We start from the raw sequence: 72,089 nt of genomic DNA, 5'->3' as shown, positions 1-72,089 counted from the left end.
TCCTTCTTCGGTACACTGATGAAAGTGGCTCTACTTCTTCCTCTTTTTGCAATTCCCTGTTTGGGCTCCCAGAGTACGAGGGAAGTAGACCATCTGATATTAGACCAAGTGGATATAAACCGAAGATCTTAAGCCCCTTTTACACTTTTACGGATAGCATCACGGATCGTCGCGGATCGTCGCTCCGGGATCATCCATGCTTTCTCCGGCATTATCCTTCAGACACCGCGAAGTCATCCGGCGTCATCCCTGGTCTTCCGGAATGTCCGTGGGAAAAAAATAAGCTACTTTATTTTTCATCCTGGAGTTCACGGATGAGGATTAGTCCGTGCTCTTCCTTGAGGGCACCTTGTACCCCGTGTAGCTTGATATTTATTTCGGGAGACTCCATGGAGACATCGGGACATCCGTATTAGCATTGGCTCAATCCGGGGATTGAAATTCCATGTATTTTGCTATTACGAACAAAAATTCAGGGCAAATTGCCGTGTGACCGACACAGATATTCATATTAGCTTAAAGCAATGATTTCATGAAAAGTGTCAGAGTCCACTTTCATAAAGTTTTTTAAATTTCTCACATTTGAGCCATGAACTTCTCATACTGTCGATAAAGTGGTCGCCTAAGAAGTCAAGGTTTGATCCACACATTCCACAAATGCAATTCAATGCTATCTGATTTTCTATCATCATTATTCACTGCTCTCCTTGCCGAAAGATCTGTGATGTATATACCTTGGTAGGTCCCAATGTGCTGGATAGACACACTATCCTCTGAGGCATGTGGTGAATCTACCTAATTCTGTTCTGATCTGATTTTGCCAGTGCAAAATACATAAGCAAAAATTGCCATGAAGAAGAAGATAAAGATGGAGATTCCAGTCGAGATAATTGTGATCAAAGAGGCTGATTCATCTTTCTCTTCGGATTTTACAGACGGAAGTGTACACCGAATTGGAGTGACATTCGAAAAGTGGTCGAGTTTAATATCTAATGAGCGATACGTCAAAATTTCTTGTTCCAGAGAATATGTAAATTGGCCTTCCTCGTGTAGGCTACGAAGTGTAATTGTCCAGTAATACTCATTCTTTCGTAGCCCCGTGATGTTACAACTTACAGTGTTGACTTTCAAGTGTTTGTGGCCTGAGCTTGCATCAAAGAAACAAGTGCATCCCAGCACCCGAAAATGAAACGTTGTCGGCGCCTTTGCATATATAGTTGCCCGAGTCGCTGTGGGAGATATTAGTGAAAGACAGATGCAGGGAACCAGTTCCATTCACATCTTCTACATAGTGCTGATGGTGTGGTCATTTATGATTTCACGTTTTGACAAGTTTTCATCTAATTTGGAGTAAAAGGCGAAAAAGTCGTCGTGCTTGGTACCATTTATCTGTAAGCTTGTTTTGGAAAAGAGAAAAATGTTCGTTCCTTTATAACCGTTGCATTCCAGAGTCAAATTATCACCTGTGTTGACAAGTATATTGACACAGAACTCGCTGTTATCAACACGTAGCATGCAGACCTCCAAAAACACCAGAGAAAGCAAGATAAGCAGGCAGATCTTCCAATTTAAATTGCAAATGGCATTACGGGACCTCATCATGCCGTTGCTGCTCTCTGTGATATTTTGTGCAACAAGGTCAATTGCAACATTCAGTCATGTCGCGATTAGAATATACAATTCAGTGACAAAGTCCTCAAGAGGCGTGAGCTCACTCCATACATGACCAGTTACCTCGTCAAACGAGTGTACAGGGCTTGAGTATAAAAACTCAATCCTTTTCTTTCTGTTGTCTGTAGACTAAATTCGTAGAGATGTAAGGGCATGAATTTTGTGATTAGCCACTCTAAATAGAGCCTTTTGAGAACTCCTTTGCACACGGCTATAACTATTGTACTATCTGATTGCAGAGTTCAAAAAAGGAAGTAGTTCTCTCCTTTGTCTCCAAACTGTCGACGTCAGATTCCGTGTGCATTGTGTACGACATGAAAGGCAATCACAGTTCTAAAGATCCTGTAGGTTTTATGTCCTTCAGTTTCTTCGCAAAATGCAAGGCTATACAAGGTAATTTAAAGAAAAAGTAAGGTCGAGCATTCATGAACATGCGTTCTCACCATCACATTTATAGCCACTCAAGTTGACGGTAACAAGAATAGATTTTGAAATCGAAACCCCGTCATTTGTACAGTGAATGTTCTAAGCATTATTTTTAGAATATAACTTCCTTGAATTGAACTTTTATTGATTTTATCGCGGAACTATACAAACTGACCTTTCATGTAACCGTACAGAGAGTGTAGTGTGCAGCCTAAAACACGCATATCAATTAAAAAATTGCTCGAGAAGCTCGCTATACAGGGATTGCCACAATGAGTGCATTTATCAGGAATTAGATATTGAGAACATAGTCAGGATTTTAAAAGTCATGTTTTGTTGATATTTTTAAGCAATAATTGCAAGTAAAGCACCTAGGTAGTTTGCGCGAAGTCTTTGAATTCTTATACGGTGTTACAACAACGCGAAATTATTCACATTAGTTCTAATCATTTTTATTAAAAGTCACTTTGCAAAATAATTCTTCCTTTACTACTTAAAGGTTATTCGAAAGATACATAAATAGAAATTTGTCACAACAGATGTAATGGAACATATCTAAACTTCCAACCTGGATGATACCTTTCACTGGACAGGTATAATCTCAAAGAATACAACAGTTACGTCTGCCACTCTGGTACGTACACGTAAAATCAGCGTAGTTAACCTTCTGAGGCCTGCGCCACACATCTCATATTAATCAAGCAATGTCTTAAATAAACAGGCTGTTTACTAATTGCCATTAATGACTACAGATTATAACATCTTCGGTGGTCTCCTCTATTCAGCATCCAGAGTATCTGTAGTTTTCACTTTCACTTCAAGCAGTCGTGATGCATTGTTTACATGGCCATGATGGCCGACGTATTTTGTGGTCCACCGCATTAATGCATGTTAAAAAATGGGAAACTTATGTTAGTATTTTACTAGTTGTATTTGGAAATAATATAATTTTGTTGTTAATATCTACAGGGGAAAATGTGACCAAAATTGAGCAGGATAATGCCATGCCATCTAATTGCCACGACAAAACCTACTTGTTATTATAAACTGTATAAATGTTTCATTTTACCCCTCTAGCTGAGTAAATTAGCACAAGTCATGTACTCATCGCGTATGTGATATGAGGGGACATAAGAGTCGGGCAGCAATGGACAAATTACTGTATTCTTTGGGCTAAGGGTAAGAAACACGTTGCTATTACCATTTCAAGGTGGACTCTCTGTCACAGTTTTACAACGTTGCCTTTAACTTTATGTAGTAAATGCCACTGTGCAGTAATGCAGATCTGTACGAAGTCAACTGTGTTCACCACTGGAATGTTGCAGGCGTTGCATTCATCGTATAATCGTCATGACAGCTAAAATACGCTCAGCGAAAAAAAGAAAGTAAACACTTTTTCAAGTTTATCTTTCTCATAGACTATCTGGCTAAAAATGGTATTTTATATACCATGTTAAAGGTAATTTAATTAGCTATCAACCTAGTAGGTCAATGAAAATGTTAACTTTACGCATGAGTGAACACATTTGTTTTTCTCTTCCAAGGCACAAAAATAAAAATTGCAAAATGGACAAGTTGTTATTCAAGCATATTTGCTCTTCCCTTTGACAATGAGAACAAAAGACAAATTCAACACAATAAAAATGCAACTCAATTTGCAAAAATCAACCTATTCTGATCTCAATAATGTCTCTGTAACCCTCCAAGGATAAAGAAAGGCAGAAAATAATGGAGGAAAATGAAGAATCTGCAGTCAAATCCGCAGTCAAAAGACATAAGAGAAAAATTATGGTAACAAAGAAAGTTAAATTTGAAACATTATTCCAAATTAAGAAAATTTAAAATGATATTTGGTTCTTGAATTTGTCTCGTGCATTCTTAAATTCCTTAATTAATAGGTAAATGAAGAAATTCTGTCGATTTTATCACCTTTACAGCTTACTCCCTATGTCATTTAAAGTTTGAATTGATGGAAAATGCTTATGTTCCACCTTCAGTTTCAACACTATGTTTTTGTTTTGAATATAAAGGGAAACAAGGGAACGGAAACTTATTTCTGCTGTTTCATTCATGTCTCTCATTGCGTTAAATTGGTCTTTTGTTATCATTTGCCATCTTGGAGGGCAGTTGCAAATGAATTTTAATATGTCCAATTCTGCAAATTTTACTTTTCTACTTTGGAGGACAAAAATGAATGTGTTCACTCATGCGTAAAATTTCCCTTTGTATAATTAAATCATCTTTGATGTGGTATATAACACATTGATTTTTATCAAAATCTTCCATGAAAGATATTAAGTGGAAAAAGTGTTTACTTTCTTTTTTTGCTGAGTGTATAATACATTGTATTTAGGTGTTCTGATCATATCCTCTCACACTGTATATGAAACCAATCCCCTGGCCAGCAATATGTTTCTACTGATGATCTTGTTCAGAATATCCCTCAAATTCAGAATATCCCTCCAAGTACCGGCATGACTACAGATAAGACAAGATTGCTGACTTTAATCAGAGGTTTATATAACTTGGGTTTATAGACGAGACTCTGCAAGGCTGGACCGTGTTCAAGCAACAGCCTTTAGGGGCAGTCTATCTGAATAGTAATATTTAGGTTAATTATTTCCTAATATGGTGTTATAATATATCCATTATGTTAATGAAACTTTACTGTACATATTTATTTCCTCTCTTCGGATACACTGTAGTCCCTAAACTGTTGTCTTATGTAATATTACTGAAAATGTATTTCATCTACGTATAAAAAAATTATATTAAAGAAAATAAAATAGATTAACAAATAAGATATTACTTTATTGATAATGTAGGCCTAAATTACTGAAAAATTGGGCAAATGACTCTGCTGAAATTAAGGTCCATACTTTACAAATGTTGGAAAAGCAGTAATAAATATATTGACCAAACATGGGCAAAGAATTGGGTGATTATACTACCCCTTGTCTTTTTTCTTGTTCTTGATTTTAACTCGATCATTTTTGGAGACATACCGCATACTTCTCCAGAATGTCACTGATTGTGACATAAGCGCTTGCTACACGGCTCTATCTGCTTGCTGCATTCCTTAAAGTGATTTTACGACCTTCTTGTCGAACAAGAACCGCTTGATTTAATGTTTTACTGTCGTCACCGTATACTAGTCTTCTGGCCGATGGATTCACAACTTCTGGCTTGGAAATACTGAAGAGATCCACCCTCCTCTGATCAACGGATTAATGCGATGTATTTACCTTCTTGGATCTAAATGCCTTCCTGATCTGATTTCGTAAGTCCATTCCTAGTTCGTGAATGTTCGGGAATTGATAAGTGCGGAAAGAACATTGAGATTGCTGAGACCAGGCCTGCAGATGCTGCTAACCCTCCTCTACCCCATGCTATGGATCTACCAACAAAAATGCTTTCTTGATCGGATTTCGCATATAATAATTCTCCTAGTTTGTGAATGTTCGGGAACAGACAAGCAAAGAACTTGAGAAAAATAAGATTGAGAAGAGCAGCTATAGTCCTGGAGATGCTAAAGAGATTCAAACTCATCTGTACCATGCGATGGATCTATCTACAAAAATGTATTCCTGATCTGATTTTGCAAGTGTGTTCCTAGTTCGAGAATATTCCGGACTAAGCAAGGAAAGAACCCTAGGATCGCTAAAATCACGCTAAAGATGAAGATTCCGATGGCGACAATGGTAAGGACTTCAGTTGACTCGCCGGGCTCAGTACTGACTGGGAACCTCATCGAAGTCGGAATGGACGATGGTGTCGATGTCGACGGAAATATGCATCGAACGCTAAACGTGGTCATCTTTTGATATGTGACTCCTTTACCTGATATATAGCATGTATAGTTGCTCGCGTCACAATAGAAATTATTAGTGAAAATCAGGTGCAAGGAACCAATTCCGTTCACGTCTTCTACGTATGCACTGCTGGTATAGTTATTTATGATTTCCCGCCTTGGCAAATTTTCATCTAATGTCGAGTAAAATGCGAAGTACTCGTCGTTGTCCTTTGTACTACTAGTTTGGTCCCCATTCCTTGAAAAACGAAAACTGTGAGTTCCATTGTAGCCATCGCATCTCAACGTCAAATTCACTCCTATGTTGGCAGATATGACGGTAAAATTCTCTCCGTTACATAACATGTGGAACTCCGAGTACACCAGAAATAACACAAATATTTTCCAATACAGATTCATCATTCCGTTGCTGCTCCCGGGGATTTGCACAGAGCAGATCAATATTATTGTTCAGCTTCGTTGCGTTTGAATTATTCAATCGCACGTAAAGTACAGTTATTAATGATTCGAAAGCTCAATCAAGCTCTTGGTATAAACAATTCACCACAATGCTGTAATTCCAGTAAGAAAAAACAATTCAATCCAAATTCTTTTCGGTTTCCATCTGTAAGTTTTTCGGCAACTTGTAGGCGCGCATTTTTCAGAACTAAACTTGTTTGAACGCTATGATGCTATATTACTTTGGAGTGATTCGTTGAAATAGCAAAATGTTTCTTCCCATCCTAGCACGTTGTATCTGCTTGACCTCACGTCGTAACAGAAGTGAAATGTATGAGACGACTTTATTAAAGATTAACAATAATCACCATGGTTCAATATTGACGTACTTGGAACTCAATTCATCCTTACTGAAATTTAATACTGGCGGCATGGAAAGTAACGACATATATACATGTATGTAGTAATTGTCCAGTTAGTTTTCGCCCACTTGTGTACACTTACAGCCACTAAGCCGGTACAAATGGTAGATGGACACAACTCCTAACTTCGACCCTGCATCGGTTTCAGTTAGGATATATGATCGTGCGAGTGACTCTTGGTTACAGCTCGTAAAATCCCAGGGACGATTCGTTACTCAAGAGAGTAAGTGCATAAAGGTTCGTTGTTGTCAGGATTGTTTATCGCTTTACATTCTTCAAAAAATGAATACAAAAAAAAAATGCAAGGTTCCATTGTAAAAGATAAGTTGGTCCGAAACGCAAATGGAAGGAATGGTAAGAAAAAAAAAAATTGCATAAATATTTTGTACTTGATACAAAAAAGGAAATGTCTACCAACGCTACAAAACCCCATGCAGTTTTTTTTTTTACCCCTATAAACTCCCATGCACATTGGGATACATTCTGCTCCTCTGTATAAGTTCTTTATCATTTCATGTATTATTGTCATTATTTGGCACATGGGTAGCCCAGCTCATATTCTACATTGAACCTTGACGAGATAATCCCTGAACTAGCTCTTTCCGAACTAAGCTGGGATGGGGTGTGCTGTAACAGTAGGTGATGGTGCAGTCAATGCTTTTTAGCATATTTACAGTAAAAACTGTGATTTGCACGGTCATTCTGCAAAATTTAGTGTAGTTTTAGAGCAATTTAGAGCAATTTAAAGTCAGTCTCATATAGCTGTAATGCAGCGTCTTTTGGGGGAGTATGAAACTACAGTGGTTGCTAAATGGTTCCAGATGCCAGTAGTTCGGAGATAGAAGGAGAATTATTGCTGGAATCAATTGTTGCTTCGGGCAAACTGAGTTTGAGTAATATTGGATCTCTTCTGCAGTTGTATGGGGCTGGGTCATGAAGCGAGGAAGATGGATGTTGAGTAGCTGATGGTGTATTCCACAGAACATGGTGCTCTATGCATGGTGACGACGTATGTGCAGTTGGTCCCATCTCAGCTTGTATGGAGACAAGCCCTGAAGCTGATGTGGAGCGGTTGTACCAATGGCAGGTGTCAAAGCGAACAGCTGCTTTCTGTTCTCTCTCTCTCTCTCTCTCTCTCTCTCTCTCTCTCTAAGCCTTCAGTAGTGCAGGAGGTTCAGAACCATACTCCAGCTGTGGTCGAACAAGGGTCATATGCTTTGGTTATGACAACTTTGAGACATAGTGATGGTAGGGTTCAAGGGTTTTGCTACCCTTGGTTTGTATTAGTTTACAGTTTGGTTTCGTTTGATTTTGTTTCTGCCTTTTCTTTTCTTTTTTACAAATCACGCATAACAAAAGAATATCTTGACAAACATTTAAAGAGTAGCATTACACAACGCATAATCTAGCATATGTTCTTACAAATCAATTCAAAGTTCAGATATACACTGAACATGACAGTATGAGACGTATAGCATAATGTCACGAAAATGTTCAGTAGGAAATCGTGAAAATAACAGTTGTTATATTTTATTCTATATAATTTAGTGGTTGTCTTTCTTTGCTCAGGGAGATTATTCCAAACATCTGGTCCTAGGTGCACGTCAAATTGATTTGTGAGCTATAATCAGCTTGGGATTTTGTAGGTGATAATCCTTGAAATGTCGAGGTGGGTAAACCTGGACGCTGGAGTTCACTAGTTTGCAGGCACAAACCCTTGTTGGTCGTATAGGAGTCTGCATGCGCCAAGACTAATACACGCACCACTACACTGCAGCCTGTTGGGAGAAGCTTCAACACAGGGCCTATGGAACAGTGCCAAAGTGGTGCATGTAGTAGTCTTGGCGCAGACTCCCTTACGACCAACAAGGGTTTGTGCCTTGTTGAGAGAAGCTTCAACACAGGGCCTATGGAACAGTGCCAAAGTGGTGCATGTAGTAGTCTTGGCGCAGACTCCTTTACGACCAACAAGGGTTTGTGCCTGCAAACTAGGAGTTCACAGTGAAGAGGTTGTAGGACGAGGATGGGAAAGTGTTGGGTGTGTATTTGTGCATGGGTGTCTGCAAACAAAATGTAAGTTAAATTTCATGAAGCATTGGTAAGATCATTAACATAAATACGAGATTAAAGAAGACCTAAGATAGATCCTTGTGGTACTCCACAATTGATTTTAATCTTATGTAGGAACATGAATTATGATCAACATATTGCTCACGGTTAGATAGATAATCGGTGAACCACGACAAGGGTATTCCTCGAACGCCATAATGCTGTGTGATCAAAAGTATCAAATGCCTTACTCAGGTCCATGAAAACTGCAATGATATGCTCCTCACTGATAAAAGCTTCAATCATTTAGTCACAAAGTCGAATAATGGCTTAGTCTGTAGAATGATTTTTCCTAAATCCGAACTGATTCGAAACAAGCATACCATTTTTTATTAAAAAAAGGAAAATAATCTTTCATAAACAATTTTGTGTAAAATTTTTGATATGCTGGGAAGACGGAATATTGGGCGATAATTTTTAAGTTGTGTCTGATCCTCTTTTTTATGGATGGGAATCATTATTGCGAGTTTATGTGAGTTTTGGCAGCGGTCTGAATTGAGAGATTATATGTTGAATAGTATTGTGTACTATAGTGGGGGTGCGATGAAATGAATAATCTGTTTCAAGGAGAAAGACACCTTAACAATCGTAACCCGACGGCTTGCTGGACTTGAGATCAGTTACGATGGTAACTATTTCATGGTATGAAGTTGGCGAGAAAAAAGAAGTTGGTATGAAGTTGGTATGACATTGGCGAGAAGAAAGTGATGTAGAAATATACTGAATAAAATTACTTTCGGTTACATTTATGGAAGATGCTATATTTGATCCTGCATTAATGAAATACTTATTAAAAGAATTGGCAAGAACAAAAGATCCTTAATTTCCTTCCAAATTGAGGATGTATTGGATTTACTAAATTCAATACTTTTTTAATAGTAAAATTTGCATGCCAATCGTATAACAGTCGTTAATACATTTCTGTACTTTGTATATCTATGAAAGTCAACATCTAAACGCTCGTGTGACGCTTTCCTGTAAGAATTATTACGTGTTTTTATTGAAAACAAAATGCCCATGGTAATCCATGGTCTGCGAGGTTTTCTCCTGGGTTTTTTTTTTTTTATATTTGTACAAGGGGTATATTCTTGTTATATGTAGAAAAAAAAAAAAAAAGCTTATTTACAAATGATTTGTACGAGCTGTTGATATCGGATTCTCCGAAACATCATCCCAAGACTCAACTGCCAAATAAGCGATTAATCTATCAATATTTTCTATTTTTTTTTTCTCTTCTGATATATTCACGCCTGTGCTTATTTCTGATACTATCAGACTTCTGAGGGGAAAAAAAAAAAACAAATATAGGGAAATGGTCAGATACATCAAAATATAAAATGCCATGCAAATTTTCATGATCTGTAATGACGTACAAGAGCTGCATCGGAGACGGGTGAATTGTCCCCCGCTATCACGTTATCGCTAAGCTCTTTGATCGTTTACATACCATCACAAACTTGGTCTTCTTGATGAAAATTCTGTATTCACAGGTGCATGTCACGAGCTTAACAACCATGAGCCATGCAAACCATGAGCTGGATGCTGGGCAAGAAAGACCAATGAGTTCGGCACTGGACAAAAAAAAAAGGCCCTGGAGTTCGACATACTAAGATGATATAGGCAATAAAGGCTCAAGAGTCCGACACTCACTGGACGCCAACGTCACGGGGTTTTATGTACTCAGTGTCGGTCTCGTCGGACATTCTTGCCTCGTTTCGGACCCGTAGATCTTGCCTGCCTTGTGTCTGACTCGTGGCACTTGTTGGCCTCCCGTCGGACCCGTTAGACCCTATTTGCATATTACTATAAAGTGTCGAACTTATGGGCTGTATGAATCGTGAGTTTGTACCACACGTGGACCTTTCTTTTTCTTTTTAATTTTTGATGAGCGGTGAAAATGCACAGCTGGCTGTCGGAGTTGGGACCTTTTTTATTTTCAAAAGTTCAGGATATAAAAACATCTTATTTCATATGAACACAATTATCAGAGAAGTATGAAAAGCTGGGGAGTTTACACACAATTAACACTGTAATGAATACTTCATGTGATCTGATGACTGACAAAAGAATGGAACCATTTCAAGTTTCAGTTCATTTCACTCGTTTGAAAAATACAACAAAAATGCAATATTCATTTACAATCATAATGTGAGATAAAATAGGCCATTACATTATAGAATATTTATTAGTACAATCATAACTGTCATACGATTCAAAGTCATTACATACCATAAATGGAAACATGGTCGGATGACACATCATCAGACTAAAAGCGCATCAGATGTGGGGATAACAGCAAAATCCATTGACTTATCAAGGCTTAATGTCTCGTTTACTACTCTTGTTACAAATCCAACAAACCCTAACAAAGCCAAACAAAACCTAAACATGTACATCAACAAGAACAAGAAAAATATATGCATGAGAGAACAAGAAAAAACAACAGTTCCTTAAGTTTCTTGTAGACCTATACCCTGGAATGGATTTTGTGTTTGTGGACATATCACAATAGCATTTTTAGGCGGTACAGTGGATTCGTGCATGTCAGAAACCCGTATGAACAACAAAATAATGAGGGAGACAACCCTTAACTTCGATCGGAGTGGGACAATGATTCATCGGTCCCATAAGACACAAAAGATTTTTCATTCGCTGTGGATGCCAATTTCAAGCATACTTTTAAAATCAAACTAACATGGGTATAAACTCTACCCAAGAAGCCGCACTGTATCTTCTATCATTTAACACAAGTAACTTTAACAGGCTCTGTACTAATCGTCAACAATTATCACGGGTATGTTTGGGTATGTGTATGTGGTATGTTTCTGCAGTGGGTGGATATCTGTCATCAGTGTTTTGGGTGCGCAGCCGCACACTGACGCTGTGGGTGTGGATTATATTGTGTAGGGGTATGTAGAGCCGCGGAGCCACTACAGTAGCCCTTTGGTTCAGCTGTACATTTGTGATGTGGGCGTGTATGAGGCGTGCGTAGGTGCGGGTGTGTATGTGTGTGTGTGCGCGCTTGTGGGTGCTTGTGCGTGTGTGTGTGGGGTGGGTGGGTGTGGGTTTGCGTGTATTGTTTTTGAGTGTGGGATGGGTAGGGTCACGAGCCATGCATGCTTTTTGCGTGTAATATGATAAGTCATGTACATGTGCAGGGACCAAGTGCAATACTAGTATTTTGATTATTACAATACGTGTACTTGCTGTACTTTGTTTAGTGTCATGTTACTTATCCTTCAGTTATGTATACATATTTATTTTCCTTTACATGTGAAATTTTTAATGGAGAGTGTTGCAAAGATTTTTATGCCGTAGTGCATGACAATAAACGATCTGAATCTGAATCTGAATCTAATAGACAGAGTTCACCCAACTTCTCTTCTATTTGAACCGCCTACATCTTTCACTTTCACGTCAAGCGGTCGTGATGCATTCGTTCAATGGTCAAGATATACTATGGTGCAGTGCAGAAATATCAGATGGAATGTCCTTGAGATATTCCTCGTGACCTACTATATCATTTTCTTTACAATTTTCTCCTTCATCATATATCATGTGAGGCAAAAATAACCGACACTTTAGATACTTGAACAAAACAGCTTTAAATTGTATGTTGCAAAGAGAATCATTTAGACAGCCCAAGGTATAAAGAATATTATGCATATACAACGTACTGGATGCAAATTGGAAGGTCCCAGTTACAGAAAGACATGATTGATACAGTCACAGAGAACCATCAGGAATTTTGAACATGGTCATGGATCAACGTACACGCGTTCTAACGTATTAATATATGAAACGTACATACAGTCAAGCATATGTGTCACATTCGATATCAAACCCCGTTTCAGCATCATGCTAGGAGACTAAAACAGGCAGGACTATGGGAACATAAAATCCTTAAGTTTAACGACAAATCCAATATCTTCGTAGAACACGTCACCTTGCTTTTCGGGTCATAGGCCAATATTGTTTGGATGATTACACTCGATATTTGCTCCTACAATTGCTCCGGCCATATTTTCTCCGAGGACTTAGGATTATGTTAAGGTTTTGGGTTTAGTTTGATGTGAGGTTTGGGATTAGGGTTAGGATTATGTTTGTGGGAAGAATACAGGGGCGGATCTAGGGATTTCGTAAAGGCCGGGGGCTCAAAGAGTATTTTTAGTGCTACTTTCGTGTTTCATCTCGGGATTTTTTTATTCTTTTTAACAAATGAAGAGCTTGCAACCAAAAGGCGCTAAATCCCTTGAAAAATGATGGATTTAGCGCCTTTTGGAAGCAAGCTCTTCAAATAATAAATATTATATTATATTATACTTCCATGAACTTGATCGTCTATAGGACATTTAGTTCTTCAGGAGGATATTAGTAGATGTAATAAAGTATTTTGCTTTACTGCTTTACGAAAGCAGTGAATCCATTAATTAAAGCGACTTGAAGATCTGGTGATCTATCACTTGGTCTTTTCCCACTTCGTCTTATAACCATTTAGTCTGAACCCACATGGTCTAAACCGTTTTGTCTATCAGTTCGTCTGATGACCATTTAGTCCAACTGCCATTATTAACCTTAATATTACCAGTTGGTCTACTTCCAGATGGGCTATGCCCATTTCGTCTAATACCCACAGTTTATTGCACAAGAAGAAAAAATGATAATCCAAGAAGTCAAAATTGCACATAGTCCGTCTGGTCATTAGACGAAATGATAGTTAGCCAAAATGGACATTAGACCAAGTAAGAATTAGACCAAACGGGTATTAGACGAAATTGGTAGTAGACCAAATGAGTTTAGCCGAAGTGGTGTTAGATGAACTGGGAAGTACTACAGTACTACTACTACTACTACTACTGCTACTACTAATTCGAGGGCATGTATTAGCTTCAGCCTATGCCAACCCGGGTTCCGTAAACGAAGTTGCACCTCTATCTGACATGGCTGTCCTCAGTTCATTAATACTATCAAGGCCTTTGTCCTTCTTCGGTACACTGATGAAAGTGGCCCTACTTCTTCCTCTTTTTGCAATTCCCTGTTTGGGCTCCCAGAGTACGAGGGAAGTAGACCATCTGATATTAGAACAAGTGGATATAAACCGAAGATCTTAAGCCCCTTTTACACTTTTACGGATAGCATCACGGATCGTCGCGGATCGTCGCTCCGGGATCATCCATGCTTTCTCCGGCATTATCCTTTAGACACCGCGAAGTCATCCGGCGTGATCCCTGGTCTTCCGGAATGTCCGTGGAAAAAAAAAATAAGCTTACTTTATTTTTCATCCTGCAGTTCACGGATGAGGATTAGTCCGTGCTCTTCCTTGAGGGCACCTTGTACCCCGCGTAGCTTGGTATTTATTTCGGGAGACTCCGTGGAGACATCGGGACGTCCGTATTAACATTGGCTCTATCCGGGGTTGAAATTCCATGTATTTTGCCATACGAACAAAAAAAAAAAAAAAAATAGGGCAAATTGCCGTGTGACCGACACAGATATTCATATTAGCTTAAAGCGATGATTTCATGAAAAGTGTCAGAGTCCACTTTAATAATTTTTTTTTAAAATTTCTCACATTTCAGCCATGAACTTCTCATACTGTCCATAAAGTGGTCGCCTAAGAAGTCAAGGTTTGATCCACACATTCCGTCTACTCTCTGTTCTATCTGTTTGTGTGTGTGTGTGTGTGTGTGTGTGTGTGTTTTGTGTGTATGTGGTTTATGCCATGATGTTGCTGAAAATAAGAGCTTGTGCAACAGAAAGTTTTACATCTGTGGTGTCGACAATCAGAAGTATGCGCTGTAAATCTTGATGTGTCCTTGCCATACTTGACTCTGCAGACATTTTCTTTTGGTGTCCGTGTGGTGGTCCGTGTTGTCTGTCTTATCTGTGTAGACGCCGTCCATGCAGACACCTATGTGGGATCACATCCACATCGGCATTGAGAGGAAAATTGGGATGTTGCACGCAGGGACACCATAGATCCGTGATGGTTCGAGAAGTGATCCGTGGAAGTGTGAAGAGCACTTTTACAAATATTCGTACAAATGCAATTCAATGCTATCTGATTTTCTATCATCATTATTTACTGCTCTCCTTGCCGAAAGATCTGTGATGTATATACCTTGGTAGGTCCCAATGTGCTGGATAGACACACTATCCTCTGAGGCATGTGGTGAATCTACCTGATTCTGTTCTGATCTGATTTTGCCAGTGCAAAATACATAAGCAAAAATCGTCATGAAGAAGAAGATAACGATGGAGATTCCAGTCGAGATTATTGTGATCAAAGAGGCTGATTCATCTTCCTCTTTGGATTTTACAGACGGAAGTGCACACCGAATAGGAGTGACATTCGAAAAGTGGTCGAGTTTAATATCTAATGAGCGATACGTCAAAATTTCTTGTTCCAGAGAATATGTAAATTGGCCACCAGACAAATTGACGCTGACTTCCTCGTGTAGGCTACAATGTCTAATTGTCCAGTTATACTCATTGCTTCGAAGCCCCGTGATGTTGCAACTTACAGTGTTGACCTTCAAGTGTTTGTGGCCTGAGCTTGCATCAAAGAAACAAGTGCATCCCAGCACCCGAACATGAAACGTTGTCGGCGCCTTTTCATATCTCTTGCCAATTCTTGGTATCGAACATGTATAGTTGCCCGAGTCGCTGTGGGAGATATTAGTGAAAGACAGATGCAGGGAACCAGTTCCATTCACATCTTCTGCATATGTGCTGATGGTGTGGTCATTTATGATTTCACGTTTTGACAAGTTTTCATCTAATTTGGAGTAAAAGGCGAAAAAGTCGTCGTACTTGGTACCATCTATCTGGTAGCTTGTTTTGAAAAAGAAAAAAATGTTCGTTCCTTTATAACCGTTGCATTCCAGAGTCAAATTATCACCTGTGTTGACAGGTATATTGACACAGAACTCGCTGTTATCAACACGTAGCATGCAGACCTCCAAAATCATTAGAGAAGACAAAATAAACAGGCAGATCTTCCAATTTAAATCGCAAATGGCATTACGGGACCTCATCATGCCGTTGCTGCTCTCTGTGATACTTTGTGCAACAAGGTCAATTGCAACATTCAGTCATGTCGCGATTAGAATATACAATTCAGTGAAAAAGTCCTCAAGAGGCGTGAGCTCACTCCATATATAACCAGTTACCTCGTCAAACGAGTGTACTAAGCTTGAGTATCAAAACTTAAACCTTTTCTTTCTGTTGTCTGCAGAATAAATTCGTAGAGACATAAGGGCATGGATTTTGTGATTAGCCACTGTAAATAGAGCCTTTTGAGAATTCCTTTGCGCACGGCTCTATATTACCACTGTATTTTTTTTATTTTTTATTAAAGAGTTCGAAAAGGAAGCGCTGCTCTCCTTTGTTTCCAAAGCATCGACGTCAGATTCGGTGTGCGTTGTGTATACGAAATGAGAGGCAATCATAGTTCTAACCATCACATTTTATAGCCACTCAATTTGACGGTAACAAGATAGATTTTGAAATCGAAACCAAGTCATTGCTATAGTGAATGTACTAAGCTTTATTTTTAGAATATAACTTTCTTGAATCGAACCTGATTAATTGATTTGACTGTGAAACTACATTTACCTTTCATTGGGCTATCGAGAGTGTAGTGTGCAGCCCACAACATAAAATCACTTAAAATTGCTCGAGAAGCTCGCTATACAGGGATTGCCGCAATGAGTACATTTATCAGGAATTGGATATTGAGGACATATTTCAGGATTCAAACAGTCATGCTTTGTTGGCATATCTTAAAACAATAGTTGCAAGCAAAGCACCTCGGTAGTCTGCGCGAAGTCTTTGAATTCTTATACGGTGTTACAACGCAAAAGTATGCACATTATTTCTAATGCCGTTTATCATCCGTAAGTCACATTGTAAAATAATTCTTCCTTAACTTAAGGGTTATTCGAAGGATACAAAAATGTTTATTTGTCACAACAAATGTAAAGTAACATCTCTAACCTTCCAAACTGGATGATACCTTTCACTGGTATAGTCTCAAAGAATGCAATAGTTACATTTGCCACTCTGGTATATACGTACACTTAAAATCAGTGTAGTTAACCTTCTGAGGCCTGCGCCATACGTCTCATATTAATCAAGCAAAGTATTAACTAAACAGGCTGTTTACTAATTGTCATTAATTACAACAGATTATAATGTCTTCGGTGGTTTCCTCTATTTCAGCACCCAGCGTATCTGTACCTTTCACTTTCACTTCAAGCAGTCGTGACGCATAATTTGACCCTTTCTTTGCCAATGAGTCAGTATGCACAAATTTCAAATACATGCCTATGAGCAAGAAATTAATGCGGCGGGCAGAGGGTTAAATGGCCGACGTATTTTGTGGTCAGTGACTTCAAAAGCTATACACTTTCCATTGACTATTTTTTTTTTCTTTTTACATTACCATTCCTCCTATGTCAGGTATATCGCGTGACGGAAAAGAACTAATGCCATACTTTCATACAAATATAGAAGATGATGAATAGGTTGCAACTAAACGGTAATGTAGAATTATTATTATTTTTTTACCAGATACTAATAAAACAGTATACGATACAAATTGAAAAGTTCCTTATAACGACAAGGTATAGATAGAGAGAACCATAAAGTGCTCGTATAGACTCACATTATCATTGCAAAAACGCACAGACATGGAAATTTTAAAACGAATTTTATAAGTAAACATGCAGACACCGCATTAAAGCTTGTTAAAAAAATGGGAAACTTATCTTAGTATTTTATTAATTGAGTTTGGAAATTATATATCTATGTTGTGTATATCTACTGGGGAAACTTTGACCAAAATTAAGCAAGATAATGACATGTCATCAATATGCCACGACAAAAACCTACTTCTTATCATAAACTGTATAAATGTTTCATTTTACCCCTCTAGCTGGGTAAATTAGCACAAGTCATGAACTCATCGCGTATGTGATATGAGGGGACATAAAGTCGGGCAGCAATTGACTTGGGGCTAAGGGTAAGAAACACGTTGCCGTTACCATTTCAAGGTGGGCTCTCTCTCACAGTTTTCCAACATTGTCTTATTGTCTTATTGTCTTATGTACTAAATGTCACTGTGCAGTAATGGAGATCTATGCAAATTCAATATTGTGTGTTCTGAAACGTTGCAGGCGCTACATTCATCGAAATTTTGTTTCAATCACTCCTCTATAGTCTGTTACAGCACATCACGCACCGATGCACCTCATCGTATACATCCCGTGTATACGATGTGCACTGCACTTCCCGTTGCACCATGATAGGCCGCTATTACGTAATGTCACTCATTGTAAATGGATTCTGATTTTGGAATAGATGACCAACAGCTAGTCAACCACACAAGCCAGTACTTCACTATCAATGAATTTAACAGTATTTTTTTTTTCAATGAGGCAAATCAGATTTGTGCTAATTTCAGTTTAATTCAAGAAGCTTAACTAAAAATTTTGATACGTTTGAACTATTTTTAAGTTCCCTCAATGATTTTCCATTTTCCGTTAAAGGAGTTACAGAAACATTGTTGCACACCAATTCCCCGGACCTATTTGGCATTGAAAATTATTTCTATTCGTAATGACAGAAAGCATGGCATAGGAGATGGGGTTGCCATGTACGTTAATAATCGAATTAAATTTAAAATTCGAACTGATTTGTGTATTCAGGGAGCAGAAAGTTTATTAATTGAAATCTTAAATGATAATGAGAAAAATATTATAGTTGGTACCATTTACCGTCCTCCACAAAATGGCGTTCAATCTTTTTTTGACAACTTCGACCAATGTGCTAACGAAATTCTTGGAAAGAGAAAATCCATTTTTTTTTTTTTTTTTTTGATGGGACACTTCAATATAGATTTATTACAACCCACCCATTTCCATGACATATTACTTTCCAACTCACTGCATCCCCACATCAATAAACCTACCAGAATAAACAACACCACCCATAGTAAAACATTAATAGATAATATACTGTCTAATGTTATAACTGTAACATGTATGAACGGTATTCTTTATTCAGATATATCTGTACCAACTCCAATACGCCTCCAACCGAAACAATATTTGAAAATGTATCGAAATGAAACGCCACAAAATATTGATTCATTGAATCAAGATTTATTCGAAGAACAATGGAATCACGTCTTTGAACTCCAAGATGTTAATTCTTCCGACGAAATTTTCTTACAAAAACTATTAGATTATTATGATAAACATATTCCTTTAACTCCCAAAACAAATGGAAGGAAAAGAGCTCGGCAACCGTGGATTACTCAAGGTCTTATATATTCCATTCTTACTCGAAACCGTCTTTATAAAATATCTCTGAGAAAACCTGAAAAGGTATAAACATATAGAAACAAATTAACTACCTTGATTCGAGTTTCACGTAAATCATATATTTTAAATAAACTCGAATCTAATAAGGATGATAAAAGTGCTCTCTGGCGGACTGTTAATGAAATACTCAAAAAGAAACCTACGGAATGTCCTGATAGCATTACTCATAACGATAATGTTATTACCAATCCTGACCAAATTGCAAATATTGTTAACAATTTCTTTGTCAATGTTGGTCTTTCTCTAGCAGCATCTATTCCCATAAATGATATCAAAAATTATAAAGATTACTTACCTCAAAGTAATCAAAATTCTTTGTTTTTTACTCCAATTAATGAATCGGAAATTATTGATACTGTTCGATCTCTGAAATGTAGTAAATCCTGTGGGCCTGATAACTTACGGGTGAATTTCTTGAAAAAAAAAAATAATTTACCCCTTAGCAGCCCCTCTCACCCATATATTCAATCTATCGCTACTTAACGGTAAGTGTCCAGACTCTTTCAAAATCGCCAAAGTTATCCCCATTTATAAAAGAGAAGATCCATCAATGGTGAAAAATTATAGACCCATCTCATTGTTAACTGCAATATCGAAAATTTTAGAAAAAGTAGGTTATAAGCGTCTCCCCTCGTTCTTGATTGCAAATGAAATATCAAATGTGAATCAGGTTGGTTTTAGGAAAGGATTTCCACCGATTATGCTATAATCAAATCTGTTGATAATATTACTGATGCGCTTACTAAAATAGAGCACATAATTGGAGTTTTTATAGACCTTAGTAAAGCATTCGACACTATTGATCATGACATTTTACTTGAAAAATTACATAATTATGGCGTGAGAGGGATTACTTTGTCGTGGTTCAGAAGTTATCTAAGTCATCGAAAACAAAATGTTGCATTTGAATCCAGTCACTCAACATATTTGAACGTGTCATGTGGTGTCCCTCAGGGATTTATCCTCTTGCCCCTACTTTTTTTGATTTATATTAATGATATTATCAATTCCTCTCCTCGTTGAAACGTCATCTTATTTGCAGACGACACCAACATTTTTTTTTTTATTCCCATAAGGATATTGTAACACTGGTTGATACATTAAATATGGAATTAAGTAACATTTTGAAATGGTTTAGAAGTAACAAGCTTTCATTGAACATTGATAAAGCATGTTTTATACATTTTCATACGCTTCGTTCCCAACCCACCCTTCCTCAAAGTATTTCCATTGATGATGTAAACATTGCTTTCATGGAGGAATCATATTGATAACATATGTAAAATTATTTCACGTAACATTGGCGTAATGAATAGATTAAAATATTATCTTCCTTCATCTGCATTATTAACTCTTTATTCTAGTTTGATACTCCCTTATTTAAACTACGGGATTCTTGCTTGGGGTAATACATATCAGATGTTACTTGATAAACTTCTTTTATTGCAAAAGAAAGTGCTGAGAATTGTTTTTAATTTACATACCCGAGAACATACAGATGCTTTGTTTTCTGACCATCAAATATTAAAAGTAAATGATTTGTATGTGTTTCAACTTGGTCAGTTTATGTTTAATTACAACAGTAACTTTTTACCTAAAATATTCCACGATTTATTTCATCGAAACGGTCATGTTCATAACTATCCCACGCGACGATCCGACGAATTCTATCTTCCGTTTAAATGAGAACCGCACATGCCCAAAATACATTTCTTTATACCGGACCCAGACTTTGGAATAATTTAGATAATAGTTTAAAAGATTCCCCCAAATTTGTCACATTTAAATATAAACTCAGAAAACAGTTACTTTCTACTTATAATCTTAGATAATTTAAATTGCTATAATTTATGCTTGAGCTTTCACCTGTCCTGATGTCGCAGCACTTGGCGTGTTCTGTGTGCAGACCTCTCTTCTTTCTTCTCTCCTTTTCCTTTCCTGTCTATTGTTCTTCGTAGACTTGTATTGTTACCGTCTTCTCTCCTCTCGGTACTGCCTCGCGTCCTACAGTGTATATGCGTGTGGGTAATTGAATGTGTGTACGAATGTATTGTCCTTGTCATATTTTCCCGGTACACGTGGTTCAGTGAACAGTGTCCGGGCATTACAGCATTGGTATTCTATATTTTTTTCCCGACCTGTGTATCTCAAAATAACTACATGTATATTGTTATAGAATAGTATATCATTTACTCATTATTTATCTAGCGATCCACGTCCGACAAGCTTTGCTTTTTAGTGGATCACTATTTTCCATAATCGAATTTATTTTCCGCTCGCCCACGTAGTATTTGTACAGTGTTCCTCTTTATTATTGTACATATATGTTGTTCTATAATTTGTCTCGTATATTACATGAATCTTTTGCAAGCGTTTGAACAATATCACTTAATGGCATGTATACAGTGTACTATGTTTTTGATTTTCGTTGATTGGAAATAAACTATGATTGATACTTATTGATACTTGCTGAGAAACATTCAACCAAGTTCCTAGGAGTGACCCTAGATAGCAATCTAACTTGGAATACTCATGTCCAGAATATTACAACAGCAAATATCTAAGGCAACTGGTGTTTTAAGGAGAACTAGACTCGGAATTTGTCAAGACTGACAAATTAGGTGATCCGATTTTTTTTTTTAATCAATGATTCGAGTCCTGATCGCAATAGGCATGACCATATAGATTTTATCTGTGTTTAGAGACATTGGCCGTGTGATATTTGGATTCTCATTTAGAAAAGAGAGTGAGGTCTACCATCTTTGGTACCAAATTCGGTATAAACCAGGGAGGTACCTCCCTGGTATAAACTATAACGAAGATACAGAATGAAGTACATTTGACCATTGACCCAACTTTGCACAGCCAAGATGGCATCTGAGCAAAAAGTGGTTATTTTGTGAAATGATCCTTGTAACATGGTCTTTACGTGTGCAAAATATGGGAAAGATAGGACATGTATTCACCAAGATACAGGTTGAAACATTTATGACCTTTGACCCTAATTTACATACCCAAGATGGTGTCTGATCAAGTAGTTGTTATTTTATGAAATAATGTACGTGACATGAACTAAACATGTGCAAAATATGGGCGTGATAGGGGCTGTTTTTCTTGAGTTATTGCAAAGAAAGTTGTAGAAAGAAAGAAATATCTCAATACATCGAAGATAAGTTTGATTTCAACCAAGTTTCTTGACGTGATCTCGGCGTCGTATGAAAAAATGGAGGGTATAGTCACGATAGCCCAAAGTCTGAGCTACAACATATTAAAATCTGGGAGAAATTCACAGAAGAGTAAGTGAGCTAGTGTTCGATAAAGACCGTCATGTCAATTTTCATTTCCAGAAAAATTCCCTCCCATAGAGATAACACGTAAACTGGTTAAATTTGACAAGGTTACATTATATCTAATTTCACGAGGTGAAGACATCATCCGATTAAAACTTTGATTGAAGAAAACTTAAAGAGTATTACATTGGCTACAACATACTAAAATCTGGAAGCACTGAATTGATCAGTGTTTTAGTAGTAGCCATGATAAAAAATCATGGGCGTACATACTCGAGCAGGATTTGAACCCACGACCTCCTGATCACCGGACAGGCGTCATCTCCACTAGACCACCGAGCTTTCGCCCGAAAGCAAGTGTTGGTTCTAATCCTTATAGTATGCAGCGGGTACTGCTTTGTTATTCAAATTCATGATTTTCTTCCGTCGAGATGTTTTCATTGCAACTGATTGCATACTATAAGGATTAGAACCAACACTTGCTTTCGGGCGAAAGCTCGGTGGTCTAGTGGAGATGACGCCTGTCCGGTGATCAGGAGGTCGTGGGTTCAAATCCTGCTCGAGTATGTACGCCCATGATTTTTTATCATGGCTACTACTAAAACACTGATCAATTCAGTGCTTATTTACGTCGATGTAGGGCAATTTGTCAATCAGTTGCAATGAAAACATCTCGACGGAAGAAAATCATGAATTTGAATATTAAAGCAGTACCCGCTGCATACTATAAGGATTAGAACCAACACTTGCTTTCGGGCGAAAGCTCGGTGGTCTAGTGGAGATGACGCCTGTCCGGTGATCAGGAGGTCGTGGGTTCAAATCCTGCTCGAGTATGTACGCCCATGATTTTTTATCATGGCTACTACTAAAACACTGATCAATTCAGTGCTTATTTACGTCGATGTAGGGCAATTTGTCAATCAGTTGCAAAGTACGTGATTTTTTGAGTCTACATTTTGTGAAAATCCTTGATGCATAATTACAGTGATAAAGTTCCTGCAATAAGTTTCTAGCACTCTAGTCCCACTGCATTCACATCCTCCAGTGCTTAACTGAAAGTGGTACTTATGTATGAATAAGAAGCCCATATTTCTCATTATGATCCAAATATTCAGCTTAATTGTCAGTCTACTTTTGGAGATATATCAGAAAATGCAACTTTCCTGATATGGCAAATTTTAATTTCTTATGAATTTACATGACAACTTCATTCGCAGTGTCACATACGAATTTTTACCCAAAAAATATCCAAACTTTATTAAGATGACATTAAAAGGAAATGGTAAAAAATCAATTAGCCGAGTGCAAAGCGCACATGTCAAGAAAGGGATGGTGATGAGCTACTTAGTAAAAAAAAAAAAAAAAAAAAAAAAAAAAAAAAAAAAAGCATTAGCAGTTGCAACATTATCATTTCTTGCAGGACATTGCAGTAATTTTGGAATTTTGGGAACTAATTTGGCAATACACTGTAGCTGTGCATGGGCTGCCGACCCGCTTTCTCTCAAATAGTCCTTCTTTCTCCCTCTAACGGGTCCTTTCCCTTGTTCTCATTATTGTTCTCTCTACATTCTCGTTCACAGTGAGCGTCTTGTGCCCGATCAGGTGTGTGTATGTGTTTGCATACCTTTACATTCATTCTGTTGTGAGTTCTATGTAATGACTGGCCCACATTTCTATAAGCTTGTGTTTTACATGGGTCCCTTTTCCAATAATACAATTATTTTGAGCATAGCTCCACAAGTATATGCACACATATACATTGTTGTAAAACATTGTATGTGGTTTTTTTTAATCACTTGCATCGACAACAAAAATTTGTTGGAACTAATACTTCATATGAATTCTAATTTGAATTTAAAGTATAAATCTTAAAAGACTTTCTGTGCAATTTGTCTGCCCACCCTCGCTTAGATTTAAAAAAAAAAAGAAAAGAGATATTTAGACCCCCTACCTCTGCATCGTTTTGCTTTGGGTTGGTAATTTTCATGTCTTGTAGGTAGCTTTCTCTTGGGAGTTATTTGCTTTGGTGGATTGGGAACATCGAATTTAGTTGGTACTGCATTCCATACAAGTCGGCCTGTGGACAGGATCTGGCTGTCTTCAAAATGTTTTGAGCAGAGTCTACAGTTGTAGTAGAGATACGTTGGTGACTTTCCCAACAGGTCTTTCCTCCTGCTATTTTGAACCCACTTTGCACATCTACGGCGAAAAAAAAAAAAATATTGGGAAAAGTCATCATGGCATTCATCATAAAAATAAAAAGACTGGAAATACAAGGAACGTCAATACACAGTTTCATATACACAACTGTTAGTGTTCAATACATCTTTCACTTTCATCTAGATCTAACTTTAGGCCCAGTTTTCTATAGACTATACAACTGTAACGATACAGATTCTGTATTGTGTAATTTCGAACGGGTCCCGATTTCGAACGTGCAACTTTGTTACTCAAAATTTAACGTTACATTTCGACATGATATTTTCCCCTGCACGATATGAAGTATTGTATGCAAGAAGTTTTTCAATATGACTGTTGGTGAAGTTCGATGCATACGTTGAATTGAAAAGAATGCAAGACGGCAAACACGGCAGTCTCAACGACGTAACGTCAGACGAGGGTCTGACGTTAAAGGCCTAATCTAGGCGACACTGCTTACAGTAAACACTCAAAAAGCGATGGGAAATACAACCCCCGTCCTGATTTTTTTTTTTTTTTTCAGCACAAATGTTAGGCAATATCATGGGGAACAATATTGACGATGATCAGCACTACTCAGTGCATAGTTTCTGTTAAATCGAAAGACAAAAATTTCAGTTTTGTTAGTGTCGGACGGAACCCCGTCGCGGCGTCATAAGTCGATGAGTATTGTATTAGAGTCTAGTAACAACATCGTTGCATGGGTCTGAACGGTCTAACTAGTTACGTTGTTGTTTGTAATAGTCGTGTACTAGGCCTAAACATCTAACGTAGATGATGAAACACTTTTCTTACCTTCCTGGGTCTTTTGGAAATCGAAATAATGATGAACCTGTTGATGATTTAGCGTAGCTATTGGTGCAGTTTTTTGGGGCCATTCTCACATAAAGTGTTCAATTTCAGTCAGAGTAAAACCCAAAAATCAACCACGAAATATTTGTTCAAAACTTGTCTTTATATAAACAACAACACTTGCTGGATAAGAAACAAAACACATTCCCAAAGGAACGCATTTACAATGTAACAATGGCACAAAGTGGGGCATACATTTCTTTATATAACTCTATGACAGATACGTTACCGATAGGACACAGCATGGTATAAAACAGTTTTAGATCAATATATCGGACTATTTGAAACCGAACTTCACCCAAGAATGGCGTCTGATCCTGTACAACAACACGAATTGCCCTTTTAAAGTAATTAAAGAATAAAGACAAACTCATTATATACTTTGTCTTCTTGCTGGATTGATAAGGAGTCCACGCAAAAATTTGTATATATTTCCTAACTTTTTTTTTCACTTGACTTCAGTTAGACATGCAAAGAACAAAAATGCAAATGTATTTGATTAAATTGGTTTCAACTACATGGATGGCCAACACGACCAAAAATGACCATCTTCCAAAAGGCTTTATTGTACACTTTTGGAATAACAATCTCGCAAATGACCACATGTCCGTGGTAACGTATCTGTCTCTGCATCTTTTTCGTAACTCGTATTGATATTGATACCTCTTTTAATGAATGTGCTCTATCTACTTTTGAATTTTGAGCTCAGAGCAGGAAGAGTAACACTTTCTGTCTCCAATTACTATCAAATTTGACTGTATATATCAAAATTCAAAGGTATTGTGAGTATCTGTATATCAGAACTGTACATTTATCCAATAATCTAATTGTTAATTTTCCGTAAATTCTAAACCATGTGTTTTGAAGAGCTCAAATTGTAAAGGCACACAAATAGATTTAAAACAATGTTACAATTATATTATTTTGCATAGTTACAAACTTTGGTAAATGACTGAATCACCAAAGGAAGTTTTTTGATAATCTTATCATGGTAACGTATCTGTTGCAATAGTAACTTGTCGTATATCGGTGTAAATCACATCAGAAAGACTTTTTCATGTTTTGTATTACTTACGCTCATTGTAAAAGAGTAATAAGACTGAATATGCGAATCAGTGAATTCACATGCTTCTTCATTAACATATCAGTTTCACGGTAAAAGTCATGGTAACGTATCTGACAAAAAAATAATTATCCATTTTCTGCCCAGCAAATAAATCATGTAACCTTCTCTGGCACCTGGCAGAATCGAAACATCATTGTAAGTGTATCTATTGTAATTCCTGTGTGTAATAAATGATAAAATGCAGTATTTGTGTGGCTGTCGTCATTATTCATATCGAGGTGACACATTTTAGTAGCCTGTTCTGGCCACATATCATAGAAAATCCCTTTTTGATACGCATCCAATATTAACATTAGATCTGTCTCCATAAAAAGGATGCATGATAGTACACTGTATAATGCATATTCGTCGGCTACATTTCAACAGTGCCCGGATGAAAATTCAATTGATATTCAAGCAGGCAATCTAAGTATTTTCAAGCAATGTCCTAACATACGCTTAAGATATGATTTTTATGATAAAGTTATGTAATTAACACGTATTTACAATAGCATTTTACACGATTTGCCATAAATTAAAAGCATGTAAATATAACTCCACATCCATGATTACAGATGTTAACCCATCAAGGTCGAAAACTTAATTTGAGTTTTAAGGAGACAATTTTCATATTATACAACTTTAAATTTGCAACATAGAAGTCTTCATTTTACAGAAGATTCCTTTAAAATGCGATATTTCAATGTTTCTTATGCAAAAATAATATTTCAAAGGTCATGCTGCTGGAAATGGTGCCAATTTGGATGAGAAAAAGTGAGATTTCAATTTTCAAATGGTTTTCAATTTATTTGAGCAAATCGGAAATGACTTTCATGTACTGTAGTACAGCACGTACTTGATGGGTTAAAGAAAATGTGAAATAATGCCTTATTGTTTGTACTGTAGCGCTCTTTCTCTTTGCCCTGTAATGGCAGCACATCATATATCCTATATATATGATTATTATATATTGATTTATTTATATATTCATTTATTGAGTTCTTATTTAAACAAGTTTATTAATTTGTTCATGACGTATGATATTCTCTCTATCACCATGCAGAAAACGGTTTTCTCTGTATAGTTGCAAATTTTGTAATTTCTATCTATTAGATTATCAAATTGAATAAAATAATTTTGTTATGGACCTTTGTTTTACTTCTAAACAAACAATTAATTTAAGCAAAAATGAAAATATGATCATCATGATATATACAGTTATACTCGCATAAGTCGATCTTCTCGGGACTGAGCAAAACACATCGACTTAGGCGAGTTTCGACTTGTGCGTAAGTCGAAAAAAAAAATCGACTTACAGTTACACCACGCGAACGCATGTATAATGTACATGTGTTGTCTACTCTGGAGCCGAGAGCTGGAGCGGTGTGCCCGATATTTGCCCTTCAGCAAGACTTTATCCACATTGATGCAGGCCAGGGCTCCATACTAACTTTTATTTTGGTGGCCCGATTGGGCCACCAAAATGATTGATTTTTATTTTTTGGTGGCCCGAAAAAAAAGAGCAAAACTAAATCGGTCCTACTAAACATAGAAAAATAAATAATAAGTATTACTGAAGTGATACAGGACGGTACCCACGTCTAACATAAATGAATAGAAAATGTAATCATCTTTAACCGTTATTCTGAGTTCTAATATTTAGCAAATAGGTTCATCGATTATCATAAAAGTTGATGCCTATTTAGGTGGTCAAAATTTACGTTTGAAATGAGAAAATGGGAGCATTTGCAGACATTTGTTTTAGCATCGTAAAGAGCCGAAAGTGGCCGTTATTTATTTTTGATTGTAAAAGCAATCATCCACCATTTACAAGTATTTTAACACCTTCCGGAGCCGAATGTTACCGTTAATCATTTTCAAATGTAAAGACAAGCAACCGACATTCATTCTAGGATTTTACGGAACTGAATATCATCCTTATTCATTTCCGAACGTGAAAGCAAACATCCGCTTTTCATTTTATCATCTGAGCCGATTGATACCGTTAATCATTTCAAAATGTAAAAGAAACAATCTGTTACTTACTTTAGCATCGTACGGAGCAGAATATTACCGTTATTCGATCTCCAAATTCAAAAGCAAACACCCGACATTTATTTTATGATCGTAAGGAGCCGAATGTTTGTCCACTTCCGAAAGTGAAATGAATCATCTAACAATTATTTCAGCACCGTAAGGAGCCGAATGTTATACTGTTTTTCATATTCGAACGCCAAGGCAGACATCCGACATTTACTTTACCATCAAACGCAGCTAAATGTTATTGTTATTCATTTCGAAATGTTAAATAGCAAATGTCTGATATTTATTTTAGCATCTTAATCATGGAGCAGAATGTTACTGCTATTCACTTCCGAACGTAAAAGCAATCATCTGACATTTATTTTGGCATCTTCCGGAGCCGAATATTACATGCTATTTACTTTCGAACGTAAAAAAGCGAACATTCGGCATTTATTTCATCATCGTACGGAGTTGAATATTGTTATTAATTTTAGAACGTCAAAGCAAACATTCAACATTTATTTTAGCATCTTCCGGAGCTGAATGTTATTGCTATTTCTTTCGAACATAAAAGCAAACATCAGACATTTATTTTATCATCGGACGGAGTTGAATACTATTGTTTTTCATTTCCGAACGTCAAAGCAAGTATCAAACATTAACTTTGCCATCAAACGCAGCTAAATGTTACTGTTAATCATTTCGAAATTTAAAAGCAAACATCCGACAGTTATACAGCATCGTATGGAGAAGAATATTACTGCTACATGTATTCACTTCCGAACGTAAAAACAAGCATCTGACATTTATTTTTTATAGCATCTTCTGGAGGCGAATGCTATTGCTATTTACTTTCGAAAGTAAACGCAAACATCCGACATTTATCTCATCGTCGTACGAAGTTGATTATTATTGTTATTCATTATTTTCCGAACGTCAAAGGGATAATTCGACATTACTTTAGCATCTTCCGGAGCTGAATGTTATTGTTATTTACTTTCGAACGTAAAAGTAATCATCCGGCATTTATTTTATCATCATACGAAGTTGATTAATATTGTTATTCATTTCCAAACGTCAAAGGGATAATTCGACATTTACTTTAGCATCTTCCGGAGATGAATGTTATTGTTATTTAATTTCGAACGTAAAAGTTAACATCCGGCATTTATTTTATCCTCGTATGGAGTTGAATATCATTATTATTCATATCCGAACGTCAAAGCAAACATTCGACATTTATCACTGTTTATTTCAGCATCTTCCGGAGCCGTATTTTATCCTTATTCATTTCTGAACGCAAAATCAAGTATCTGACATTAATTTCAGCACCATACGGAACTGATTGTACCATTATTCATTTCCAAAAGTATAAGCAAACATCCGACATTTATTTTAGTATTATACGGAGTCGAATATTACCATAATTCATTTCCAAAATTAAGAGCAAACACCTGGCATTAATTCTAGCATCTTATGGAGCCGATTGTTACCGCTGTTCATATCCAAAACTGAAGGCAAACATCCGGCTTTTTTTGGTGGCCCGGCGTGCATTTTTGGTGACCCCGGTCGCATATTAACCATTCGCAAAATCGTGATTCGATTCGCGAAAAAGACTCCGCTAAGTATAAGGCATAGATCGCTACACTCGGCAGGGGCTACGTCGTCCTTTCACCAGGTCTGGGTAACGGAAACCAAAATCTCGCGTGAGTTCTCGCGTTACATCGTTAATGTCAACGAAACATCGTTAATTTGCGCTCGGGATCGTTACTCATCGTTACTACAAACGTTAATTTTCCCGTTACTAACGATTCAGGTGAAACCGCTTGCGTTAATGAAACGTTAATTTTTATTAACGCAAAGTTTCTTTTGGTATATACTGTATTAAAACAAAAACTGGCGTCTCGTGATTTTGGCAGTGATTTATTACACAATTAAATCTTATTCGACTTAGGCACAGGGAATTCAATGGTTTTTCCGTGAAAGTGTTCTTGAAATTTCATCGACTTAGCCGAGTATTCGACTTTAAAAAATTCGACTTGTGAGTGAATTAATACACGTAAGTCAATGGGGAAAAATCGGGACTTTTTAAAATCTTCGACTTGCGCGATTATTCGACATATGCGATGTCGACTTAGGCGAGTTTAACTGTACGCCAATACCTGTACTTTCGAGTGTGAATCCTGTTTAATGCCCGTCTTTTAAATTGAGGTGAGCTTGACAAATCTGCTACAGGTTTACGATATCTCGCCTGGCTATATCTTTCATTTTGTAGGAAGGATGGGTCATTTAATTTCTTCCTTTTCCTGTACAGGCCTTTTGTATTTGTGCTCGTGTTTTCCCCATTTTCTGAAGAAGAAATGAAACCAAGAAAATGATTATCAAAATAATTATATTCATCATAGTAGTGTAAAAAAGAATTCAACTAGTCATAACTAGCCAATGTAAGATGAATACTGCCTGCATTAAAGAATCTGGAATCAAAAACTTCATGAGATCTAACCTAAATATAAACAATGAGACTAAACAGGTGACAAGTAAACATATACTGTACATGTAAGGTAAGAGAAAGAGCGCAAAGTGGTAAGTGAAATATCTGAAAATGCAGGGCTCTACTTTATTAAGGAAAAAATAAAGAAGATAAAATATGTATACACGCACACACGTGCATGTATACATGTATGTATGTACGTATGTATGTATAATGAAGGACAGAGATGGGTGGATCAGTATTAAGTTCGGTGCGATGTCGACCAATAATAATGTATTATTAAAGATAGACATTATAGTAATAATAATAATAATAATACCAATAATAATGATAATGATAATAGTAATGATAATCATAAGTATCATTATGCTTCATTTCAAAGCAGTTAGGGAAGAAATGATTCGTCTACCGGCACAATAACTTATTAAAAAACCACCAGATCTTAACCGACAGATACGTTACCGCACCTGTCAGATACGTTACCAGCTTTATGTGGCACAACACACAATGTTAGATTCATGATCGAGTTACTGACAACTGAATAAATGTATAGCATAGGTGGTGAACTTGTACTAAATTAGCATTAAACATAAACTATTGATATGATAAACATGCCAAATGTACCGTTATTATCTAAAGATTATTTTGACAAACACATTTACGAGATGTCTTCCGAAGAACGGTGAAAATTTACTGTAAATGCTCCGTCGAAACGACTACCGAGAGCTCCACACAGGGTAGCCATGAAAAAAGTGACTGCAGCACATGATAAACGAGACGCTCTCTTTGCAAAATTTGCGTAATCATGAGCGGAAAATTACGCTCACAGAGCGCGCATATTTCAGTAACGTATCTGACGTAACGTATCTGACGTAACGTATCTGATCGCACATTTTTTCAAAGCGCAATAACTGTTAAACATTTGCAAGGAATGGGTAATTATTTTTTGTGATGATGCATAATCTCAAAAGGTCTTAATCAATGTACAATTAAACAATATTACATCAAACACTTTTGTAGGGGGTCGTGATTTATAGGTAACGTATCTGTTGCGAAAAAAATGTGGAAAATGCGTTTTCAGAGATAATGGTCTGATTTTGAAAACCGAAATTTAGAAACAGAAAATCAAACTTAACTGTATTTGATAAAGTATATCCTTCTGATATTAAACATGTATTGTCGTATCTCACGTCTGTTATTTTCACTAATTTATCAATTAAAATATTTTGGTAACGTATCTGACATGAATTTTTGCGACACACCTTCAGTGAGCTCCGGAGGGAAATGACGTGGAAGATTTCAAATTTGGCTTGTTTATGCATAAATATATCAGACGTTAATTATATTTACCAATATCATGTTGGGTTTAAGCTCATTTTGTATGATTTTTTAGCATAATACAAAAAGTACATGATTGCGGCGACATTGGGTTTTGGGATACTTCTCCAACTTTACCAGTGGATATTTCAAAATTTACGCATGCGACAACAATATTATTTTTTTTTTTACTTTTCTCCTCAAACCCTCAGGTGTTACATAAACAATTCTGGCAATTCAATCCAGGCCTTTAGCAATGGAAATAATCGTGGGAACGTTGGCGACACATATTTTCAGTTTTTGAACGCTTTAGCAGAGAATGGCCCGTTTAATGCACTGCACCAATTCCTAGATCTACTCATGATTCTTCAGATCTAACAGTTAGAACCTCCCTCCTGAAAATTCATTCTTCCAGTAACATACCTGTCCAGTAATCAAAGATCGTCCTTCCCACCAGTCCAGGGTCTGTCTTGGTCTCACACGCCGCACGAATATCGAAATCGGTAAAGTGCGGCGCGCGCCGGCGTCGCTCTATCGTCTGCGCTGCGCTCACTCCGTACCTGGAAACTTCACCACCCGCTGATCCCCGCTAAACGCTAGTTGGCGCACTGCTGCCAGCGTTTCACTTTTCGACCGAGAGTTGGCCATCTTATTCCGTGCGTGTAAGATTTGCTGTAAACTAACGCCGTTTGGTACAGTGCTACTGGACTTGGATGTTTTGGTGGAACACGGGTTACGCCATTTCCTGACCCACTTTATCTGACACACTCTTTCTGACACACTTTTTTTGCCATTCACTTTGTACACGGGGCAGTTTTCATGAGACGGTCTCTGTTATTGGCTACTGTGCTAATAAATATTCAAGACTATGGTATGGCTTGTCGAACGTCGCGCTCAAGGCCGGCCAATAAGAGGCGGCCAGGAGCTGGTGAGCTGGAGGCGCGCGGCAATTTCTAACCTCATCCACGTACGGGCCTCTGTGTAATCTGTAATTTCGTGCCTGCCTAGTAAGTCGGCAGTGAACTTGGGCGTGATCTTCCCTACGGCGCGATCTACACGCGAAGGGTATTCCTCACAGAACTTGTGAATTTTATGAAAAGAAATAATAAACTGAAAAAAAAATATGTTTCTGTGTATTTTATTCACAAATCCTCTTCGTTTCAACCCATCTGTAATCACATCGTACCCACTTATAAATCGACGTGTCCATAACATCCTGGAGCCGCCTCCCAACCGGCAACCCCCGAGATAGCTCTCATGTAAGCAAATTCTTGCCATAGCTAATCTATTTTAGAATAAAATCGTAATCTATCTATGCTTAAATAACCTAATTCAAATTGGCAGAGACATAAATATTTGTTTTACAATCGTGATACGTTCAACTACTCATCTGCTGAAATCCGCATGTCTGCTCCACACATGTTGTCGCTATCGCTCAAACTTCGATCGCGGTGCCGGTGGCTTGTGTGTGTTTACAACATGTGTGCATATGGAGGAAGCATGGGGCTGAAAAAACAGCACCACGTGGTGAGGTAAAAAAACAAATCGGACGTAAGAAGTCGTACATTCAAGAGCTAAACAGACAAATAGCGAAATCAAAGTCCACTGAAAAGGTTTTGACACTGTAATGTATGTTCCAAATTCATGTCTGGCTTAGTTTCGAGAGAATTTTCTACACTTGTGAAGGTTTTTCTTTGCAAGAGATCAGGAGTGAAATCGGGGCAAGTGGCTAAACGTGTACTCTATGTGACAGTTGCATGCATGCGCGTGCACGTGGCTGGGAGAGCGCGGCAAGAACGCTAGGAATGTACCACCAGCAGGTACGATGGGCTGCAAATTCTTGGGGCAAAATTAGACTTCATTGTTCAACCCGTCTAGTATTTATATATTCATAATAATTCTAATTCTTCATGAAATCACGATAAAAATACTTCATATATTCATAATACATTTTAGAAGCGTAATATGAAATATTTTGACTTTTTTTTTGCAATCCAAAGAAAAAAATATTTTGAATAAAAAATTAGAAATAAATAATAGTTCTTGACTCAAGTCTAAACTTCGTGCGTCTTCTTGCAGTTACCCCGCAGTTGCCCATGGATACGACGCATAAATAATTAGCTGTTTGCTAAGTCATTCCTACCCTACTGCCTGTGTTCAAATTGAGAGCGATTGTGATTTTATCGGTGGCATTTATAGTTTCATGACCTAATCCAATAAAACTAGACAAATTTAAACATCAAATGTTGTGACAGTTTTTGTCAGAATTCCCTATCAATATCACTTGTTGCCACGATAGTTTTCAGATTTCACTAGCTTCATTATCGAAGCTGTTCTGAGGCTGTTGGACATTTGAAAGAACTGCTTTGTAAGAAATCACCTTTTATTTATCATCTATTTTCACACACAAGAATTTTGATGACTTACATAATCTTTTAAAACTATTCTAATGTCATAATATTTCATGATGGTATGTGTTCTGTCTTTACATGGCAAGATGGGATTTTTTTTTTCTTCCATCCAGGGTCAAAGAAGGAAGTGACAGGAAGGAAACCAACACGATAGGAAGGAAATGAAAAGGATAGAATGAAACACCTGCTTAGCGGGCTCTTTTTTATTGATTTTTACAATGGTGAATGCAGTACATCAGAATTTAAGTACAGTTCCAAATAATTTATTATTTGAAAAATGAGCAAAGAAAATGGGATATCATCGAGTTCTCGAAATGAAAACTAAATTAGCATCGCCATTTAGATCTAATAATATTCAAAAGAATAGGCCTGATGCAACCTTATTGTCAAGCTTTTGGTTGAGTTTCTTTAGAGAAACGAATTTTTGGAGCACTAACCCAAGTGAACAACCAAAAGGTTTAAAAAAATGATGAAATGCAGGTCTCTAGACCACTACTGTGCATGAGCGAGCAACAGCCCCCATGGACAGTGTCACTCTCATCCTTGGCCTAAGCTATAGCTACTCGTGTCGTTCTCGCCATCACCAACATCATGGGGTAATCATGTACAAATGCACACCATGCACACCTACCATTTCCTTCCTTAATTTGTCAATGAAAACTTCTTGTGGCTATCAGAAATGTCAAGATGGACCATATCTGACGGTTTCATGAAATTTCATTGTCAATTACAGAAGAAAAGTAGCTAATTTTGACTCAAAAGTACGCCGATCGACGGCTGTGTCAGTGTAGCATGATGGATGATCGATTATGTGGAAGAGCACTGTAACAATGATAATCGATTGTTGTAGTCTGTGATACAGCCGCTTGTTTGGTGTTTAACCACAATGTTACGTCGGCTCGACAGTAAAATGTGGAAGAAAGAAAGTGATCTCGATGCGTCTTAGTTAATTTTCTCCTGCGTGTGACTGTGTATCTGTCAACATTGTTTGCTGACTAAATGATGGACGGATAATATGTGTACAAAACAGTAAAAGATATATGAAAAAATGGGAATTATCCATCATGAATATTGCACAACAAAATGGATTTTTACTACAAAACAAAAGCAAATACAATACTGGGGTTGCAGTTTTTGTATATAACTATACATGATTAAAAAATGAAATGGAAAAATATATACTATCATGAGAACAATTACTTTCTACTATCCCTAAGATGAACTTATCAATTAAAAACAATTATTACCATTTTAATTTCAATATTGTTTCTTTTTAGGTAAAATGAGCACTTTATTAGAAGTTCACAATGTTAATACATGATTGTATAACATACACTTTTTGTAATACTATTCTCTTTAATTTATTAAATTAGGCCTATAAATTATGTAGATTACTAGAAACAAATCCCCTTTGAATTCAACTTCCTTCTCATCTTTTCTCTCTCTTTCTCTCTCCCTCCTACTAATAGCCTAACCTTTTTCTTCCACTTTTCCTTCAACCTCATTCTATTCCTTTCAACACTACTCAAATTACATGTATGTGATTTTATCATGACAAAGTTGATACTAATATTATCAACTTTGTCATGATAAAATCAATACTTGCCACAATTTTTAAAGAAAGGATCAATGTCTAAATCCTGGTATGAATAATCTGTATCAATAATTTGAATAGTGATAATCATGATAGTGGCAATGAAAACAAAGAAATATCACAATAGCTCACTTGAGCCTTCAACTCAGGTGAGCTAACAATAAGAAAAAATATGAAAAAGAAAGTAGGAGCTACACGTATTGCACGAGTCAAGTTCAATATTGTAGTAAGCGGCTAATTAGAGACTACCAGAATCGATTATAGTAGTTTACATCGTTCTCTGCGAAATCGGTGCACTACTTTCCGACGTAACTTTCCGACGTACTTTCAACTCCGATTTCTCATTTTTCTTACCTTTTCGGCTTTCTAATTCCATGAAAACTCTCTGATATGGTTCAATTTAGCATCTCCAATAGCTGCACAAAATTTGATTGACAAACGGCGAAGGGAACGGTAGGTGTGCATTTCTACATGATTAGTCACACGAAATAAATTGCATCATCAAAAGGGTTCGTATATCATCACCAGAATCATTATGATCATCATCACTATCATCTCAACCACAGCAAAACCCTGAATGATTCCCATGCACCATAGTCACTCCCAGCTCACAAAAACACATCAGCAAACATACAGACATCGCAGACTTTGTAGCTAACTACTACGTTAGACTTTAGATCAATGTTAGTTGTACACAAAATGAAACGGAGGTGGAAAACTAGTAATGAATACACGGAGATCATCAACGATGGCATTTTACCGTAGAAAAAAAATACACTGAACATCTTGCACCGCAAAAAAAAAAAAAAAAAAAAAAAAAAAAAAAATTGAGGTAAAAAACTACGTTGAGGAAAACTAGGGTGAAAACCCGCTGCTTGGAAGACGAACGATGAAGGCACAGTACGGTAAAAATGCACACGGAAACAAACGAGTGGGTACACAACAAAGATAATCTACATCGTGTTCAATCAAAAAACTCACCTCTAAATTGTTGCAAACGAGATAATCACTTCAAAAATTGGGGGGGGGGGGAAACACTTGTGGTAGTACGATTGTACTCTAAGAATAACAGAGATAAGATGATACCAAAGCAAAAGAGAGAAAAAGAGAGAGAAATGGACAGGAAACCTACAGAAATTATGCCACACTCACTGGCACTATTAAAACGCAATTCGATACACACACGCACACAGGTAATCAGATATCGTCATGGACCCCCTTGAGGAGATCGATATCACGATGGGTTACGCCATTTCCTGACCCACTTTATCTGACACACTCTTTCTGACACACTTTTTTTGCCATTCACTTTGTACACGGGGCAGTTTTCATGAGACGGTCTCTGTTATTGGCTACTGTGCTAATAAATATTCAAGACTATGGTATGGCTTGTCGAACGTCGCGCTCAAGGCCGGCCAATAAGAGGCGGCCAGGAGCTGGTGAGCTGGAGGCGCGCGGCAATTTCTAACCTCATCCACGTACGGGCCTCTGTGTAATCTGTAATTTCGTGCCTGCCTAGTAAGTCGGCAGTGAACTTGGGCGTGATCTTCCCTACGGCGCGATCTACACGCGAAGGGTATTCCTCACAGAACTTGTGAATTTTATGAAAAGAAATAATAAACTGAAAAAAAAATATGTTTCTGTGTATTTTATTCACAAATCCTCTTCGTTTCAACCCATCTGTAATCACATCGTACCCACTTATAAATCGACGTGTCCATAACATCCTGGAGCCGCCTCCCAACCGGCAACCCCCGAGATAGCTCTCATGTAAGCAAATTCTTGCCATAGCTAATCTATTTTAGAATAAAATCGTAATCTATCTATGCTTAAATAACCTAATTCAAATTGGCAGAGACATAAATATTTGTTTTACAATCGTGATACGTTCAACTACTCATCTGCTGAAATCCGCATGTCTGCTCCACACATGTTGTCGCTATCGCTCAAACTTCGATCGCGGTGCCGGTGGCTTGTGTGTGTTTACAACATGTGTGCATATGGAGGAAGCATGGGGCTGAAAAAACAGCACCACGTGGTGAGGTAAAAAAACAAATCGGACGTAAGAAGTCGTACATTCAAGAGCTAAACAGACAAATAGCGAAATCAAAGTCCACTGAAAAGGTTTTGACACTGTAATGTATGTTCCAAATTCATGTCTGGCTTAGTTTCGAGAGAATTTTCTACACTTGTGAAGGTTTTTCTTTGCAAGAGATCAGGAGTGAAATCGGGGCAAGTGGCTAAACGTGTACTCTATGTGACAGTTGCATGCATGCGCGTGCACGTGGCTGGGAGAGCGCGGCAAGAACGCTAGGAATGTACCACCAGCAGGTACGATGGGCTGCAAATTCTTGGGGCAAAATTAGACTTCATTGTTCAACCCGTCTAGTATTTATATATTCATAATAATTCTAATTCTTCATGAAATCACGATAAAAATACTTCATATATTCATAATACATTTTAGAAGCGTAATATGAAATATTTTGACTTTTTTTTTGCAATCCAAAGAAAAAAATATTTTGAATAAAAAATTAGAAATAAATAATAGTTCTTGACTCAAGTCTAAACTTCGTGCGTCTTCTTGCAGTTACCCCGCAGTTGCCCATGGATACGACGCATAAATAATTAGCTGTTTGCTAAGTCATTCCTACCCTACTGCCTGTGTTCAAATTGAGAGCGATTGTGATTTTATCGGTGGCATTTATAGTTTCATGACCTAATCCAATAAAACTAGACAAATTTAAACATCAAATGTTGTGACAGTTTTTGTCAGAATTCCCTATCAATATCACTTGTTGCCACGATAGTTTTCAGATTTCACTAGCTTCATTATCGAAGCTGTTCTGAGGCTGTTGGACATTTGAAAGAACTGCTTTGTAAGAAATCACCTTTTATTTATCATCTATTTTCACACACAAGAATTTTGATGACTTACATAATCTTTTAAAACTATTCTAATGTCATAATATTTCATGATGGTATGTGTTCTGTCTTTACATGGCAAGATGGGATTTTTTTTTTCTTCCATCCAGGGTCAAAGAAGGAAGTGACAGGAAGGAAACCAACACGATAGGAAGGAAATGAAAAGGATAGAATGAAACACCTGCTTAGCGGGCTCTTTTTTATTGATTTTTACAATGGTGAATGCAGTACATCAGAATTTAAGTACAGTTCCAAATAATTTATTATTTGAAAAATGAGCAAAGAAAATGGGATATCATCGAGTTCTCGAAATGAAAACTAAATTAGCATCGCCATTTAGATCTAATAATATTCAAAAGAATAGGCCTGATGCAACCTTATTGTCAAGCTTTTGGTTGAGTTTCTTTAGAGAAACGAATTTTTGGAGCACTAACCCAAGTGAACAACCAAAAGGTTTAAAAAAATGATGAAATGCAGGTCTCTAGACCACTACTGTGCATGAGCGAGCAACAGCCCCCATGGACAGTGTCACTCTCATCCTTGGCCTAAGCTATAGCTACTCGTGTCGTTCTCGCCATCACCAACATCATGGGGTAATCATGTACAAATGCACACCATGCACACCTACCATTTCCTTCCTTAATTTGTCAATGAAAACTTCTTGTGGCTATCAGAAATGTCAAGATGGACCATATCTGACGGTTTCATGAAATTTCATTGTCAATTACAGAAGAAAAGTAGCTAATTTTGACTCAAAAGTACGCCGATCGACGGCTGTGTCAGTGTAGCATGATGGATGATCGATTATGTGGAAGAGCACTGTAACAATGATAATCGATTGTTGTAGTCTGTGATACAGCCGCTTGTTTGGTGTTTAACCACAATGTTACGTCGGCTCGACAGTAAAATGTGGAAGAAAGAAAGTGATCTCGATGCGTCTTAGTTAATTTTCTCCTGCGTGTGACTGTGTATCTGTCAACATTGTTTGCTGACTAAATGATGGACGGATAATATGTGTACAAAACAGTAAAAGATATATGAAAAAATGGGAATTATCCATCATGAATATTGCACAACAAAATGGATTTTTACTACAAAACAAAAGCAAATACAATACTGGGGTTGCAGTTTTTGTATATAACTATACATGATTAAAAAATGAAATGGAAAAATATATACTATCATGAGAACAATTACTTTCTACTATCCCTAAGATGAACTTATCAATTAAAAACAATTATTACCATTTTAATTTCAATATTGTTTCTTTTTAGGTAAAATGAGCACTTTATTAGAAGTTCACAATGTTAATACATGATTGTATAACATACACTTTTTGTAATACTATTCTCTTTAATTTATTAAATTAGGCCTATAAATTATGTAGATTACTAGAAACAAATCCCCTTTGAATTCAACTTCCTTCTCATCTTTTCTCTCTCTTTCTCTCTCCCTCCTACTAATAGCCTAACCTTTTTCTTCCACTTTTCCTTCAACCTCATTCTATTCCTTTCAACACTACTCAAATTACATGTATGTGATTTTATCATGACAAAGTTGATACTAATATTATCAACTTTGTCATGATAAAATCAATACTTGCCACAATTTTTAAAGAAAGGATCAATGTCTAAATCCTGGTATGAATAATCTGTATCAATAATTTGAATAGTGATAATCATGATAGTGGCAATGAAAACAAAGAAATATCACAATAGCTCACTTGAGCCTTCAACTCAGGTGAGCTAACAATAAGAAAAAATATGAAAAAGAAAGTAGGAGCTACACGTATTGCACGAGTCAAGTTCAATATTGTAGTAAGCGGCTAATTAGAGACTACCAGAATCGATTATAGTAGTTTACATCGTTCTCTGCGAAATCGGTGCACTACTTTCCGACGTAACTTTCCGACGTACTTTCAACTCCGATTTCTCATTTTTCTTACCTTTTCGGCTTTCTAATTCCATGAAAACTCTCTGATATGGTTCAATTTAGCATCTCCAATAGCTGCACAAAATTTGATTGACAAACGGCGAAGGGAACGGTAGGTGTGCATTTCTACATGATTAGTCACACGAAATAAATTGCATCATCAAAAGGGTTCGTATATCATCACCAGAATCATTATGATCATCATCACTATCATCTCAACCACAGCAAAACCCTGAATGATTCCCATGCACCATAGTCACTCCCAGCTCACAAAAACACATCAGCAAACATACAGACATCGCAGACTTTGTAGCTAACTACTACGTTAGACTTTAGATCAATGTTAGTTGTACACAAAATGAAACGGAGGTGGAAAACTAGTAATGAATACACGGAGATCATCAACGATGGCATTTTACCGTAGAAAAAAAATACACTGAACATCTTGCACCGCAAAAAAAAAAAAAAAAAAAAAAAAAAAAAATTGAGGTAAAAAACTACGTTGAGGAAAACTAGGGTGAAAACCCGCTGCTTGGAAGACGAACGATGAAGGCACAGTACGGTAAAAATGCACACGGAAACAAACGAGTGGGTACACAACAAAGATAATCTACATCGTGTTCAATCAAAAAACTCACCTCTAAATTGTTGCAAACGAGATAATCACTTCAAAAATTGGGGGGGGGGGAAACACTTGTGGTAGTACGATTGTACTCTAAGAATAACAGAGATAAGATGATACCAAAGCAAAAGAGAGAAAAAGAGAGAGAAATGGACAGGAAACCTACAGAAATTATGCCACACTCACTGGCACTATTAAAACGCAATTCGATACACACACGCACACAGGTAATCAGATATCGTCATGGACCCCCTTGAGGAGATCGATATCACGATACCACGCGTAAGTCAATAGCTAAAAGCCAATCACAGACACAGAAATAGACCGAGTGACTCTTATGAAAAAAAAAAATCGTAAGGCTGTTGAATATTCATTAGCACAGTAGCCAATAACAGAGGCCGTCTCATGAAAACTGCCCCGTGTACAAAAAGAATGGCAAAAAAAGTGTGTCAGAAAGAGTGTGTCAGATAAAGTGGGTCAGGAAATGGCGTAACCCGTGGAACACCCAACAACGGCAAGACTGCACCGCATCGCACGAAATAGTTTTCCTTTTTCTAACTGTTAAAGGTTAGTAAAAACAAAAAAATGTGTGGACATGAAGGTGTATTACTAGGTAAGAACTAGGTAGGTCTAACCGTTAGGCCTAATATTAATTCAATAAAGATTTTTTTTCAACCATACACTGATACAGACCCCCTGGCCCTAGCTAACAATGTTAGACTTAGAGCCTAACGTTACAATTGTAACGTTACACGTTAGATTCCAACGTTAGAAGTAGGATTTCGGATGAACAAGAATTGTGACACAGATTGATGCCTGAGATAGGCCTATGCCTAACGGTTAAAACTAGTAGAAAGACTCTAGAACGTTACAACTTTAGACCTCTAGGCCTACAACCCTAGAAAGTCTAACAAGCTAGGTCCCTAACGTTAGAGGTTTTATTTAACGCCGGTTAGAACGTCGAACTTCACTGCGACCAGCCCTAACCAGTTCTTGTGCTGAATTATTGAGATTCTGATAAGTATAGCACGCAAGAACTGATCACCAGTCGCACTTAAGTCCTTCTTAACTTTAAGAACGGCTTTGTAGATCTAACGTTAGGTCTAACGTTACAAGGTCAAAGGAGCGCCCCGGGGTTTAGTCTAGGCCTAACAAGTTACGTCTAACGTAGATTCCAGTAGGCCTAGGCCTAAAGTTACATGTCAGTAGGCCCTAGGCCTACTAGTACAGTAGGCCTAACGTTAGATCTAACACTCAATAGTTAGGCCCTATGTCTATCAACGTTACCGTAGTTAGACTAGACAGTAGAAATCTAGGCATCTAAGTTAGTGATAGACAGCTAGACCACATCGATACCAAATGTTATAAAGTATGCATAGGCCTAGAGACCCTACAGACCCTAAGTAAAACTAACTCGGTTTTATACAAAGCCCAGTCGCTGTATAAATCGCTTCACATGGCGTCTGGTCGGGCTATTTAAGTAGGTAGCAGCTAACGTTTAATAGGGTACCAGTTTAGGCCCACAGTACTAACAGTTTAGTACTTAGTAGGGGGCCTATTCAGCAATTAGGCCTAGGCCTACATGTATTATCTAATATTAGGGCCCCTAACAAAGACCTCCATAGTCTAACCGTAGGACCTAACGTTACTCTAGACACTAACTGTTAGTTGTAGTCTAGTGCCATGGCATGTTCTGCCCGGTAAAGTTAGGCCTCTAGAATAAGTTTATTAACGTTAGTTAGGTCTAATGTTGGACATACAATAGCCCGTGCGGTAACTGTAAACTGTTAACGTTTAGGCCTAAGTAGAGTCTAGAAATCTATCGCTTATCCGCCCTTTATGCCTAACGTACATTGTAATACACCGCCACTACGTGTCTAACTAATGTTACAGTTAGAGTCTAGATCTAGTCTATACTGGACTGTGTGAGTGTTGTATCACGTTTTGACTACATGTTACGGGTGAAAAGTTAGGCCTAATGATTTTACTTATGCATACTTTGACATGGTTTCTAAACTAGGTTATACCATAGTCATACTTTTGTAATCAGCCCATAGGCCTATATGTATATGAAAATATGTGTTCAAAACAAAGCGGGGAGTTTGAATGAATAAAGAGCATTTTTACGGTATCGAAGACTTTCATCACAAGCATTAATGACAATGTGAGTCAGACTCGGTGGTCAGGGTGATTTAGAACAGCTAGGTCTAACTCTGTTAGACCTGGGCCCTGTTTTATGAAGAGTTGTAATTAGTCTTCTAGATCTTTCTATTGGTTATATAAAGTATAGTGGGGTCTAGACCTGGCCTAGTTGATTTCTGTCATATTTTATAAGTTATAGGATCTAGATCCAGACTCTAAATAAGTCTATCGCCTGTGTGGTAGGCCTAAAGGAATTTACAATCGATTAGGTACTAGATCTAACAGTTAGGCCCTATATCTTTTCTTACAACGGGGCCATGGTCTGGTAAAAACTAGTGAGTGGTCTAGGCCCTATGTCATATCAAAACATAATAAAAATTAAATTAGAGTCTACTGACAGTTAGAGCTCTAGATCTAGTAATAACTGCTTTAACATTTTTATGTGTTCTAGCTATTTCCGCTAGTTTCCAAATTGCTGTAGGCCTAGATTCTCTTTTACGTTATTTCAAAAAGTATTTTTACTTCGATTCCCTCATTAATACTTAGAATAGAGTTGTCAAATTACAAATTAAACACGTTGTTACTGTTTGCTAGCTGCCGCGTTCTGGCTCTCACTAGGGCCTAATGAAGGCGGCAACGGGACAGGTCCCGGCGCGCCAGGGGATTGTTTCATGAAGGATTTTTAGACGAACTTAAATTCTAATTTTAAGTTAAAGTTACTGTACTCTGTAGGCTGTGTGTGACTTCAATTATATTCTAACCTTCATATATGAATGGGAAAAAAAAATGAAGACTCTTTCATAAAGAACACTGGGTATTTATCAATAAAATAAAGTAAGGGACAAAGGATTTTTTTTTTTTGAAAATTTTGATTACAATAAAAAGTGGATGCTGAAACCATGAAAAATATGGAAAAGAGAAACTAGCGGCATACTTAATACTGTACATGTATCTTTAAAGTCAATCTTATTCTTAACTTGAAAGTTTGACTTAATACTAAGTAAGGCCGAGACGAGGTTAATCCGAACATGCCGAAAGCGCATAAGTACACACCTTTTCTCTCTCTCTCTCTCTCTCTCTCTCTTGTTTGTTTTTGTATAGGTTTTCCCGGTCAATTTCATACTTTTGTCACTCAAATTCATTAATGTGCACTCAAATTCACGCAGCGCACGCACGCGAAAATATTCGGGCATTCAAATTCAGAATTCGAGCGATCAATTTCATATATGGGCGTTCTATTTCGTTTTCGTGAAACCAAATTCACGATTGGGCATTCAATTTCAAAATGCGAGCACCGACTTTCCTACTCGTGCATTCAAATTCATGCGATAGTCACGTGATAGTCCCAATGAGCTTGTTTGGAGAGTTCAAATTCATTTTTAGGCGATCAAGTTCCTACTTCGTGCAATCAACTTAACGAGGAAAATGGAGTAGACTTTTAAGAAAGGGAAAAGGGCCAACACAACCAATAAAGGCTTGCATTTAGTGTAATTATGGTTGTTTACAGGTTCTATATTGTTCTCTGTTCATGTATTCTTTGTTTTTCATCTCAATAAATTTCAAATTGCAATGTCCAATCAGCAGTGCATCCAAACAACACAACGACTAGTAATCATATTTCTTGGTGATACTGCATGCTGACAACGCCCCAACACCAACCACATAATCATGATAATGACAATTCATCAATTTAAAGACAAACTGACACACAATGATCTCACATAGTCCCGCAAAGTAAATCAATAAGACAGCAATACACAACAAACAGCACGTATAAAATGTTAAAGTATCAGTTTCAATATAGTCGAAATTGTTTTTTTTTTCCTCGAAAGTGTCAACCAACCCTCCGTATTAGGCTCGTCTGTAGGCCTATACAGTGTCTAATTTTTGTTTGTTTGTTTCGTTTTCCATCAAACAAGATGGCTGGATAACCCATATTCAGCTGCAAAAGCTGGTCTTCTATAATATGGGGTCCCGATGATGTTCTGCTCTTTGCGATGAATAAACGAAGTGGGATCTTTTACGTGCATGAGTTGTGACTCTCTTACACATGGGACCTCCATTTTATGTCCAATCCGAGGGACATGTGCCTGTATGTTCCTATTTGCTAAGCGCGAGTTCAAAATTGTCAGTGAACAGGTGGATCTCTGCTGCAAAATAAATAATCATCATAAATCCCAATATATTCAAAGCAAAATGAGAAATACATGCATACACGACCCCAAACTAACTAAATTCAGGACTTCTTTTAAATTGAATGCAGTTATTTGGAACATAGTTGCCTATTCACGAATTTGAATGACCGACGAGATTCCGTCGCCAGCTTGACATGAATTTGACTGCTCATTGATGAAATGCGTGCTCCTCTCTTAAATTTGAATGCTCCGATAGTGAATTTGAAAGTTCCGACAGTGAATTTGAACGCTCCGATAGTGAATTTGAATGCTCCGACAGTGAATTTAAATGCTCGGATAGTGAATTCGAATGACCGGATTTTGAATTTGATTGCTGATTCAGTGCTGCGAGCGTGGAATGCGTGAAATCGAATGCTCGGAATAGGAACTTGAATGACAAAAGTATGAAATTGACCGGGAAAACCTATATTATAATCAACTATTTTCATTTTCGGATTCACGAACCTTCGTTCGAAATAACGAAGCTTATTGCACTTTCGGATTGGCAAAACCTTAGTTTCAGAATAACGAACACCACCCGGACCAAGCACCCACTCGGCAGCAATATTGACGGGTAGATGGGACAACGTAGCGGACCACACGGTACGGGTATCCCTTCGCTGCTTGAGTACAAAACCATTCAGCTCCGCGACCGCTATGCCACGCCTCCGTCCACTGTACTAGTCCACTCCGACGTCCACAGCGGTACGCAGCAAGCAGAGAATGGACAGAACGTCGATGTGATAAGGTAATGTTTGCTTTAAATCTTATAAAAATGTTTGCTTAAAATCTGAAAATGAGCCTTCTCACTACATTAAATAGCATCTGGTTTTAGATTTTGACATTGAAATAAAAAAAAAATAATTAGCGTAGGCCTATATCATTGTGCTTCTACTGTACTTGCTAACTTCATCTTTTTATCCCCTTTCTTTAATATTTCACTTTGATGAAGCATTTGATAACCCTTTTCAAAAAGTCTGCACAATTTTCAAAGTAGACACCTGTTAGAGCATTATGTTTATGAGTAAAATCAATAAAAAGAATTATTTCTTCTTTTTTTTTTCTTCGCGATAATGTACTCATATCTGCTTTATACTGTGTCAAAACCTGTTAGGGTCCATTGGTTTTTATTTTAAATTCCCTAGACATCACATTTGACTCATAATTTCTGCTCTGTAATGCCCCAGTCACACAGTGCTTTACGATGGATTACGTCCGCCGCGGATAGATACGAATGAGTGGACGCAGGGGGACGCAGCGTGGACGCAGGCATCCGCAGGGACGTATGTAGACGTAACTGTCCGTAACTCATCCGTAAAGAAACGCAAAATGACGTCGCCGAACCTGCGAAATTTTGAAATGTTCAAAATTTCGCAGAGGGACGCCACGGACGCAAACTTACGCAAATAATTGTAACCACACGTAACTATCCGTAACTGAACGTAACTACCCGTGGCTTGGACGCAGACCATCCGCAAAAAAATTTACCTTCCGCCCATTTGCGTTCGCTTACGTCCACCGTAAGTATCCGAAATTAACCGCAAGTTAACGTATCACAACAGTTTCCTCCGCTTACGGATATTTACGGACAGCTACGGATGTTGCGGACAATTACGTCCTTCGACGTTTTCCGTTTTCCACTCGCATGGGAACACAGAGACTCGTGGGAAGGCACACTACTCCTGTTGCCAAGCTGCAGCGCCTTTACCTGAAGGAATACTACAACACAGTCGGAGCGGTGGAGAGGCAGAACTGCATGGTCAAATTATGAAATTTCTCCCACATACTCGTCATTTTAAGTGGCACCCATTTACCATGTATACTCATGACATCGGTTGACTCTTGGTGCTGAACTTTTTTTCTTGTGTACTCTTCGAATGTATATTTTTCGAAAAAAGAAATATTTTGGGTAGGGGATGGGGTGATAGCATTTTATTCACTTTTCTGGCCGGGGAAGGTGTGGGACAGGGGCAACTATATAAAATGAGAACGAATTTAGTATTTCTCTAATAGTCTTACCCATGCACTTTACGCTCCATCGAATGTGTATTACAGTTTTATTTTGGGTGATAATAATAATAATAATAATAATAATAATAATAATAAAGGACATTTATATTGCGCAGCCACTATAATAATATACTTTACTGCGCATTACAAAATGACATGCATACAAGAAATTCAAACAGAAAATACATTACTTCAAGAGATGACTTGATATTGTATTTGGGTGTGGGAGGGGTGTTTGAAAGTTTTGATGTCTATTTTTTCTGTAAATTTAATAAGCATTGCTTTATCATAAATATCTCCTTAACATAACCCAGTAAGTCATGAATATCGCTGAACAATGACAGCGTAACCACAGTTTGTCTATTCCATGACTGCAAGTAATATTTTCTTACTCTAATGTTTAACTTTTCGATCTATATTGTATTTTATTTGTGGTATAGTGATGTTATATGTGACCCTCCACCACAAAACACACAAAAAGTCGCCACACATGAAATTTTAGTTGAGAGCATATTTTGAAAGAGCAGACTTTAAGCTTTAAAATGATGTATTACTCAAATCAAATGGACTCTCCTAACCTATCTAAATAGTGGAAAGAATGCACACACTCAGAAAAAGTGTAAACTGAGAAAAGAGGCTCTGAAGTACAGTGTCTATTCAAGCGCTTAATCTTTATCAAGCCGTGCTGGTTGCGATGCGATGAATGGGACAAAAAACAGGATGGAAACCACCGGAGTAACAACAATGAGGGGATTATCAGATTAAACTGAAATTAATAATAACAATAATAATAACGATAATAATATTGATAATAATGATGATAATAATGATAATAATAATACTAATGATAATAATAATGATAATAATAATAGTAATAGTAGTAGTAGTAATAATAATAATAATAATGATAAAGCCTTATTTACCCAGGGTCAAGATCGGCTCGGTTGACCCATTTCACCTATTTTCAATCCTCAAACAAAATCAGTGTGTGCGACTTTTTGTTCGTTTTGTGATGCACGGTCACAATACATTCTTTACATTGATGACGTTTATTCATATTTGAGTTGCACAAAAAATTCAAACTTCAAGTTCAAAATTTCATATATCTTTTATAGGTTTTCCCGGCCAATTTCGCACTTTTGTCAGTCCATTTGATAAAAAGGTTCATTCAATTTAGCGAAAATCCTCGTCACTGCACATTCTGTCATTCAAAATTGCAACTTGTTCGTTCAATTTGGCATTTCGATCAATGAAATTCGCACATGTGCCTTTCGAATTCGTAAAACGGGCATTCAAATTGGCATGTGCTCTTCAGTCATTCAAATTCGCCAGCACTGGCGGCAAATGGTATTTCAGTCATTCAATTTCGCGTGTGGGCAGTCAAATTCCAAACATGTTCATTCAAATTAGCGTAATGTTATTTCTAGATGTTGAAAAGGTGAGAACCGTGATTTATACGAATTTAAATGTGCATTTTTGTTTTATCCACACACTGTTAAGTATATAGTAAAGGTATCTTTGATCCTAAATAACTCAAGTTTGTTGTTCTGTAACGCCCCTCTACTTTCATACATGTTATCAGAACTATACACGCACCAGTACCATAGATTCACTTCACTTTCTTAATAATAATTATGTCCAGTCATGGCAGCACAAGTTAGATACAGGCATACGTATCTCTCAAGAAGACAGGGAAAGAATCATAGAAGCATTTGAAGGTAATAACCTTCAAATGCTTGATCTCTAGAGCTGATCCAAGAACTTTACTCCCAATGATAATCAACGCAATATAGCAACCACCAAATGAAAATAATGAAACATGCAGATGAAGGAAATAATCACGATGTAAATTGAAACCTCCTACTCCCAATCAATGTCAAAACAAACTTAAGATTAATATATCTGTGAATGAAATAATGCTATAGAACATTATAAACACATACACATATTTTGAAAGCATTTTGGCAAAGATGATATCAGAATAAAGAATGAATGCGAAAATATGAAATGTCAAGATGCTTGTAAACAATACTTATGATGAATGAAAATTAAGAAAGGAATCAAAGGATAAACGTGTCTGCTAAATTGACTGCAGTAAATGCGAAATTGGATGCCCAAGAATGAATTCGAATGAACGAGCGCAGCGTATACGTGATCACGTGACTACATCATGCTAAATTGAATGAACGATTTGCAAAATGGTGCTTGCCTTACGAATTTGAAGTGAAAAAGTGCTGATTCGAATGATGTTAAAGGTAATTTGAATGCTCCAAAATGAATTTGAATGAAAAAATTACAAAATAGAAATACCGAACATGCCATCTGGGCTAAATTGTGCTAAATTGAATGCAGCAATTAGGAATTGGACTGAAAAAAGTGCGAAATTGGCCGGGAAAACCTATATTATTGTAAAGCAAATTAAAGGATTACGATTTTTTTTCACAACTTGTACGTAATACAATTTCAGTTTTCCCCAGTCATTGCCAGTATACAATGTTAGACAGTCCAAAATGATTATTGTAGTCCGGTTTGGGCAAATGCCTCCAAATCTTACCTTTCGCAATTACAAATACTACAAAATAGATCACTTCGTATTGTTATGAATGTTGATTATATGCATCCTTCTGATAATTTATATGATGCATTGAAATTAGATCGGCTACGTATAAGATGGGCTAAACAACTAGCATGTACAATGTACCGTTCATTACATGATTATACCCTCCCTATTTAAATCAAATGTTTTGTTTTCGACAGACTGCTTATAGCACAAGGTCCGGCCCATTCAAATTGAAACTCATTCAACCGAAGACCAACTATGGTAAACGGTCCCTATCTTATCGAGGGGCCAAACTTTGGAATGAGCTTAATTATCCCTCTTCAACAATTGTATCAATTGAAGCATTCAAACGTTACGTAAATCACAGCCCCGACATACCCATTTTTGCAGGATAATGTGTCAACGCAATTAGTATATTATTTGAGATTGTACGAGAACGATTTTTCTCACCCATCCCCCACCCGCATTCCCCGATTTTTGATGTTGATTATATCATATTTGTTTCTAATTTCTTAGTATGTAGGTGTTTTTCCCCCATTAGTTAAATTGTATAGCTCATGCCATTCTGGCTTTTTATGTAATTTTAGTTGTATATGATTGATTGATTGATTTGTTGTTTGTACTGATGGCATGTTTTGTATTTTGGTTGGACCCCAGTGAAAACCAGCTTTTAGCTGACCAGGGCAATCCATCCCATGAGTGGAGAATGAATAAATAAAATAAATAAATAAATAAAACAAAATGTAATAACCTTGCTGTCATAATACACTGACTTAGCAGGAATCGTAAGAGAAAACCAAATTGTCCATAATTATTAATAACAATCTGTAACTATCCGTAACTATCCGAAAATATCCGCAACTCTCCGCAAGTGTTCAGAACTATTATGTGCCAATTCGTAAGAATATCCGCAAGTGGACGCAAGTATACGCATCTGGTCGTATCTTTCCGTATCGCCCGCATTTTATGTCCGCATGTTTTGTACAAATTTCTGGTGACGGCAAAGGATCCGCGGGGGTCCGCGGAAAAAAAATGACTTTTTTGGACGTAACGCCGGACGCAGAGCATTATGTGACTGGGGCTTTAGTATTTTACAGTCCGTACGTTATCATGTTTTCTGAAATACCGGTCAATCTCTGTTTGTTGTAATTATTTTGTACATATTGTACTAGCTGTAGCATTTTATGCAAGATAGGTACGCCTTAAAATAGACTCACTTTAATATTAACTAATTAAACTAACTAACGGTGAATAAATGCATGAATAAATAAAGCATAACAAAACAGAGCTAATTATGGACAAACATATCAGATTTTAGGGTATTACTATATACACGTAGTTAAAGCCAACCAACTTTTTGAGTTACGAGTAGGCCTGTTAGATTCAATCGCGATTTCCGTCATGTTTATTTTTGTCCCCGCCGAACGAGTTCGAGCAGGGGACTATGAAACGGGCTCCGTACGTGTGTGTGTCCGTGCGTCCGTCTGTCCGTCCGTGTGTCCGTCCGTGTGTCCGTGTGTGCGTCCGTGTGTGATCAAAATCTTCAATTTGCTACTCTGTCATTTATGAGCCAATTTTAATTCTGTTTGCTTTATATGATAGCACTACAAGGGAGCTTTGAAACTTCTACACAGAATTTCAGTCGTGACCTTTGACCTTGACCTTTGACCTATATTGTACATTTTGCTACAAAATGCTGCTCCTTCGCCATTTCTAACCCGATTTCGATTCCGTTTGCTTTATATGATGGCACTAGGTGAGGGCTTCAAAACTTCTACACAGAATTTTGACCTTTGACTTCTTTGACCTTTGACCTTGATTTTTGACCTATATTGTACATTTTGCTACAAAATGCTACTCCTTCGCCATTTCTAACCCGATTTCGATTCCGTTTGCTTTATGTGATGGCACTAGGTGAGGGCTTCAAAACTTCTACACAGAATTTTGACCTTTGCCTTCTTTGACCTTTGACCTTGATTTTTGACCTGTATTGTACATTGGCTACAAAATGCTACTCCTTCGCCATTTCTAACCCGATTTCGATTCCGTTTGCTTTATGTGATGGCACTAGGTGAGGGCTTCAAAACTTTACACAGAATTTTGACCTTTGACATCTTTGACCTTTGACCTTGATTTTTGACCTGTATTGCACATTTTGCTACAAAATGCTACTTCCGGCGGGGACATATATTACGCACCGCGTAATTTCTACTTTTCCTTGCTTGTCTTGTCTTCGTTGACGACTATGTTATTACAGTGAAAGGAATTTATTATCATGCTGACCAATAAACGCACGAACACGTGTTCGATCCAACAGTAAGCACCCCAGTGCCGAGTCCCCTCATCCGGGACTTCCCCCTTCTCTGGCGTCATACGGCGGTCTGCACTCGTTCAGTCAGATGGCGCAGTTCTTGCCAGACTACAGCGCGAAGCGACTGAAGGGGCGCCCTCTTCTAGAGCCCCTTTCCCAGGCGGGATTCGGGACAGATGCTGTCACCGCCGAGTCGCTGGTCAAGGCGTCTCTGAGTCCTTTCTTGCGGAATGTTGTCCCAGAGGTACCTGCTCAGGTTTTAAGTTCGTTTCTTTCAAGGAAGAGATCTTTCATTTCAATCTGTATGCTTTCACATTCTTAACATTAGTTCTATTTCATAGTGTCAATTGATTAATCAAAATAAAGAGCTACATGCCTTATTTACAATGCATTTGAGCATTTCCACAGTAAAAGGGTACTTTTCAGGGATGTCTCTTTATTTTCTGTTTCCAATGTGCATGACCCACATTAAAATCTCATCTTCTGCAACATTTTAATGAGAGATAACTTTGCCCCCAAATTGCTTCAAACAAGCAATCTATCAAAATTTATGCAAAAAAAAAAAAAAAAAGAATACCAGGTAAATGAGTGAACGCGTGTAACGCAGGACAAAAATCTACAATATCTGACGGTCAAATTATGAATGCTCATTGAAACTTTGTTGTTTTTCAATTGAATGGCTTAATTTTGATAAGGGAAGATTAAAAACAGCTGTAAGAGTCTATTGAATATTGTGTTTTATATATACCATTTCTAGACTTAGTGGTGAACGCGCGTAACATGGACAGACCAACTTATCGCAGGGATTTACTGTTCTCCTTGGCTCCTTAGTTTCAATCGCGTTAGAATTATTTCAGAAGCTACATCATGAAGAAATTGTGTGAGTATTATATATTTTGAAATCACGTGATGCCGCCGTGTGTAGTTTTATTTTATTTGATATCAGTAGGCCTACTTGTTTACATGTCTAACTTAAAGGGGCATTCCGGACGATTTTCATAATTTCACATCATGTAGTACATAAATCGACAGCTCCATGTATAGATTTGTGGAATCTATTGTGGTCCTTGAGCAGAGAAACCAATAAATTGAAAATCTTAAACAAATTACACTGAACAGTATTGATTACATCAGAGCCTCATATATTTCAGAAATGTAGCAGTGTAATTCCATTACAATACCGCTTGCTCAACAATTTCACCTGTAAAAAATGTATGCATGCCTTCTTCTTTTGTTCTGCTTCCTTGAGCCCCAACTCCTGCATTCTTATGGTGAGGCTGCTATGTCATCATCCTTGTTCATTGCAATTTATTATCGATTTTGAAAACATTCTCATTCCTCATCCCAATCACTAAAAATTCTGAAACTCTGTATTCAGTTTAACTAATTTATAGTTGTTCAAATGTAAAAGTCTGAAAATCATCCGGAGGTTCCCTTTAATCACCTTTCCATTGTGATTTTACATGATAATAGCATACTGTCATTGCGTCTTTACATTTCTTTGTGCATTTGTTTGCTTATTTGTTTGTTTTCTCCTTGCTCTAGGGTTACTTGTCAGCTAAATCCAACCTGCTCCAGTCATCACTACAGAGGGCGCCCTCGAACGTGGATGGCCCCAGCCAGTCCTTCACTGCAGGCCCTGGTAAATTCTAAAATTGATCTCCGCCAATTTTATCTACCTTTTGCTTGTAATACGCAGCTGGATGCCTGACTGTAGTGAATATTTCCTTTGAATTTTGTTGTTACAGTTAGAATATTCGAACTGACACCAAGTTATTGCAAAACGCAAAGACTAGATGCCATGTCGGTGAAAGATTTCCGTTTGTAAGTGCTCACGCAACGGTAGTCTAACTTGCCATACTGCTCTAATACCTAAGCTTGATTTCGAGTTTAGAATTCGCTTGGCTGATCCTAAGGAAGCAATCAGATGCTAACAAGAAAGTAAAGTCTAGACTTTCAGTCACCCTCCCCCAAGCTCTAGGCATTAAGGATAAAGTGCGTGTTCCAAGGTTTTTCATCAGGAGCTCTTGGCTATCTCAATAGCAAGAGTCGCTCCCCAATGATCAACATAAGTCTCGGTCAACGCATGAAATGATCATGATTTAAGGGGAAAGAAAAGAGACAGGAAAAATATAGACTTGACAGAGCGATCCACATTGAGTGGTCCATAATCTACAGGCACTGCTTTTTATTGGACCTCTCAGTTCTCTTTTTTCTCCTCAAAATGTAACTTTGTATTTTCCCGTATGAATACATAATTTATTTCTATTAGTTTCTTGACTATCGTTTATCCTTCGCACTTTGTACTGTATGTATGGGTCTTTCCATGGGGTTGGGGCACGAAATGTAACATATTGGTCAAAATTTCATCATCACTTTATTCAGATTAAATGAAGTGCTTTGAAACTATTAGTCATTATAACAATTAATTCAAATAAAATTTTAGACAACAAATGTCATTTTAGAATTTTATGGCAAAATGCTCAAAATCATGAATACCTACAAAGGTGGTGCAGACACCAAATTTGAGCTGTTGTGGGATTTTTGCGTGAGAATTTCCATTAAAATGGTTTAGATCATCGCACCATTTCAGCGATACAAGTTCATAAATGTAGTATCCTCAGATGCTTTTTTCCCAAGTTACATCATTATTTTTCACAAAATATTGAAGTTAACCTGTTATGGTAGTAATTTTACTAGTTCTCTTTTTGTTCATTTGGGGTCAAACACGAGTGAGAATAAAAAGAAATGTCATACATTTATTCTACAAACATTTTGCATGGACCAGAATGAACAAAATGTAATTATGCAAGTTTTTGAGAAAGATGAATTTTGTTCCATTAGTCTGTTTTGTAGTAGTGGATATGAAATGATGGTTACCTATGTGATGAGGACACGGTGTCCACATCACATAGGTACATTTAGATATTCTTGAAGAAATTCACAGTTAACAAAGTCTTTCTGTTCCAGTAGCAATTGATTCTCGAAGGCTTGGAATAGAAGTCACAAAGTGCAAAGAGTCATGAATAGAACTGCAATGCAAGGCTGTCAGGATGATGGGGTCACCAAAGACACAATGGTGTCTACATCACATAGGTACTATTGTGAGGTAAAATGAGGTCAAAGGAGGCATAAATATGCCTATTTTGATCATAAAATGCATTATTCATAAAGCAACTGCTGAAAACAATCAGTTGCGAAACACTCAATACAATATCTGAAGTAACCATGCCATGGCTGACATGCGAATGTACCTATGTGATGCGGACACCAAATTTTCATGTCCGCATCACATAGGTACATATTTCTGGATAAAAAGAGGTTTGTGTGTATTTTCTTGTGCTGAAACAACATGTTTTGACTGTTTTACTGAAGAAAAAAAGGAATGGGCTAGAAATTAGTTATCAGTTTTCTATAGTTTATTTAAAGTGATCGATGATGTACATAACAAGATTTACCTATGTGAGGCAAAAATCTAGGACACGGTGTCCGCATCACATAGGTATTCAAACTCTGAGAAAATATATTTTTATGCACAGAATTTTGTATCAAATCTATCCATCCTACCATGAAATGTTGTTAAAAGACATTTGTTTTGAATTTAATGGTGAAATTTGGAAACCAGCGAGCAATGATATATGACTACAATACCTATGTGATGCGGACACCAAACCCTTAAAGTTGCCCTGGTCCCAAGTAAAGCGTTCTGCAAATGTTCTGTAACTATGGTTTAATAATGCATCCAACTCCACAATACTTGAAGGGTATGAAGTTAGTCAGTTTTGAAGACTTCAGTGTAAAAAAAGTGACTTTTGACATTTCCTTGTACCTATGTGATGCGGACATCAAAGCCCAAAATGGCTTCTACTTCTTGCAATTATGAAACCATATGTTTATGGCCCAGGGTTGATTTCATTGATAGCTTTTGCAGCTCTGAACAATGCAACATTTCTGATGGGATAGCTAGCATACATTGTACCTATGTGATGCTACATTCAAAGGATCAATGTGTATCATCACATAGGTACATCAATCTTCACATGTAATTTTTTCAATATTAACTTCCTGATGGCCAAATAAAATTTTTATTGTGAGCGAGACAACTCATGATAGTGTATTTGCAGTGATCTAATATGACCTATCACAAGGCACTTCTGTGTATTAGTGTTTTGAACCCAGCATACATTTGTGTTATACTTGGTACCCACAAAATAGGGTTGGACACCAAACATTAAATGAACACAACAACAACAACAACAACAACAACAACAACAAACTTAAGAGTCAATTCCTGTACCACATATGGTAACATACATACACACATACCATAATTACAAAAATCATTGAGCTTTGGGTAGTGTGTATTTAAAGAAGGTGTATTTGTATGTGCAGGTGATGAGATTTTGCCTATGTGCCCCAACCCTATGGAAAGAACCGTATGCTTTTGATGGATTTTTTGATTTACCTTGTGTTATGTTTTGCTGGAAGAAAAATGAGAATGAAATAAATGAATTGAATTGAAGATAACTCATTGCTTGCCGAAACTGAATGCCACGTTTTTAATGCCAATTAGCAAGTGATCTGTCTATATCTGTTTTAATATTGTTATGGTAAACAGTATTGCCTTTGCAATTCAATAATTATGTGGCCGTAATTTTGTTCTTTTTCGCTTGTTAGTTGCAGAAATCGAAGATACACCCCCGATGTACCGTAAAGAAGAGGCGAAGTCCGATAGGCATCAGTCCGAACCAATCCTCCACGCCAACTCAAAACGGGTCCCTCCAATCAGCAGAACGCAATGCACAGTCCACTCGGACACGTGTAATTGCGTGCACAGTAAACAAGCAAACTCGCAGACGAGCCGTCCGGAGAAACAGGGCAGGACAAAATCAGTGCCCGGCTCAATCGCCACTGCAAAGAAGTTGCCTAGGATCTCTGCAATCTCGACGGTTAAAACTTCTATGGCGGGTACTATATTATTTTGTATGACAAAAATGATTACAGAGCACTTCCCTTATAACAATGTCCTCCTGACAGGCGGTTTTCTTTGCTTATGTCGAAACAGTAAAGTATACATACAGTGTATATATATATATATATATATGACGCTTTTGGACCTGAATATTCACTTTCTTGTAACGAGAATTTCGTTGTAATCATGTTTGTTATAACGGGAGTGCACTGTACTTTATATGAGATTAATATAGTAAAAAAAAAAAAGAAAAAAAAAGAAAGGTGAACATATCCGGAGTGACGCCTGTTCAGATCTGATACCCGTCTCAAATGTTAAATATGTGCTACTAGCATTTGTGTTTTGTTCGTTTCCAGACACTAGAAACACCATTCAAGCAGTGATAACTGAATAATTATACTGTGTAATAAAAAAACGATTCGAAGTCGAGACACGCCTCCAGTGAATATATAGTCTTACCTAATCTTTGTCGAGTGATACGTCATTGGAATTCGATCTTCATTTTACAAATCGAGTCGTTCTCATAATTTTCTTCTATTATTCTTCGTGTGTGTATGTGTGTGTGTGTGTGTGTGTGTGTTTCCTTGTGACATTTTAGACAAAGGACCCAAGAGAAGTATTCAGCGTAGTAAACTGTGCACATCAAAACCGAAAATGATCACGCGTCCAGTGAAAGTCGTCTCACAAATCACCTCCGACAGAATAGCCACAGAGGAAAAATCCCTTGGTAAGTGTCGTTGATCAGGACTGTTGACTGACCAGAAACGACATGAAGTAAAGAGATATATGTTGGCTTTGTACAAAGATATAGGCCTACATGAATATTGTGTAATATTATGTTTTCATTGCTATCTTCATCGTCACCATCGCCATTGATGTTATCAGTTTAACCCTGATATAACTGTTCTCAAAAGTCGGATTGAAAAAGTTAACCCAAATAAAAAGCAAACAAGAAATCTCGATTACGCCGGCATGCGGCAGATTGTGGAAAACGTTGTTTTGTTTCGTTTTGTGTAGAGGGTGATGCGGGTCTTAGCAGTAGGGAGCGTTTTCGTTTTAATCAATTTGTGTTTCATACGTTTCAGCGCCCGTCACAGACACAAGGGATGATGAGAGGGAAGACGGGAGTCCTCCGCCGTCAATGCTGGAATGTCATTTCAGTCAACCAAAGCCTCTCCAGCTGAACGTTGTCTTTGCAGACACCTCGAGCACCATTGTCGCCGACGATGAAGATGAGCTCTTGTACTTCCATCGACTCACCTCGATCCTCCATCCCCCACCGAACAGACTCCCGCCGCTTGCAAGAGATGATTCCGAAGCGAGACCGAGTCTGGGAAGCACCCTGGCAGATCGCCTGAGTGCGAGGTCTGACGACTGTAACCTGCAGGGATGGGCTCAGGACGGCTTCCTGGAGGACAGTGCTCTCAGGCGGGCGGTACTGCTGCGTAATCAGGCGCTCCATAGTACACACAACGTCACCGCTCACGTAAACCCGCTTGCTGCTAAGACCGAGACCCCTATAGATGCCAAATCGGTGGGTTCTGAAGTCATAGAGAAAGACACAGCCAACTCCGAACCTGGCGACAAGAAATCTTCTGAGCCGGGAATGAAAAACTCAGCGTCAACGTCAGTCAAGCAACCTAGAGGGAAGACGATTATAAATCCTCAACCCATCAAGTCCATGACGTGGCAGGAGGTGTCCCCGCATCTTGGGCCGAAGAAAGGGTCGAGCAGAAACGAAGCGAAGACCTTGAAGAAGAGAGCTGACAAATTGCTGGCTGCCCAGAAGAAGAGGACTGATCAGATTGTAGAGTCGCTGAAGCTTCTGCAGAAGAAACAACCGCAGCACACGGAGCACACAAACTGCGCATCCACAGCGCCGGAAGCACATCCCGCAAACCTTGGAAATGTCCAAATGTGCATTGCGAGCTTGCCTCCTGTAACCCTGTTCAGCACACATGACCTGTCTATAAGCTGCCGAGCGAAAACGTCCAAATCTCTCACCAGTCTGACGGGCAAGGACCCTCACACTGGTTCTGGAGCGACCAATACACAGAAGGTCCTTGTGTTTTCCTCGAGCTACCCGCGCTTCATCACCATGCACTCCATGCCCTTCTACAAATCTCACGAAAAACGGGAGCCTTCGGGGAAAACCATGAAAGAAAAGAATTTCGCAGGCCAGATTGACGGGACGAAGGTGAAACGCAGGGAACAGAGCGACGTTAAGTTGTCGGCACGTGTAAAGTCACCTCGAGCGCCATCAAAGTGAGCACACTTTGCTCACTTGGACGACGGTATACCTTGATATCATGCCCTTGATATGGGACTGTGTCAATGGGGATGCCAGGAAACTGCCATAATAAGAAAGTTTCTCCTCCCTGAAACAAATCTCGAACAAAGTACAACTGAGGTACAAGCACTTTGCATCAGCATACACGTCAAGCCCCTTTCTCGTGCAAATTCGCTGGCCCATCACATACACATACACACAACCCTCTTCCTGGTCCGGTTAGGGTTAGGTTAGTGCGTTGTATCACAAGAAGTAACCATCATCGCGACAGAACCCCTGGTAACCGAGCAATGCACTCCATTGAAACTTTGACTAGTTGTGACTGGGTGTCATTTGAAACTTGTAATAACTTTATCACTATATTTGGAGGATTTGTTTTAGGTATGGAGAGAGATTTAGAGAGATTACAGAAAGTGGATGGGGTAGGGAAATAAAGAGCTTGGCGAAGAAGTAACAGATTAATACAACAGCATGATCAGATTGTTATTAGGACAGTTATGTCTTCGGTAATAAAGTAGAGCCATCTGGAATGCTGTAGTTAAGACCCGTCTTCATATGGTCTTGGTCTCGTGAAAATGATGTTGCAAACATACGGCTCCTTACATGCTTAAGGCACTACTTTCCAGTTACTTTCATTTCATTACTGTCGTGTTCCATGAAAGAAAAATGTCTGCATTATTCTCTAACATAAATGTACCAAGGTTAGTGCTGGCACGTATCAATGAAGGGAGAGGATTCAGGTAAATCACGTGGAATGGATTGAAACGGTTATCTTCCGCGGAATTTACGTAAGAGATGTCATAATTAGGTGACCAAAGCGGCCATTGTCCGGTTTCACCGAAGTTTCCTTGATATTTTTTCGAGTTTATGCATGTATTTGTGTTCATTTCTCGTTTTTCTCAACATACTTTGTGGTAGATATACACTGAAGTGGCATTCCTCCTGTTTTCCTAATGTCACAAGAATCTTTGTAGGAAGAGGGTGAACGCAACAGATTATGTGCATTGATGTATATCGAGGTCTGATATGTTTTGGAGAAAAAAAAGTGGAATGTCATGAATGTACTTGCATGGTTATCGTCTATGTGTATATCATTATTCGTACAGCCTTTACGTCAATACTTCCTTATTCTTTTCTTAAACCATTATCACCATACCTGTAAACCTTTCATGTCAATATGACGCCCAGCAGTTAAGGTTTGCTCATTAACATCACCGCACACACGCGCGCGCGCGCGCGCACCCACAGACCACAAAATAAGACCACGTTTAGACTCCAAAATTAACGATGACAAGATAAAGAATTATCTGTGATATTTAACACATTCCTGAATACACAGATGTGAAAAATTGTAAACATAACTGTGGAAGACCAGTAGATATCTACAAATTCAATAATTAAAAAAAGTACTTGGTATCTGAGTACACTATTCCCAAACGGAAAATTCAGCTGACTGTGGAAATGTATGATTACGTTAAAGAATACGACTCTACTTGATATGTGACGATAGCATTTGGGTTCGTATATTGTACTTACTTCCAACACCCAAAGAAGCGAATGATATATACCTCCAAAATCAGAACACGCATTTGTATAATCTGAGTTTCAATTATCGCCATTCAATGAAGACCTAGAGTTATTGCTGAAGTTGTGTAAAATTACGCAAACGCCTTGAAATCAATGGCATTTCTTCTGACACGATTTTCATGATTGAATGTGAACTGTGTCTCTGAACAAGCTGAAATTTAGTATTAACATTTGAATTTATATACATTACTTATATATATATATATATACCCTACAGTATAAGTTGTCACACAGTGTCAAATCAGATAAACACAATGTTGCACAAAAGTCAACAAACACAATGTCACTTGATAGCTAACTCCACCTTATATCTGTCTTCAAGGGACTGACATGTTTTATGTTGCATGTATTTACTGCAGTGGAATGGTAGGGCTACTTGTGACTGGATGACTAATTATGGTGTTCTAGGTAAATCACCTCTGTGTAAATTACCTGTCTCTTTCTTTTCTCGCCAGCTTTGCATTCGTTCATGAAGAATTATACAAAATAAGTCAAGAAATGCATATAATTTACCTCTACACAAAGAGAAACCAAATTCAACGCTTTTCCGTCGCCTACTCTATACCTACATCGCAAAACCAAACCGACATCTAGGCACTTATCAAGAAAAAAAAAACTACATTTCATAGGAACAACTCTTTTTCGTTCTTTTAAGTGAAATGAGCAGTAATAAATGTATTATATATATATATATATATATATATATATATATATATATATATATACAAGTGTACATGTATTGTATTATCATATATATATAATATATATATATATATATAAACTAAGTTGTCCTTTTACCCGACTTCCGTGCGAAGACAACTGCTATAGCATTTGCACTGGATACCAGTACAACGTTGTACACATTATTTATGTATACTTTCTACTAGTATATTACAACATATACCAAATAGGCGATAGCAGCATTCTGTAATTTTTATGATTCATTTGGAACAAAAAGGAAAAAAAAAATCTTGTTTCCTGTTCTACAAAATTCTGCTATTTAACGTAATATATTGCAGTATGTCAGTGAGACTAGAATCAATACTCGTGTTCAGTCTATCTTCAAATCGAAGACATAATCACGGGTACAATAAATTACTACAACTGTAGGTATTATCCGTCAGTGACACCTGCATTTGTTTTGTTTGTTTTTTTCTAAGTGGTGTTAGTTTAAGTTGGTTTTGTTGGTATGTCACTTGTCATTCGGTCATCTGCTATTAACCTGGAAACGCAGGGTTTAAGGCACACCAAAACACTGTGTAAGTTCCACCTTCCCTTTCCCCTTTCTGCATTTGATATCAACGTCATCTAAGAGGCGAGTTTGGCAATCGGCGATCCACTGAGCCACCGCTTCGACACGCCCCTTAAAGTGACTCAACATCTTCAGCCATGCGGCGTGGTCGTTCTCCGCAAGCTCTGGCTCCGCGTTGTACACCGTCTGCAAGAGGAACTGCCCCGGGTCCTCCATTGCAGCCAGGGAATCCACCATGGCAACTGTGGATCGCCGAAAGATGCAAACGGAGTGCAGTATCTCCTCTACGAAACCTTCAAGAGCAAGAAAAAGGGAGAAAAAAGATGTGTGGACAATGTCGCGAATGTGTAAATATGGTGTCAAGGGAGCAAAATGTCGTGCGTTATGTCTGTTGCTTAAATTTGTCAATGAAATGATTTTCGTTTTAAAAAAAAAGGAGTATCGGAACATGTCCAAGTGTACAAATGTAATGCATCCTAATGAATATAAGCAATGTACACATTCCTGGAGCATGATTGATGCCCAGAGCATCCTTGGGGATCATCTCTCCAAATTAATTACAAATTGGTGCTTTATCTGCCGTGAAATGGTAATTCACTAAGCCACCTGACTATAATATAGGCACACTTCAAAAGTAGCCGTATACCTTGCCACTTGTGCTTGCCGCTGTAGACGAAAGAGTAACCGGCGAACAAGCCACTCTCGTTGTCTACGACCCAGAGCCCACCCTCTTTCCGATGTCTGCGCAGGTTGTGTATGGGACTCTGACCGTAAATGGACTCGTCACCGCTGCTGTGAACGCCTTCCTTGTGAACTACAAGGCTACAGCAGAACAAAAAGAGCAAAATTGCTGGATATAGTCTTCTCAACAATGTGCCAATCTCTCCCTTAAAAAAAAAAAAATACTAATGATAATCTATAAAAAAAAGAACCCCCGTGTCAAACGATAAGTATTTAAGGTATATTGATAAATCATTGTATCTTTCGTTTGTTTGTATGTTGGCTATAAAGCACTTTAAGCAAGCTTTGTTACAAGCTTGCTCCAAAGTAGTTTCCGTCGTATTTCACTGACATTTCAACTTCGATTCAAATGTTCTTGTACTAACCAAGAATAATTATTAAGTTCTATTATGTTTCCCAATATTCTATTGCGCATCCAAGATGGATAACACGCATTCTTCTATTAATTTTTGTTATATTTGATGTATTTTTCATTGAAAAGTATAGAAAAAAAATGAAAATAATAAACTGAAACGACATGAAATGTATTGGTGTAAAAATATGTTCGTGTGTATTTCTAACAAGTTAGTACCAGAATTCAAGATGAATAAAGTTCGCTAATTTTTGCAAGTTTTTTCATTCGCTATGGATAAAATCTAGCATTACCGTAGCTGATGTTGTATAATGTCATCAATGCAAAACTGAAAAGTCTTCAACCCACCGATCGATGTGAGCTGTTAGATAGTCGAAGACAAAGAGATCCGAATACTGAGCCAGCTCCATCAGCTGGGTGATGTTGAGTTGTGAAAATCCAGGCGTAGAGGGCGTAAGTGCAGCATTCTGGTTCTTGCTGAGAATTTCGGGTATCTTGGTGCTGAAAATGAAGTCAAGTGAGAGAGAAGAAAAGTGAGGACTTTGGATGACAATCATCGACCATCTCGATACGCTCCGGTCCCCATTGAAGACCAACGATGTCACATAGGCATCGCTGAATATGGACTATCCAGCTCCTTGTCTTTTACACAGAAGATGAAATCATCATCATCAAATTACTTTATTCGCATACAAAATACTGTTTTCTTCAAAAAGAAAATGTAAGTCTTGAATTTGATATTTTCAAGTCGTTAACAGCAAGAAAAACAACAGCGGTTTTTGTTTCGTTTTGCACCTTTTTTCCAGGCTCGTCAAAGATAGAATAAGAGATTTGAACATTACATCTGCTTAACCCTTTGTTTCCTTTGAGTATCGATTGGTACAGACAACAGTTGTAGGCCCTAGCATCCGCACTGTCCAAACTCCTTTGCTCAGAACAGGAAGGTGAGTCTCACCTCCCTGCTCAGACAGGGATAATCGGAAACGACTGCAGGCGTCACGTTTGTTTGTTTGATAGATACTTTATTTCCTGCAAATCAATATGCATATAGTTTCATAATCATGAACATGTGGGAAACATACAAAGTATATTTAAAACAGAGTCGTTTGACTTGCATAAACAACGATATAAAAGGAAATTAATGATATAATATACAGTATGCATGTCTATGCAGCAGGGATTACAATAACAATTGTAGTTAAGAAACGATTATGCAGAGGGCCGCCATTGTAAGCATTGCTTGAAAAGATGGCCGGCCCGAGGAAAAGGTAGGGACGTACTAGATTTGTAACAATACAAATTCTGCAGCGAAGATAGGGGAAAATAAACTGATGTGTGATGGTGGCGAATGTGCGTGCAAGTGCACGTTGCTCCGAAATCGAGTCAAGATGGACACACGATATAGGGATGTATTCAAATTCTGTTTTGATTGTTTAATCATCGGGTCATACAATAAGGGCATCTTGAGCCATCATACGACCGTTGATGGGGATTCTTGGGCTCAAGCGGCAACTCAATGAGCGGTGCGGAAAGCTTCGGGAAGGGATCGTGTTTCCTTTTTGTGTCCTGTGGGGTAAACTTTTTGATACCGAGTTCCAAGGTTTTCTGTGCTTGTTTCGGCTGTTGATGGGCTTTCGACCATGTTCGGGGATAAATTCGCATGATAAACAATAAAAAACAGTTCCATGTTCGTATTGATTTCTTGCGTCAACTTCAGAACAGTGTGATGCCAACATTAGAAATGGCATTCTGGGTAGCTGACTTACGGTCCCAGGTCATCAACCCACAGGCTCAGGCTGGCTAGGGAATCGTCGGTCCATCCTGCCTCCTGCACCTCATCCACGATAGTCGACCACTGCGACGAACTGTTGAAGGACACGCGGGACAAGACAACGGGAGGAACATTGCGTAGGCCCAGGAGTCGAGCGAGGTGGTACGAGAACACCTCACCTGCCGTCGATAAGCAAAGAGTTACATAGTGAGCTTTCGCAAATAACGAACACGGTTATAACGAAATTCTCGTTACAACGAAGTAAGAATTCAGGACCCCAAATGATCATCTACTGATCTTTATGTACTTTATTGTTTAACGAAATATACTGTATAACGAAATTTCAATATAACGATAAAAAAAAAAAAAAACCGGACCAGAGAACTTGAAGAAGAGTCGCCTGTATAGTATCATATTACTTTTGAATACAGTCAGAATGAGAAATGCCAAAGCGGGTCAGCTGTAGGCTTGCGTCATGTTGTGCATCGATGTTTAATGTCTTTTTTTAGTTGCTTTTTGTATTTCCTCCATTTCTTTAACGGAATAATAATAACAAAATCTAAAATTCATATCATTCAGAAGAAGAAGAAGAACGTTTATACAACTTGATGCAAAGACAAATTGGCATCCTTCGCTACCAAAGTCACCCCTCCCCGAAAATACAAACAAATGAATTTAAAAAAAAAAAAACAAACATCTCATACAATCACACTGACAGATTTTATACACCCTCTTCAAGAAAATGATCCTTGATAACCCCGATTCCACAGAGATTTTCTTTCATCGGTCACTCAGTTTGTCGCTTCCGAGCACCCACCGAAGTATATCGGATCACAGTCCGATGAATCCGATTTGTGTTGGTCGACTTTTTACTTAGGTCAGTGTCGGACATGTCCGACGGTGATTCGATAAGGCAAGATCGTCCGATGAAGATCACGAACCACACGTCTGACACTGCCTGATACGTGTACAAACCAAGTCGGATTTATGCGAATTCATCAGAATGCGATGCGATGCACATCGGTGGGTGGCCGGAAGCAACAAAATTTACTTCCGATATGTGACCGGTGATAAAAATCTTTATGGAATGGGGATATAAGATGGGCCATAACGGCATGGCATAGCGCCGCAATTCCCGCTTCCCACGGTCTTCCCATATTACGCTTACCTAGTATATAAACGATATTTGCTCCGCGATAGCGGGCGCACGCGGCAGCACCGTTCTCGAATTCCACGTGTCTGTTCATGTTCGATCCGCACTTCTCCCTGGTGGCGCTATTCACCTTTACAATCTTTTGATTCCGCATGCGCTGCGTCCAAGCTTGTACTTCCGGGTCATCGAGACCTTCACAATGGAAAAAAAAAAAAAAAGTGTTGTAAATTCAAATTCATCCCGTCAGAACTTGTGTATATTCGGACCCGAGGAGAGTTCCGTCAAAATTGTGGAATCGTCGAATGTTAAACACTCTCTGACATTTGCAGGAAAATTTGAAATGATTATGAAAGCACTCTTCATAAACATTTCTTAACTAACACTCGTAAGTTCTTTAAGGGTTCATTTCTGATGAAACCTCTGAATTTCTGTTTGTTTTGATTGACTCTTATGCTAGCACTATGAAAGCCAACTTGGACACATCAATATGGTATTAGTATTAAACTAAAACAAAAAAAAAATGAGTAGATTTTTACCTTTTGGCATGGCTTCCTCGACGATTGTTGACCAATATATTTCGTTGTCAACCGCCTGAATGCTGTCTGTGGCACCTTGGCGGAATTCATTTTGATACTCGTGCAGCTTGGCTTTCTGTCCAGGTGACATCGAACACGGGGTCACGTGCTCTTTATGCTGACCGGCCGTCGAGGGTGCCGGTGTCTTCAAAACGGAGTTCGGGTGGTGCTGATGACTCGTATTCAGCTGTACTGGTAGCGGCTCAGTGTCCGCACGGCTCTGTCCAGACCCGCTGGAGTTGAGCTCGTGCCCGCTGCTATGGCTTTCTTTGGTGGGGTGCAGTCTATTTGGCGGTGGGTTCTCAAAACTTTCCTTAGGATGGCTTGAACAATGATCAGCAGCTACGCGCGCGCCAGAATTCTCGCCCGCGTACAGCGAGCGACCCGCCTGTCCGTGAGATGGAACGCTGATGGCGCACTCCTGAAGGTTGTTCTGTGACGTATTACCAACAACCAATGAAATCGTATTCAGCGACAGTAAAAATCTGAGGATGATCATAGTGAAATGGACCATCTTGAGCTCCAGTCCGCTAAGGGTTCATCGTTGGTCAGCGACGCACGACAGCAGGTGATCCCGACATACCTGAAGCACGTTCCTAAATGTGAAGAAAGAGATATCATCATTATTACGAGGATGGATGAGAATTGTAAGAATATGACAATGATTTAAAGCATCCATGTTCCTTATAAAAGGAAGCAGCAACACATGTTAATGTATTATGCTTTAACAGCCTTTTAGTTAGAAAGCAAAGAGAGCTTCCCCACAATTTCCCCCCCCCCCAAAAAAAAAAAACAATCTATTTTACGACATATTCTACAGAGGAAATGACTAAATGAAATAATTTTAATATGAAATGAAATTCGTTTGAACTAATTGCAAATGGAAGTGTCACTGGTATAAATTGCAAATGTCGGACAAAATTAATTACACTTGATTTCACTGTAATCAAAGGAAGCTGGCAAAGTGCAAGATTAATGCCAAAACAAAAAACAAAATAAAATAAAACACCAATATAAGAATGGAATACCTCTTTATAGCATATTATAATAATTGATCACAAAACGAGTTATTTCCTTTTTTTTTTGTCAATTTGAGATATTTGAGATCAAACAAACTAAATAACAAAGAAAATGATAAAAACATACGGAATAAATATGATACCTTCAACAAATATCATACCCTGTAATGCAACAATTGAGATATCATTTGAAATGTTTTATTTTGTTCCGCCTTATAATGGACTTTTAAAGAAAATGGTATTAATCCCTTTTGCAATCAAACTCTCCATATCGTATACCGGAATGAAAAAGTAATCAGAAGAGGGGGAAAGAAGAAAGTAGAGGGGGTCGAGCGAGCTTCCACTGATGTTGGTATACAAATCCATTTACAAACATATCCGTATAACATCAGACCATTGAGGAGGTATGGGCAGTGTTGGAAAAGGACGAAGATTGTTACCTTTGAAAATATAACGTCATCTCACGAGAGTGTCTTTAAGTATGTGTATCTAATCACCGCATGAAAGACACGCTCGATTCCTTATATTGTTCTCCTTTTTAAAGAGAAAACTTTCTTGAAAGAGCTTTTCACTCGGTGGTGTGAAAGTTCCTCAGTCTCTGTTTGACCAGCGTTTTGCTCCCTTATCCCTAAATCACTGGACAACGGGCGGAACATGCTTGATCTTTGTGACAGAACAAAGTTATTCTTTGAAAGACTGTTTACACACCCCGCTAATGGTCTATTTACTTTTGGCGTATACTAGAGAATGACCTCAAACTAGTTTCCGTTAATGGAGTCGTTCCAAATTGAACGTCTGCTCGGGAGGGAACCTCAGTGGGTTGAATCTTTTGTTACTCAGTGGCAAGATAATTTTTAAAATTCGCTTTCAAAATACTTCAACAACAATAGTCATGAGAGAAATTATTCTTAACAATTGTTATGAATGAATTGTGATATTGATATAAAAATATACTTAACACAAATACTAGTGTAGAATAAAGAATAATAAGGACAATGATGATACTTGATATGAAATTGGTTTGAGCTTAACAAATTTCAAATGAAGTGCCCATAGAAATGAGTTTCTATACTCTGAAAATGATACCTGTCAGTCACATTACATTGATTAACAAATGGCTTTAATCGTAAAAGGGTTGCTCGCAAGAAAAGAAAAAAGAAATAGATGTCAACGCCATTGTTACGGAAATAGACCACAATCACACACATGAACATAACTTATACTTCTCTTATGCTATGATATTTGATACGGGCGTTACCTCATGATATTGTGTAGGTATAAAGCATGCAATTCAGTGAATGTTAATGATAGGACGTGGTTACACTTACAGAACAAGACAGTGTATGTGAAGTCAACCTAGATTTTGTCTAAATACTGCTCTGGATGCGTCTCTGAATCACAGGCATTATGTAAACTTCACTGAATAAACCCGTGTCACGCTAGAAATGTTTTAGATTATTTACGAGATTCTATTCAACGTTCGGGGTCGATTAGAAACGTTGATTGGAAAAAATAAAAATAAATAATAAAATCCGGTGGGAAAGTAATTTCAAGCAGACAAAAGCTGAGGCTCAGAAGAAAAAAAAAATACAATGAAATTAATACATCCATTTGCTTGTTTCATTAACTTGAAAATTGTAATATACATCCTATAGGCCCTATTGAGAGAGGCTGACCATTAGGCTAACAAAGGCGGCCAACAGCGATTTCTATACAGTACTGTTGTTCAGAATGTTCCTTTATGATACAAGATCAATTATTTATGTATATTCTTATGTATCTTTTATTTCTTTTCGCAGTTAGTGTACTTTATGTTATAGAATCATAGTTGAGAAGTGTCAATAATGTATACATGTATTTACACAGAGCGCAGAAATAAAGTCCTCTCTGAAAAAAAAAAAAAAAAGGAAGCATACACGGGCGTTTGTAAACCGGCCTTTTCATTTGCTGTTTCTGGACATTTCTTTTGGGCGTATTTCATGCTTGACATAAAACCTAATAGACTTCCGAAAATGGTCGACAGTGATTCAAAGCTCTTATGAAGAGTGAGGTGGCACTTGACAAACATGGACAAAGTCCACATTGTATAGCGTCGGCTTGAGAATAAACGTAGGCCTATACACCTGCTGAGATTTAGTAAGTTGTTCCAGGCCAACCACGCCTATATATTCACTCCTTGGACAACCAGCAAGTTGTGTTCGTGTAGTCCCATACATTGAGGATATTGTATTTTTAGATGGCCTTCAATGTCTACTTTCAGAATTTTGTTAAGAGATTATTCTTTGCTCGTGCAACATTATTTCATTATTGTTTTCATTCCGGTCTAAAAATAACTGTGCCCCATTTCCCCCTATCTTCAAGTATGAAGTAACGAATCCCGTTCTGCATTTTGGACAGACAATAAGATCATTATATGCTGGTGGAAGCTTGAAAAAGATAAAACTGTATAACAGGTTTTGGTAAAATCCAGAAATTGATTTAAAGAAAACTATTTTTCCATGTAGATCAGAAACCAAACGCCAAAGGAATGACATTCGGGACCCTGTGGAAGAACAGCCATATTTTGCAAACTATGACTGAACGGGCAATCCCCTGTTTCTTCTGTACGGTATATATGCAATGTATATGCAACCTGTAATGTGTGTTTTTTGTTGTTGTTGGTTTTTTTAATCTGAAGACGGAAATAAAAACAACAACTACAACAACATCAAAATAATAATGAATTATGAGCAGTATAGGTATAATCTAGACTTTTCATCAGACTTATCAGTAATATGGGTTGTCACATTATCTCTTCACTGTACAACGAACCCACCCTTTTTCTTTTAAATCACAGTTGGAACAGACTGTCCTTATAGAATGCCAAATTTCTCTTATTTAGAACAACGACAAATTCTTCCCTAATCAGCAAAAAAAAAAAAAAAAAAAAAAAGAGCAGAAGAAGAAGAAGAAGCAAGCAGCATACCATTCGAATCTGATTCTTTTTTTTTTTTGAATGTATTTAGTTGTGTCTGATGGACTTTTGGGAAGGAACAAACATGCCCATTGAAAAATGTTTACGTCCTCAAGGCGTGATCGTATCGCTGATGTCGATATCAATTCAATTTCAATTTCAAATCATTTCATTTGACTTCAATTATTTGAATTTGACA

General features: G+C 37.8%; 1 protein-coding gene across 1 annotated transcript; it reads left to right on the top strand.

Annotated features, from left to right (window-relative positions):
- Window positions 1–42,511: 42,511 nt before the first annotated feature.
- Window positions 42,512–61,551, top strand: LOC140235632 (uncharacterized). Its single transcript, XM_072315639.1, has 7 exons — window positions 42,512–42,595; window positions 46,862–47,092; window positions 53,232–53,469; window positions 54,771–54,867; window positions 57,903–58,193; window positions 58,796–58,924; window positions 59,283–61,551. The coding sequence occupies exons 2-7, from the start codon at window positions 46,923–46,925 to the stop codon at window positions 60,464–60,466; spliced, it is 2,109 nt and encodes a 702-aa protein (XP_072171740.1). The 5' UTR covers window positions 42,512–42,595; window positions 46,862–46,922; the 3' UTR covers window positions 60,467–61,551.
- Window positions 61,552–72,089: the final 10,538 nt, after the last annotated feature.

The sequence above is a fragment of the Diadema setosum genome, chromosome 12 (assembly GCF_964275005.1).
Source record: "Diadema setosum chromosome 12, eeDiaSeto1, whole genome shotgun sequence".
NCBI lineage: Eukaryota > Metazoa > Echinodermata > Echinoidea > Diadematoida > Diadematidae > Diadema > Diadema setosum.
This window is presented reverse-complemented; position numbering and strand designations above follow the sequence as displayed.

What these genes read in the sequence shown, in the direction of transcription:
- LOC140235632 (XM_072315639.1), top strand. Translation starts at nt 46,923, where the DNA reads ATGGGACAACGTAGCGGACCACACGGTACGGGTATCCCTTCGCTGCTT. An exon ending in GGTTAAAACTTCTATGGCGG is followed by an intron (nt 58,194 to 58,795) that starts GTACTATATTAT and finishes GTGACATTTTAG; the next exon opens with ACAAAGGACCCAAGAGAAGT. An exon ending in CACAGAGGAAAAATCCCTTG is followed by an intron (nt 58,925 to 59,282) that starts GTAAGTGTCGTT and finishes CATACGTTTCAG; the next exon opens with CGCCCGTCACAGACACAAGG.